Raw genomic sequence first — 64,517 nt, forward strand, 5'->3', positions numbered from 1 at the left:
AAAGTTGTAGAGTTTAACTTTTTTACATTTCTATATGCGATCCATTTAAAAATTTTTAGAACTTTTTGAGAGTTACTTGTTCATTGAAACCACCATGCCCATTTATATTTGGTCCCTGGTATGTAAGCTAAGAGCTACAGAATATCTTTATCAGAGGTATACCTAGGATTCATGTTCTCTAATCAATCAACAAATATTTATTAACAATGGCATTTCGCTTTCATTGGTGCCTTCTGAGCAATTTAAAAGGATCCCGTTTGGACATCCTGTGCTTCTAGTTCACATGTCTGGATTTCATCATCCTCACAGTTATTCCCATGGAACCAAAGCTATTTTCATTAGCAGCCCACTGACAGATATCAAGAAGTTCAGAGTCCAAAGGGGAAAGTAACTGTCTTATATCTCTCCCGAGTAAAGTTCCATCTATCTTTCTCCTTGACAAAAAAAGACTCTATCTACATAACAAAGTGAAGAACAAAATGGAAGTGACTGGTCGGATAATTCAAATTTCCAAAGTTCTACCCACCTTCTCCATCTTGACCACATGCATATTAACATTTTACATAGAGTCAAAAGTGCCGTGGAGGTCACCTCATCCCAGTCCTTCATCTGACCACTTAACAGAGCCAATAATTATTACTGCTGAGAGCTTCCTATGAGCCAGAGGCTGAGTACATGCCAAATGAGAAAATCAAAGCCCAGCCAAGTGAAGGGAGCTGCCCACAGCCTGGGGCTCATCCGGGGGCCACTAAATCATGGTTCTCACGTCTCTATCCACAGCAACCTCCTCACGTTTCTCCATGTCCTCCACAGGTCATAACACCCTGGTACTTTTCTCCCAGGACCAGTCCCAGCCCCGTCAGTGAATGATAGGTTATGTGTGACTTTTGGTTTCAGGGAGTGGACTGTAGCTCAGGGACATGGATTTTGGGAAAGAGACAGCGTTTGGGAAATGAGTTTAAAGAGAAGTTTTGAAAAGGAGGGCTGTGGTTTGAGGGGATGAGGTAACTAGAAAGAAAGGGCCAGGGGCTCTGGTTTGGAAAGAGAGTTTTAAGAAGGGAGGCTATGATTTAGGAACTTTTTGAGAGGAGGGTGTGTAGTTATTGAGAAGGGAGTAGGGGGAAGAGGTATGTGGTTAGGACAAAGGGGTTAAAAGAAAAGAGAGAAAGAAGAGTAGTTTTAAGAAGTGATCTGTAGATTTGGGCCAAGATTTACTTATCTTAGACTCAAGTTTACAATTAGATACATTTCAAAATTGTACCTAAAAGAACAAAAGTACGGTCTTGAGTATCATGCAGTGAGTTTTTTTAAACCATAACTCTGAATGTTTTCTTATTTAAATAAATGTTTAGGTAATATTCTCCTGCATTAATGATAGTTTAAGAATGCCATTGAAGGGCTTCCCTGGTGGTGCAGTGGTTAAGGATCCTCCTGCCAATGCAGGCGACATGGGTTTGAGCCCTGGTCTGGGAAGATCTCACATGCCACAGAACAAGGCCCGTGAGCCAAAACTACTGAGCTCTAGAGGCCATGAGCCACAACTATTGAACCCATGTGCTGCAACTACTGAAGCCCACACGCCTAAAGCCCATGCTCCACAACCAGAGAAGCCACTGCAATAAGTTCACGCACCTCAACGAAGAGCATCCCCTTCTCACCGCAACTAGAGAAAGCCTGTGTGCAGCAACAAAGACCCAAAGCAGCCAATAAAATAAATAAATTTATTAAAAAAAAAAAAGAATGCCACTGGATTTGAATTTTTTCTCCTCCATCGTGGCAGCATGGAAACCCTGCCTGTTTAAATACCACCAAGCAGGCGGGCAGAGCAGTGCACATGAGAACTGGGATCCCACCTGTAAAACAACAACTCAGCTTAGCACAGAGAGGAGGCAGCCTGAGCCTTGCTTGTGTGTGGAATGAGGAAGAAATGGCCAATCTGAGGTTAAGAAACTACTAAGTAGGAGCTCAGAAATGGATTCACTCCAGAGCTGGCAAGAAGAACAAACCAACAGGTTGGCCCTCAAAAATTATGGGCCACGTGCATACGGAAGCCCTAGGAAGACCTCCAGATTCTTTGGAGGAGAAGAAAATACTTGGAACTTCAGTCACTCAAGTGGGTGTTCTCATGTATTTACTTAAGATGCTGTTATGGACTGAATGTCTGTGTCCCCTACCCCCAGATTCATGTGTTGAAATCCTACCTCCCCAATGTGATGGTATTAGGAGATGGGGCCTTTGGAAGGTTATTAGGTCATGAGGATGGAGCTTTGATGAATGGGATTAGTGCCCTTATAAAAGAGACCCCAGAGAACTCTCTTGTTCTCTTTCTGCCATCTGAGGATACACCAAGAAGACAATAATCTGCAACCCAGAAGAAGTCCTCACCAAAACCCAAACATGCTGGCATCCTGATCTTGGACTGCTAGACTCCAGAACTATGAGAAATAAATTTGTGTTGCTTCTAAGCTAACCAGTATATAGTTTTTAACATAGCAGCCTGAACTAAGACAGATGCCTGTGGGTAAACAAATGCTCATAGCAGTGTTATCCACAATAGCCCAAAGGTGGAAACAACCCAAATGTCCACCAACTGATAAATGGATCAACCAAATGGGGTATATACATACAGTGGGATATTATTTGACCACAAAAAGGGATGAAGTTCTGATAGATGCTACAAAATGAATGAACCTTAAAAATATTATATTAGTGAAAGAAGCCTGACACAAAAGGCCACATATTATGTGATTTCATGTAGATAAAATGTCCAGAATAGACAAATTCATAGAGACAGAAAGTAGATTAGTAATTGCCAGCTTTTGGAGAGAGAGGAGAGACTGCTAGTGAGTATGGGCTTTCTTTTAGGGATGTTGAAAGTATTCTGCAATTAGATAGTGGTGATGGTCACACAACTTAGTGAATAAAAAACTCACTGAATTGTACACTTAAAAAATAAACTAAAAACAAACAAAAAAATATGCCTGGGACATATATCTCTTTCTGTTGTTTGAAAAAAACAAAGCAAGACACAACCAACTATTGGTTCTGTAGCTGGCACTTCCCCTGCATGGACGCAGGTGGCATCACTGAGCTCATCTCTACCTTACACTCCACGCAGACAGGGGCACATAATGTTTCCCAGCTCTGGGCTTTTACTCAGGCTGGTACATCTACTGGTAGCCCTCTCCTCTTCTCTGCCCATCAAAATCTGTGACCCCTTTGAATGCCACCCAATCCAGGAAACATTTTCCTCCTATGAGAAGGCTTCTCTGTAGCCTGCGTGCTGCAACTAAGGAGCTGGCGTGCCACAGCTAAGGAGCCCACCTGCCGCAACTATGACCCAGTGCGATCAAATAAATAAATAAATGAGGCTCCTCTGTATGCTCAGACTTGCTGCTCACCCTTCTCTCTCTCACCGCCCTCAGCTTAATCCCTCCAGCATCATGGGATTTGCTTACTTGTATAAGCATTACCTTGCCCTGCCCTGGAAGCCACTTGAGAGGCACAACCCTTGTATCTCCTGTGCTAGACCAGTGCCCACCAAGAACCGAGTAGGAATGAGCTCTCATGGGCACACCAAGTCACTTTTCAGGGCACACAAGTCCTGGTCTGCCTCTCCTTTCTACTGCTCTTGGTTATAGGGGGACGCTTGTGTCTATCACTCCACGCCTTACTGTTTCCATTCCCATAGGGGTAGAATATGAGGGTCTCAGCACCCAACACATCCCTCACTACCCCCAAGGCCTCCTGCAGCCTCTTGGAACCCCTCAGATCAATGCTCAAGTCCTACGATTAACTCTGAAAATGGCGAGGTCATTTTATCCTCTCCTTTGTACACTAACGTTAGGCCGTGCCACCGGGCTGCACGGCATCATTCCTCTGTCCTCACACCCCTTACAGTCCCCTGGCCTCTGATGTGGCCAAGACACCTAAAAAACAAAGAAAAGTGGCAAGGCTTGCAGGAGCAGGAGAGGGGGTGGGGTGGGGCGGCCTGCCGAGCCTGTTGGTGGGCAGGAGAGCACAGGATCTGTGTCTCTGTACTCCACGGACGACCACGTTTCATCAGCAGAGTTTACTTTCCTCATTTCTTGGTTCCAACTTGGATTAACAAGCTAAACCGAAAGGCCTGTAAATAATTTTAGCCCAATTTACAAAATTTGAATTTACATTTCCCTCATGATCGAGACAAATTATTTCGAACTGAATCAGACATTGAGTGCTAGAGAGCATTCTATTTAACAGAACCATGTGGTGATCTCATTGGTAAAATGAACGGCAACTTCCTAGTTTATTTGGATGTAAGTTTGGGATTTTTGTGCATTGGATTTCCTTCCAAGGAGGTAAAAGTTTTCTTAATAGGTATGAGGTAGACTTTGAAAAATAGCTTACTTCTTATTACAAAAGAAACGGATGTTCCTATATCATGTGTGTTTTAAAACATAAAAGACTGAGAATTTATTATGCCTCAATCATGCTAACCAGTTAATAAATAATGTTCGAATGAAAAATAAAATGAAAAAGAAATCATGCGTATTCCCACCAGCCAAAGGTAACCACTGCTAACGCTGCAGTATCTGTCCTTCTAGTCTTTCCTGTGCCTATTTCCAGTGTACTGCTGTTTTATAAGCTGCTGTTTTCACTTAACAAGGTGTTGTGAACATTTTCCAGATCACTAGCAAGTTGCAAGGTATTCCCTCGTCCAGCTGGATGTAGTCTAACTATATCTCAAATGCTGACCCACAGGCAACCTAGCCTGGGGAGGAGGAGAGACCATCCAGAATTAGCCCCTCTCTGTGAAGCTGGCCTGACACTACATTAACACTTTTCTGTCCCATCCAAAAATATTAAGCCAAGAGAGGAAAATACACAACCCCAGCAAAAGGGACTGCTAGAGCCAGTCTGTGAACATAGTACCTGGCAGAAGGGTGTGTAGTTTGGTCACCTGTCTTGTGCTACCTGCTGGGTGACGTAGCTTTTTTTTTTTTTTAAGCCTCTGGCTATGGGAGGAGCTGACGGTGGCTTGATTGGTCTCTTGCCAACCACGAGGAAAGAAAAAAACCCACTCTTACTGCCCCTTATCACTGGGCCTGAGCCCCACAGATAAAGGCATTTCCTCCCTCATTGTGTGTCATGGATTATACACTCACAGTGTTTCCACTGATCTCTGTGATTGAGGGAGGATGGTTCTTTCCCAGGAGCACTAAATCTGCTTTGAAGTTCCTGCAAGGGGACTCGGAGGCTGCAGAATGCTAAACAGGCTGCCATCTACACAAAAGGGGTGCATACCCTTCCAAGTCAGCTCTCTTTCCAAGGTGATGGTCAAGAATAATTTATATTCATGGGTAAAGATACCAAAAGGAAGCTACAATAGGTAAATGGATCCAGCTCGTTCCTTGAGTCATTAAGGATTAGGATTTCCTTAGTTGGGGATGCAGTATAATAATTCTGCCTGGGAGTCAAGATGTCTTGGTTGCTGCAATTTCCTAGCTAGGTGACCGTAAGCAAGTTCCTTGACTTCTCTGTCATTCAGGTTCTTCAACTGTGTAATACAGATAATAAATACAAGTCTACACCTATTTCAAAGGGCATCTTGTCCAGATTGCATTAGGCAATGTGTGCAGGCACTTAGCACAGTTTCCAGTTCACTGTAATGAGTTTGTGAATGTTAACTATTTTTACGTTGTTGCAGTTGAGCTCCTGTCTTATATAATGGTAAGTGATGAGTGTCTTATCGTGATCTGGGATTTAACCTCGGGGTCTGTATCTTTGAGATAAAAACATGTAGACTACACTCATTTAACCAGGGAATCACCCCACAGACATACTGCTCTCTTACTCCATTTTTAGGAATTGGAGGGGGAGAGGGAGAGACTAGTTTCTACAGCAGGAAATACTCTTGCAAAAAAGAAAAGAAAAGGAAAGAATTGATGAGGCAGTTGAGACCAGTCCAATGTGATCTGTAAACTAACTCAGTTTAGTAGTTTGACAAAGATGCTAGATTGTGAGGCTTAAACAAAATTTAAAAGTCGCAGGGGCTTCCTGTGGCTTGACTTTATCACTTTACATTACCGCAGTGACTCAGAAAGCCTTTCCCCAAAGCTGCTGCCATCATCAGAGAATTTGGCAAATAGTTATGGCTGCCGTGTACCTCCTCCTCATCCACCTTCTAGCATACGTGTCTAATGTTACTCTCCCGCCTGACTCTCTGCTCCAACCAGCCCTACGTGTTCTCATTTCGCCTGAGACCTTCGTGGACTCAATAGCTGGACCCAGGCTAGACTCAATGTTATCATGACTTGGCAGCTTCGCATTAGTAGATCCAACCCCCACAAGCAGCTCAAGATGGGAGTCCTTGCAGACTCTGAAGGGTTTGGAGCCGCCAGAAGGAGCCTGAGAGCTGGGATCCACATGTACTCCGTTCTCACCTTCCCTCTTAGGGAATGCAAAGTCACAGAAAGCCCAGCAAGAGTAATTCTCCTTGTTAAATACTGAACCATCAAGTGTATGCCTGCCATTTGTCAGAGCCAGGGATTACTTTGTGGGATTTTAGAATCTCTCATCAAGAGTTTGTCTCTTTCATTCTTTCCCAAAACTTCCTTCCATGCCATCACCAAAAATAAAAACAAAAAAAAAGGCTACTTTCATAATCTCATGTGTTTTTGCATAAAGATACTCCCCAAAGATGGTGTACTTACCCTGGAAACTCCAGGTAACCACTCCTTCTCTCAGTAAGCCTGTCCTTACCTCTTTCTTCTTTTCTCCAATCCTCCCACCTTTGCTCAAACTCTCTCTCTCTCTCCTTCGCTCCCTTCCTCCCTCCTCCCTTTCTTCCTTCCTCCCTTCCTCCCTTTTCTTCCTTCCTTCCTTCCGACTTTTCCTTTGATCTAACCTAATCTTTCTTGATGCTATTTAGGACCATGAAATTTACCCATGCTAAGAGATTTGTGAGATCCTTACCCAGTCTATGTACATCACTCCCTCATCTCAGCTCAGTATTTTCCTTTAATTATTCACTATTGACTGCTTTTACAGACACACTGTGTATGTTCCCATTTAAACAATGTGCAGTGTGGTATAGATGTCTTCTTAAATTAGGAGATGATCCACAACTTATCAGAGAGCTAACTACCACAATTTCTATTACTTATGCCTGATTACAGATGAAGTGAAATATCTTGACATTCATTGTACAGTAATAATTATATCTGCTTGAAAATATCTCATTTAGGACTTGAGAAAAAACATTAACAGTGGAACCATACTCAGCAATAATAGCAATTTTACGCTGGATGTATCCTAGACCTGTTTTATTTCATTACTTGGAAGTATATATGTTAGAGTTAATTTTTTTCTTTTTAAAGAACTTATTTATTTATTTATTTGTTTATTTATTTATTGTTTATTGGCTACTTTGGGTCTTCCTTGCTGCGTGGAGGCTTTCTGTAGTTGCAGAGAGTGGGGGCTACTCTTCATTGCGGTGGCTTCTCTTGTTGCAGAGCATGGGCTCTAGGTTCGTGGGCTTCAGTAGTTGTGGCTTGCAGGCTCTCGAGTGCAGACGCTGTAGCTGTGGCTCATAGGCTTAGTTGCTCCACAGCATGTGGGATCTTCCCAGCCCAGGGCTCGAACCCGTGTCCCCTGCATTGTCAGGCAGATGCTTAACCACTGCACCACCAGGGAAGCCCCTGTTAGAGTTCATTTTTATAATTTTCCAAAATCTATCAATGATATGGAATGATCAGGCTGTACTTTCAATTATAGTTCCTTATCTCGTGGTTTGTATGCTTACTAAAACTTTTTCTCACCATAGCCAAATGCTCAACTATGCTTGCACTTACTTATATTTTAAATCCTACAGCTAATTGTTAACATAAAATTTTCATTATCCCTTTAATATGATGAGCTCTATCAATATAATCAGTTAAATAAAGAGCTGAAGAATCAGTTGTATAAAGAAATGTTTAGCTGTGAATTATCAGGGCAGTTGAAACACCATAAGTCATTTTGAACTTGAAAAGGAGCTATTTTCTCCAGGTGAACTCTGCCCTCCCCTGCCTGCACCCAGGGCACAGGTTCTTCAGCGAGTGAAACACAGACTAGATGTCAGTGCCCGCTTGCCCAGGCAACTGCACAAGCAGGCCCAGGAACAGGATGTAAAAATTAACTTAATTTACAAAGTTATTGATCTTTAATATGTTCCATCCAGTTCGTATCCATTTCTAGGACCTAGCCCAGAAATGGGCATTCTGAACAGAGGATAATCACAAGTAGAGTAAAAAAAAAAAAAAAATAGCCCGGGGGGATGAGAGATGGTAGAATCATGAGTAAGCCAAACTTATACAGACATCTGAGAGAGGAAAACCAAAATTAGATGACATATTTCTGGAGTGAAGGCCAATTGGGTGTAGGTGCCTTTGATTTTGTCTTATGTCAGTTTCATGGGACTACTGTTTTTGACTACTTTCTTTAAAAAAAAAAATCTCATGGAGATATAAGTTGATAAAGTCATCTCACAATATGATTTGGAAGTAACTTTCAGAAATTTCAATGTGCCAATTCAAAGGATGTTGAATCTTTGACTCAACAATTTCTTTCTTGGAATCTATCCTAAAGTAATACTCACATATACTTATGAACAGTACAAGAATTGCAGCAATGTCTCCAACAGCAAAAAATTGGAAAATACACAAAAAATCATTAATAGTGGGTTGGTTAAACAAATTGTGGTATGCCCATATTATGGAAACAATGTAGCTGTTCATTAAAAATAGTAGGACAATTCTTTTTGAACTCAACTGACAAGGAATTAGATAAAAAGCATATGTATATATACTTACATATTGATGAAACAAAAGCAGCAAGTTATAAAATAGTAGGAATCCCACTAACATAAGAAACAAATGTGGGACCTCCTAGGTGGCGCAGTGGTTAAAAATCCTCCTGCCAATACAGGGGATATGGGTTTGATCCCTGCTCCAGGAAGATCCCACATGCCACAGAGCAACTAAGCCCGTGCGCCACAACTATTGAGCCTGCACTCTAGACCACAACTATTGAGCCCGTGTGCCACAGCTACTGAAACCTCTGTGCCTAGAGCCCGTGCTCTGCAATGAAGAGTAGCCCCTGCTGGCCGCAACTAGAGAAAGCACATGAGCAGCAGCGAAGATCCAACTCAGCCAATAAATAAATAAATAAAATTATTTTTAAAAACTTAAAAAAAAAAGAAACAAATATGTATGGTGCATATGCAAATGTACGTGTGTGTAAACCTGACAGAAGTATCTAGGAGGACATACCCCTAAATTATCATCTATGAGGAAAGAAATGAGATCTGATGGGAGAGAATAGAAATAGTAGAAAATTGGAGGAGGGGATTATTGGAGGACATTTACTTCCTCTTTATATACCTCTGCAATGTTTACCTTTTAATAAAGAGCATGCATTCTTGTGTAATTTAAAGGTCACTTTAAAGAAATTTTAAAGGACTAAAAAAGAAAGAAAAAATGATCACATAATTGGATCACTCAAACACAACTATTTTTTTTCCCCTTGGAGGCTGTGGCAGGATTTTACTGTGAAGAATTTTTTTAAAAAATTTTATTGGAGTATAGTTGACTTACAATTTTTTGTGTGTCCTCATGTTTTTATATGCAGAACATACTAATATTCTTATCATAAAGTCATTTTGTTTTTGTATTTGTAATTTTTTCTATCATTTTTAAGCCTATAAAGATATCCCTGTCCTGGATATGTGAGAAATTCTCAAATATATTTCCTTCCAGTATATATATGAAATATGTATAAATGTATGTATTTGTGTGTGTATAAACAGATTTACATAAACATATACATACATGCAAATTCTGTAAACCATACGGACATTATCTTGGTGTACAGTATGAGACATCTAGGGATTTTTTTTTTTTTTTACCCTGACACTGTTGCTGGGCAGAGAATTCTTCTGCCAGACTGTGTCCAGACGAGACACTGAGCTACTGGGATTTAAATCTTCAACTTACCTTTGTTCCAAGTGATATGATTAAGCCAAGATTATTTAACTCAAGCCCCAATGAGTCATTCCAAACCCTTGAATCATTCTGACAGACCTGACAAAACTTCTGCTGAATTACTGCCTTGAAGAATTCTTTGCATGACTAGTTGAACATTGGATGTCTGCAAGCCTTATGATTTACAGCTCTTCATCATCTGGGCACACGTCTGACCAATGGGCACACCCATTTTATTTCCAAAGAGAAGAAATACTTTTGGTATTAAGTTACTAGGTACTGATTGGTGCTAAAATGTAGGTCTTTAGAAGAGTGCATAGAGTATGTTACCATTTGCAGGTTGGGAAATGTATATCTTCCATAATCAGAAAAAAGGACAGATACAGGGTAAGATATGGATATGGGTAGAGACATAGGTAGACATAGATACAAATCTAGATATAGTTGTATAGATACATAGAAAGATACACACACACAAAACTGGTCAGGGATGTTTCCTCTGGTTAAGAGGATCAGGTAGCTAGGGCTGAAGAGGAGTGACTGACACTTTTCACCACCTATGCTTATGTAACTTTTGAATTTTGTTTCATGTGCCTGTATGACCTATTCACAAATAATTTTTATTTTAAAAATAATGAAAGTTAAGTTCAGGCATTTCATTGGGGATGCAGTAACATTTTCTAGCCACCTGATGGAAATAATGCAGGGTTGGTAACATGAAGGCTTGCTAATTCCAAAGTGGTTGGTAACATCCTGCACTGTGCAAAATTTAGCTGTTTTGTGATGTGCCACCCACGTTCAGTTTGCTCTCATATGAATCTTGTGGTCTGTTTTGGTTGTAGGGAACTACATTTCCCAGCTTTCTTTGACCTCTGGTTTCCATCTAGATTCAGCCAATGGAAGGCAAGAGCACTGGAATGAAGGAGGAAAGGAGGAAACCAGTGTATTTTTCTCTATTTCCTGTGTTATTTCCAGCACCAGTTATATGGTCTTAGCTCCAACCAGGAAGCCTCTAGTATGGTTCTGGTTCCCACTGGAAGACCCTGATTTCTGGGCTCTGACTATGCCACTTCCTCCTTTGGTTCCCTCCAGCGCTAAGCTGGGAGCAGCTTCGTACTGCTGCAATCTCTGGAATTCCTCCCTGGATTCCATGTTTGGCTTCTCAGTCCTTCCATTTCCTAGGGAACCAATCCTCTACATTAAATTCCCTCTCTTGGAAAAATCCGAAATGGCTTCTGTTTTTCTGGTCAGAGAGCCTGACAGATATACTTCAGAAGTACACAGTTTCTAGTTCTTGCTTTGCAACCCCTTGCCCTCAGGACTCTCTTGTATAACATACCATCTTGGATTCAGATCTCAGAACTCCCAACACATGGAGCATGTCATGTTTTGCACTCCACCCCTGCGTTTCACAACTGCCATTCTTTATCGTTGCTCAATGCTGTAGATGACTTTTTCAGTGACACTATTTGTAGATACACACTTAAGAATAACAGCCTCTGCATTCTTTTCAGAACCAGGACACTTAGGGGATTAAATGTGGAAACCCCTCTGGTCAGACTTCTCCTTCAGGCTCTGGCTGAGCTACGGAAACTCAGATTCAGAGTTTCTCCCAGAGAGAGATTTCAGGGGGAAATGACTACGTGGTGCTCAAATACAGACTCTCCCTTTCTCAGCTGGCTTTGTTTCAAGCTGTTCTAGCAGAAGAAATCAAACTCCCATTCACCTGTTCCTCAGAAAAGGCAGTTATTCTTGACCAAGCCAGTGGCCTTTATTTAAAGATCACGGGTCTATCTCTTGTCACCACAGGGTACTTGCTAAAGTTTAACCTAAGCCTAACTACTACAGATGATTTATAGGTTCATAAGAGTTTGCTAACAAATTGTTGTAAATGATTGGGTTTTCTCAATTTGTAAGTTTTCCAAATTACATTCTGGCCTGGTACGAGCCTTGTCATTCTTCATAATGAGAGGCAGTGCCTGACTCAAGGCGTCTGACTTACACATGGCTCTCACATCACTGCCCTTCTGGACTCAGTGGGACCCCACCCTTCCTCACCACCCCTGCACCTGTCGCTTCTTTCCTGCACCTGCTGCAGGTGAGGGTGTATTTCCCTTCCTCCCTCACAATCCCCTTCCCTGGTGTTGACCAGATCCTTCTACCCCCAATCACGTCAATATGGAGCGAATCTGAACTCCTGCACCTCACCCCACTTCAGCTGTACAATCTGTTCCCATGCCCATCCCTCGACTTTTAGCCTTTGGGCCAGTGCCACCCGTTCTTTCACTGACCCTGTTAATGTCCTATGCTGCCACCCCAAAGGCCTGTCCCTCCAACAAGGTGCCCTTAGCTCTGACTAGCCACACTATCCCCGACATACGAACAAACAATCCCAGCTGTTAAACGTCCTATCTGTGAAGGTCCGGGGTCTATCCCTCTTAGTCCTTTAACTGCTCCCCACTAATTTTCACCTCCTCTGTGCAATCTCCCATCCACCAATTGTTACCCCAGGCCTGACCTGTCAGAGCTGAAGGAGCAGATTTGCTGGGATGCCAACGAAGTTTAAACCCCAGCGGTCCTCGCACCGCTCCCTTCTGAGGTCCCATGTCTAATTTGGTCTCCATAATGGTGTATTCATCTTTTTAGAGAAGGTCCCCATATGTTATAACCTCGGGCCACCACAAAACCTGGCCCTGCCCCTGCCCCTGTTTGGGTGATGGCTCCCTTGATTATCTTGGAATTAGGGGAATGTTCCCACTCCATCTGCCTGCTGCTTCTAGGAAAAAAGTGCTCCTAGAACCACAAACTGAACTTTGGATGCCCTTAACCTTAGACACAGTGTTAAACCTAGTGGTTAGTTTTAATTGCATGGCCAGGTGCTTTGTTTTAGCTACCTTTTTAGATTAAATAGGTTTTTGCTGATTGGCTTTGGAAAGCAACCACTGAACAACTGACTTGTAAACAAACTCCTGGAATGTAAGCCATTTCGAAATTGCAGGCTTCGGGGTCTTAACATTAATGAAAGCCCATAAACCACGTGTGGAAACCTGTGTATAAATACTGACATTTTGTCACATGAAAAAAGTTACTCATTAAATTCAACCAACGGACATCACAAAATTTGCAATATCCAACAAGTCATGATGCATAATTATATCAATCAGTCATCTGTATTTTCTGGGGCAGTTTCCATTGTAAGTGTTCTGTTCTATGATCACCCTGGGTGACTCTCTAGTTCATCATTATAGGCACAGAAACTAGTACAGTGCCTGGCACACAGTAGACACTCAAGCAATGCAGGCAAAATGAATCATTGTATAATATTGTTTGGCAGACTGTGTGCTCTGCTTTTGGTTTTAAAACTAAGGTCACTGACTATTTTTATAATGGACATATACAAGTGACTTAACAAATCATTTTATGATTTTTAAGCCTACACGTTGGCAGTTACGCATATATATTTAACTTTCCAAATCTCATTTGCAAAACAAAATGGCTTGGATTTCAACAGAAGATGAAATAATACATTAATGTCTCTAACCTCAGTGAAACAATTCTTTACGAGGCAATTATACAGCTCTTCCAGAATATTGTGTTTATTTTCTTATTCATGTGGAGGAATGCTTTTATATCAATTTTGGCATCTAAATAGTTTTATTTTTAAATAACCAGTATAGTTACAGTGCCCTAACCTCCCACATAGTTCTGCTAAATGCTACAAATATGTTACACACACTCCAATTTTCAGTCTAAGAACTCATTAACTTTCAGTGAGACTGTGGCTTCCCTCCAGCAAGTAGATTAACAAGGTGAGTTTGATGAAGAAAAATTTTTATGTAAATTATCTTAATTCTTCTAAGACTCTAAAGGGATTAATTATAATAGAGTGATGACCAGGAATGTCTTTGATTTCTGGATTCCTGGACCACACCAGGATTACAAATTGCTTGCAGCTTCTCCACTGCCTCTTCTCCCTCCTTTTCTACCCCTTCACCCCAACAAGAGAAGTTCATAGTCAACTGTTGGTGTTTGGGGAACCCATTTGGAGAAACAACAACAAGCAGTTTTTTAAATTTTTAGATTGAAAATAACTTCTTGGTTTTAGGAAAATTTATAGCTTCGGGGCTAGTTTGGGGATGGAATCACTCATTTCTCCATCCGAATACCAGTCATTAGCACACAGCTGTGTTCTCCTGATACTATGGGTCATTTTCCCCACCCAACCTCCCACCTACCCAAGAACACTTCAGAAGAAAGTTCTTTTTTTTTTTTAAACTTTTATTGAGATACAATGGGCATACAATAAACTGCATATATTTAAAGTGTACAATTTGGACTTCCTAGCTGGCGCAGTGGTTAAGAATCCCTGCCAATGCAGGGGACACGGGTTCAATCCCTGCTCCAGGAAGATTCCACATGCCGTGGAGCAACTAAGCTCGTGTACCGCAACTATTGAGCCCACACTTTAGAGCCCATGAGCCACAACTGTTGAGCCCGTGTGCTGCAACTCCTGAAGCCCACGCACCTAGAGCCCATGCTCCACAACAAGAGAAGCCACGGCAATGAGGAGCCCTCGCACCACAACAAAGAGTAGCCCCCGCTCACCACAACTAGACAAAGACTGTGTGCAGCAATGAAGACCCAACACAGCCAATAAATAAATAAATAAATTTAAAAAAATAATAATGAAAATAAAGTGTAAGATTTGATTTTTTTTCTTATTAGTAATGTATATATGGCAATCCCAATCTCCCAATTCCTCCCCCCCACCCCTTCTGCCACCCCCACCCCCACCCCTGCTTTCCCCACTTGGTGTCCATATGGTCAGAAGAAAGTTTTGTTCCTGTTCTCTTTTATTCACCACAAGCGAATTTTCATCCCAAGTCACAGAAGAGCACATCAGCAAATCTCTTGGTCCTGTATTGCAACACATGCATGTGTCCACTTCCTTTCCCGACTTTTAAAATCATCCCTTCCACCTTTACTCCTCATCTTTGACCAGCAGAGTGAGAGATACAGCCAACTCCCTTCTCCACAGAGCATGACTCATGCCTTCCATGGCTGGGAACTTACCGGGAACAGACACAGAATGTGATAGATCTTACGGAACATTATTTTTATAAGTACATGAGTGGTCTCCACACAAGCTAGGAAAGTTGCTGAAAATCTGGAGAGGTTTTCAGAATACCTGAAAACTGGATTCCACTTAGCCAGCTGTTCTTTGAAGAAAAAAACTCCAGGCATTTCAAAGGAGCAGATCTTTGAGACAACTGAGGCTGTTCCCTCTGCACACCAGCTCCGCTCCTCCCCACCCACCTCCCCATCAGAAGACTATTAGAATACTGTTTGAAATGGTGGTGGTTCTTCAGAAAATACCAGGTTCTCCCACTTCAAAGAGCAGCCAGCAGAGCCGTGAGTTATTGCTTCTTCCTGGGGAGTTCTCCCTGCCAGGGTGTAAGGAGACAGTCTCATCTTTCCCTACTCTTCCCAGGCAGAAGGGGAGGATTTTTTTTTTCCTTCCTAGTTATCTAAACTAGCCCAAAGAGAATTCCTTGTGAAAAGCATGTAAAGCAAGATTTCAGAAGATCTCAGGCCTACTACCTTGTTTTATGGTTAGAGAGAAGGAAAAGTGGGAATTGTTAGGGAGGAGGCAGTGGTGAATTCAGTGCTTTTAGAAAAACAGGGAGCACACGAGTGAAATAGCTCGTTTTCTCCCCTGCAGGAAGCGGGGAGGGGGCAGGGCAGGGAGTGAGGCAGGCTCTTGGTGACCTTGGTGCCTGGGTTCTGGAGGAAGAGGAAGCAGTTCCATCTAGTTCCACAGAGATGACCATGAAACTCTTTGCTCACTTACTTCCAGCATTTGGGGTCTTTAATTACCAGTCTGTGCTCATAGAAAAGGAGAACCCAGCAAGAGGCTGGGAACCAGAGCTCTAAACACTAAATCCTTTTGCCTAAGGCTTGCTGGGGCACCTGATGAATTCTTGACCTTGTTCATAAAACTTGTTTCCAGCAACAAGTGGAGCAGGCTTAACACTCTTGGAATATTTGACTATACTAACCATCTTGCCTTTCAAAGCAACTTTCCATTTAGAGCAGGAGCTTCCGTCCTTCAACCCTGGGAGAGACAACAATCTCTATTACCCGAGTTGGGAAACCAGAAGCAAATTGTCAATGAACTCAGAACACCCCCTTTCCAATTCTTCTTGGTCCTTCTCAGAATAACTGAGCACAAGCTCTGTCTCAGAAGCCCTTCTGGGATGCAGTAGGGCTTGTCCCCTCCCTCCCTCAGTAGCTGCTAGATTTCCATGCCGTTTCCTACAGAAGGATCTCCATGCTCTTAAGAAAAGGTAGGGATGCTCAACACATTTAGGCATCAGAGAAATGCAAATCAAAAGCAGTGAGGAGGTACCACTTCAGAACCACTAAATTAAAAAGACAGACAATAAGCCAGACAGAGAAAGACAAATATCATATGATGTTGCTTATATGTAGAATCTAAAAAAAAAAGGTAGAAATGTACTTGTTTACAAAACTGAAATAGACTTACAGATGTAGAAAACAAACTTATGGTTACCAAGGGGGAAAGTGTGTGTGTGGGGGGGGGAGGATAAAGTGGGAGATTGGGATTGACATATACACACTACTATATATAAAATAGATAAGGACCTCCTGTATAGCACAGGGAACTCTTCTCAATACTCTGTAATGACGTATATCAAAAAGAACCTAAAAAAGAATGGATATATGTATATGTATAACTGATACACTTTGCTGTACAGCAGAAACTGACACAACATTGTAAATCAATTATACTCCAATAAAAATTAATTTTAAAAAAGACAGACAATAACTTTTTGGTGGGATATGGAGAAACAACTTCTCATATATAGTGGTGGAAATGTAAAATGGCACAGCCATTGTGGAAAACAGTCTGGCAGTTCTTCACAAAACATAGAAGTACCATATAACCCAGCAGTCCTATTCCTAGGTATATTCCCAAGAGAACTGAAAATATGTCCATGCAGAAACTTACATATGCATGCTCAAAGCAGTGTTATTTGCAATCACCAAAAAAGAGTGGAAAGACCCTAATTGTCCATCAGCTGTCGAATGGACAAATAAAATGTGGTATGTTTATACAAGGGGAAATTATTCAACCATAAAAAGGAATGAAATACTGATATATGCTACAACATGGATGAACTTAAAGCATTATGCTAAGTGAAACAAGCCAGTCACAAAAGACCACATATTGTATGATTCCATTTCTATGAATTATCCAGAACAGGCAAATCCATAGATACAAAAAATAGATTAATAATTGCCAGGGGCTGGGGGTGGGTAGGAGAATGGGGAGTGACCACTGACAGGTTTTCTTTCTGGAGTGATGAAAATGTTCTGGAATTAGATAGTGGTATTTGTTGCATAACTCTGTGAATATACTGAAAACTCTTTGAATTGTACATTTTAATGGATGACTTTTATGGTACATAAATCATATATAAATAAAGGTGTTCGAAGGAAGGAAGAAACGGAGGGAAGGAAGGAGGGAGGGAAGGAGGGAAGAAAACTGGTTGGGATAAACACTGACTATGTTTAATCTTGTCCAACAAGGCCCTCCCAGGAGTTATGGGGAGGGAAGGCCCTCTTACTTGGATGGGCCAAATTTGCCCCCAGGAAATGAAGTCTTGGTAGCCAGTCATGACTCCAACCTCCTTGTAATCCCTGAGGCTGCCCTTGGTCATATCCCTCTACTCCAACACAGCGGCTCAGCTACACTGCTAAAGGCCTCCCCCAGAGCCCGCCATGGGCCCTCTGCTTGCAAGACCCTGTCAGGGTTTGCCCGTCACCTCCAGGCCATCAGAGCTCACCACTGCTGCCTGGTTGAGAAAGGTCCAGCCTCCTGCCTAGGCAAGTAACCAGTCCTGTTCAAACACCTAGGTAGCTAGCTGTCTCTGTCTCAGACAGAGCAGAGGGTGAACTGGTTGCTAGACTTCTGCTTCTTTTACTGACCTGACCTGTGTTTGGCCTCTGTGTTGGGGTTTTGCTCTCCTCATCCTGGTCACATGGCCCCAACCTGCTGTGCGTGCATGCCTCTGGAGAAGTTAGCTCAGCGATACACACCCAACATCTCCAGTTGTCTCCTACTCACCCTAGGTGGCTCCTGATTAAGCTTTGAAAGAATTGCTCCTCTGAGCCAGGTGCTTAGTATCTATAATTCCACTTAATCTTCACAATAGCCCCGTAACGAGGCTATTATTATCCCCATTTCTCAAGAAGGGGAAACAGATTCAAAGAGTGTAAACAACTTTAAGTCATGTGGATTGGAGTCAGGATTCCAACACAGAGCTTTCAAAGTCAATGCTCTTTCTACTTCCTCGGATAACAATTCCTTTCCTTGGTTGAGCGCCTATCATATGCCAAGCAGTGTTCCAAACATATTAAAAATATTATTTCATTGATTCTCACAACAACCCCATGAGACAGGTATTAGCATCCCATATAAATAAATAAGGAAACTGAGGTTCAGAGCAATTAACTCTTTTGAGATCATATGTAATTGTCATGCACTGAATGCATAGGAACTTGGAAAGATTTTTGGTGTTCTTGGTTAAGGTGAAAGATGCAAATAGTGCTGTCCTATTTCCCCTTCGTCTTGCCTTTGAACAACGGTCTTGGGACTATGAAAGTAAGACAAAAAAAAAGAAAAAGATCAGAAATATTTTCCCAAACATCAACCTACTAAACAAAAACCTACCTTCAGATCTTGTGTTACATAAGAAAATTAAAGTTTTATTTGTTTAATCTGCTGTGAGTAGGTTTTCTTTTAATTGTAGCTAAACATATTCCTAACTCACAAGAAGGTCCTATTACCACCTTCTTACAGATTAAGAAACAGATTAAAGGGGCACGAAGAGATTAAGTATTTTTCCAAAACAACACAAATAGTGATTGTGGTCTACTGATAGTTGACCCCCCCTATTCTTCTCTTAATAACTTAATTTCCCAAGTTATAGCTGGGCACATGGCTAGCCAGCAGAAGGTAACATTTTCCAGGCTTCCTTGAACTTTTGTGGGCCATATGAGAAACTACACTTTTGTTAGTGGGATGTGAGTGGAAGGGAGGGATGTAATTAATTTCCAGTTCACACCCTCCAGTTCCTTTTTCCTTCTTCCCACTGGTGGTGGTGATAAAACATCTTCAATCATGGAGACCAGGGTAACACACCAGGAGATGGCAGAGCAACAAGATAGAAGGAACCTGGGTTCCTGAATGACCTCATAGATTAGAGCTGCCCTACATCCTGGGATCATCTACCAAATTAGACTCTTTTAAGTGAGAGAGAAATAAACTTCTACCTCATTTAAGTCACTGTGTTTTGCTGTCTCTTTAAAGCACCATTATCTTAAGCAATACTGTAACAACAAATTTTAAAACATAGGCCTATTTAATTCCAAATTTGGGTAATTTCCACTACAACTCCCAACACCTAAATCAGGGCTGCAAATCCCAATGCCTACAGACACTAAATAGATAACAAACCAGTGAATAAGGCTGGGTGGCAACTATGGTGAACTAGAGACCACATCTGTGGTTGCTATGTGGGTACCAAACTATTTCCTTTTCTTCCTGCTAGACCGTATTTCTCAGCTTTCCTCATAATTAGTTGGGGCCATGCGACTGAGTTCTTGCCAGTATCATGTGGACAGAAGGAATGAATGCTACATCCAGGCTTGGCCCATGAAAAAGTTCCTGTTCAATCATGCACTCTTTTTTTCCCCACACTGAAGTGGTGAAGTTCTCTGGGGAAGTCTTCGGCACCATGCGATGATGCAATGGACATGGCAGAACCATAGGAGAGAAGAAGCTGGATCCCTGGGTTGCCACTTCGAGAAGAACTGCCTAAATTATGTTGTCATGTAGATTTTTTTTCAATTTAGTTATTTTTGGCTGCATTGGGTCTTCGTTGCTGCTTGCGGGCTTTCTCTAGACGCGGCGAGCAGGGGCTACTCTTCATTGTGGTGTGTGGGCTTCTCAGTGTCATGGCTTCTCTTGTTGCAGAGCAAGGGCTCTAGGCACACGGGCTTCAGCAGTTGCGGTGTGTGGGCTCAGTAGTTGTGGCACACAGACTTTGTTGCTCCGAGGCATGTAGGATCTTCCCGGACCAGGGCTCAAGCCCATGTCCCCTGCCTTAGCAGGTGGATTCTTAACCACTGTGCCACCAAGGAAGTCTCTGTCATGTAGATTTTGACCATGAGACTAACAAAGTTTTCTCAGGTTGATTTTTTATATGCTCAGGTCTATTGTAACCATAACATTGGAGAGTGTCTCCTAATACACAAAGGCAGCCCCTGTAGGAATACAGGCCTAGCACTGCCAGATGGTTGGACATTTTCTAAAAGAGAAGACAGAAATCCTTTTATTATAAGAAAGCTGCTGATTAAAATGTTAGCCAATACTGAGAAGGTCAAACATGACTAAGACCCAGATCTCTCCCAGGGACTACATGTTTGCCACCTCTGCCTCGGTATTGAAGTGGGTACCCCGATCCTGGGATTTCAGGCATCCTTCCCCACTGACCCCAGGCTCCTGAGGTACAGATTCAAGTACCCCTGAGAATTCAAGGTTGAGTTTCCAAGCCTTTCCACCCAATTGATTATGTGGGCTTATTAAACTCTAAGTCAATGGCCTTTGGAATATAACTGTGAAAAGCAGGAAAACACCTATTATCTACAGCTATTCTCTCATTGGATACAGGTAATTTTGCCAAGCATTTGCCTGAACCTCTAGTGTTTCTCTCTCATTCAGATATTCTTAAAATTAGTCCTGATAATGCCTCCAGTGACATCCACCAACACGAAACTATTTCTAAACATTTCTGAACTTAGCCACCTGCCAAAATTCTTTCCACTTAGCAAGGTCCAACTCAAAGGTTATCTCCCCTGTGGAGCCTTTCCGTAAAGGGTCTTTGCCTCTCCCCAGGCAAAATTCACTCACCTCTCTCCCATGCACGCCTAAGGGGCTCTCTCTCCTGGCGGAAGGAACATGTTTCCCCTCCAAACTGTGAACTCCCAAAGAGATCACGGTATTTTCCTCTGCATAGAATCAGTTCCTGGAATGACACCTGACTCATAACTAGTGCTCAATGCAAGGGCTTAGTATTTGTTTTGTGGTGGTTGTTATGTTATTTTGTTGTTTTGTTTCACTTCGTGTACACCTTAAACATTGCTTCATCATAATGGCACCCTGCATTGTGTGGAAAGAGGTTGTCAAGTAATCAAGAGCATCGTTTGCAATAACTGAATTCAGAAAGGTTGAATATCTTAGCTATTTAGAAGAGCAGACTCTGGAGCCAGACTGCCTGGGCTCCTGTTCCATTTACCAGCTGTACAACTTTGGGCAACTTACTTAACCTCTCTGTCCCTCAGTTTCCTTAATCATAAAATGGGAGCTGTAGTAATAATGCTGGTGTATTCGTTTGCTAGGGCTGCCATAACAGCATGCCACAAACTGCGTGGCTTAAACAACACAAATTTATTGCCTAACAGTTCTGGAGGCTAGAAAAGCCTAAAATCAAGGTGTCAGCAGGATTGATTTCCTCTGAAGGCTGTGAGGGAAGGCTCTGTTCCAAGCATCAATCCTTGGCTTGTAGATGGCTGTCTTCTCCCTGTGTCTCTTCACATTGTCTTCTCTCTATGTGTGTCTGTCTCTGTCCAAATGTCCCCTTTTTATAAGGACACCAGTCATATTGGATTAGGGCCCACTCTGATGACTTCATTTTAACTTGATAACCTCTCTAAAGATTCTGCTTCCAAATAAGGTTACATTTGAGGTTTGGGGGGTAGGGGGTGGGTAGGATTTCAACATATCATTTTTTGGGAGGGAGACACAATTCAACCCATAACTGTGTTATCTGATCAGATTGTTGTGAAGACTAAATTAGCTAATACAGGTAAAACATTTAGAATAGTCCCTGGCACACCATAAGCATTCAAAAACATTAGCTGATGGTATTATGCATCTTAAAATTTTGTTATACCAAGGTGACCCACCATTAAAAATAAGCCGATAAAAATTCTGTTATTCCAGTATAGATGTGTTAGGGGAGTAGTTGAAGAGAGGTAGGAGTGTTTCAGTTCTTGATCTTAGAACACAGCAAAATGAAAGAAGACTGAAATGTAGCCCAACAAGCCACTCAAGGTACAAGATTTATAAACGTAAATATTTTCTAATAATGCTCAGGGATGCAAATTGCTAAATTGTAATCATCCCCACAAAAAAAGGACTGTCTCTGATGGATAACGTTGATCCCTCTTTTAACAAAGGGGAAAACATAAAGAGCCAGTTCCCAATGTTTTGCTCTCATTCTCTTGAGAATACAGCAAAATTTTACTTTTAGTCCATCTCCTAGATCATTCATGAACGCAGTTTTGTGATAATGTGATTTATACATTCCTTTGAATCTTGACAGCATTTTAAAAGTCTGGCCTCTTAGTAAAAATTTCAGCACAGGTCCCATTGCATTTGTTGATTTTACAGATGAATAGATGTTCAGTAGGGAGAAGTCAGCTTGCTCTCAAAAGCCCTCGTGAAAGCAGAGACTGCTTGGGTGGCGTGAATGATCCGAATATTGCCTGTTTAAATGGGCAGTTAGTGATGCACATACCATGCAACCACATGGGTAACATCTCTGAATTATTATACCAGGTCAAGAAACCCAGTTCATTAGTATGCACCATGGTGATCCTCAAAGTTCAGATGTCGAATTTCAGTTATATTCCATTTGTAGATTCAGACTTTTTTCCAAAGCCACACTTTCATTATTCTTGAGGCTTGAGAAAGGCAGAAGAGTAAGCCTGAGGCCTCTTCTCCTCTTTGCTCCCACATCCTTCCCTGTATCCTCCCAACATTCTCACCCCACTCACTTCCCTCTCCCTTCTTCATCATATACTTGGTCTAAGGATGCTGGACCAAGCCAAGTGCAGAATTCAGTTTTTTCACCTTATATATAGCCAACAGCCTTGGGGTTTAGTTTTTTTGTTTTGTTTTTCTCCACTTTACTTTGTTTTTTTGTTTTGGGGTTTTTGTTTTTTTGGGGTTTTTTTTGCTACTTTTAATACAGTAAATGACTATTCAGAAGAAAGCCTTATATATACTGAAAAATAAATTATTTTCTTATTACAGAAGTAATTGTGCTTATTGTAGAAAATTTAGAAATACAGATATGTATTTTTTTTTTAAAGAAATATACTGCCTCACATTCTGAAATCCAGAAATAAGCATGGCTAACATTTTGATGCACAGCTTATCAATTCACATTTACGTTTAAAACTGAATAACCATGCAATCAGATCACCCAATTAGTCTGTTTAGAAGAGAGATAGATGCTGAGAGGACAAACTACCAAAACAGTGGCCTTCCTCCCCTCCCTTCCCACTTTACCCACATTTCAGGAGCTCTCTGAGCAGCCACACCAATCAATTTGCGAATTCTTGCTAGAGTTTCTGTCCTGGCTACTAAGTCTCCCCATTTGGCTCCAGTCAAACTTTACTCCAATAGAGGCCACTTGGACTCAGATGATCTACTGACATGCAGGTATAAACATACAGCAAAAAGGAAAGGACCCCCCAAATTTTTGAAAGGAGAAAAACAACTTTCACTAAGACTGATTCAACACAGCAACTGGTCTAGTTCAGTGAGGAAATATATACTCTGAACATGTGCACACCATATTTTGAAAACTCAGCTCTTGCTGAAATTTACACCTACCAAGAGGAAAAACAATGTCTCCTGCTAGATATTACAAATGCCAAAACTTGAGAAATGTATGTCCATGGACATGTTCAGACTCATCGTCCATGTAAAATATACACAAACTTGCACATTTTGAGAACATTTAGTATAAAATTATATTTTAACTATAAGTAGTATCCTCAGAGAGAATAAAAAAATATTAAGTTTATAATTCAAAAATCGGATGCTATAAAAAAGGAATGACCCAAGGGGAAAAAAAAAGTTTTTAGAAGTTAAAAATATGATAGCTTAAGCAGAATTTCAATAAACAGATTAAAAGATAAAATCAAAGAAACCTCCAAGAAAGTAGAAAATATGGGTAGATTGAAAATGTGAAATATTAAATTATAAAGTATAATCCAAGAGGCTAATGTCCAAGGAGTAGAAGCTCCAGAGAGAACAGACAAAATGAGAGGAGAATATAAACAAAGAAATAATAAAGATTTCTCAACTGAAAAACATGAGTCTCTAGACTGAAGAAAGAAGGAAGAAAAAATACCACAAGGCCAGACACAGTGAATGAAAAATGACCGACACTCAGTCATAGAATGCTAAAATTTCAGAATATCATTTTTTTTTAAAGATTTTTTTTTAAATCCAAAAACTTTTCAGAGAGAACAAACAAATGTTATTTTTTAAAATTCATATTGGCATCAAACTTCTGGCCTTCAAAGTTCTGAGAGAAACTTTGAGAGTAGAATAGAGATATTCTAAGTCATGGAGGGACTCAGTAAGTTTACCTCCCACATCCCCCTTCTATGGAAGTGATTCAAGGATGTGTTCCAGCAAAGTGAGAGAGTAAACCAAAAAATGAGAAGTTCAAGAAACAGTTAATCCAATCAGGAGAAAAAATGGAAGGAAGACCTTGGGTGACAGCTTTAAATTAAATCTAGAGCACAGGGGTCCAATCTAGAGCTTGTGGAAGGAGGCCTCCAAAAGATAGGTATCTGGGAAGAGAATGTATGTGAACAGAAAGAATTCACAGATTTGATACTGTCTTTAAGACGTTGAATATCAAGTTGTGGAAAACTCAGCAATGTAGGAAATGGGACAGGGAGGAGGAAGCAATTAGAAATTCCAAGAAACGCAAAAGACTATGTAAAAAGGATGTGTAATCACAGTATACTATGTGGCTGAGCTGTGAGCAGTCTTTACATAGTCATAATGTTGTAAACACTGTTGGTCAATTTTTAGCCCCTGGAATCAACCCGTGAGCCAGGTAAAAGGAAGACTTGGATCTGGTTGCACAACAAGGTCTGTGTTTGCTTTCTTGACATCTTAAATTAAAATTAAGCATTTGATTGTGATAAGAAAGCGTATAGCGATGAAGGCAAGGGTAAGGACATTCACATGTTCACCTCACAAAGTGAAGAGTCAAGAGATACTCTCAATGCTTGATGGAATTAAAAATAAGGAAGTGAGTATATAAAACTATATTTTATATAGCTACAAAGGCAGCTAATAGAAAGAATCTAAAAATAGTGGCATCATCTTATTGAAGTGGAAGAAAGGAAGGCCAGAAGATAAAAGATCAGTGAGCTAAATTCATACCTATCATCAGAGAAATCAATAGATAATGTCTAAAATTGTTAAATAAAGAAATGGGAAAATAATAGTAATGTACTAAAGGATTTATATTAGGTAGAAGCAAAACGTATGACAGCCACAGCACAAAGGCCAGGAGGGAATAAATGGGGTTATCCCTGAGGTTCTTACACTATATATAAAGTGGTGTAGCATCACTTAAAGGAAGATTATAATATGTTAAAGAAATATACAATACTTCTGCTTTCAGTCCAATGGAGTAAAGGGGTCAGATTTACTATCTTGTCTGAAATGACTAAAATATCAGACATGATATTTTGATGGCACACAAGACATTGGACATTAGTCAATAAAGGACAGTGATCATTGAAAGAGGGAAGAGAAAAAAAAAAAAAAGAGGGAAGAGAGAAGAAAATATATGTCCATACAAGCATTGTGCACAAATGTTCATAGCAACTTCATTTGTAATAGACCCTAATGTCCATCAAAAGATGAATGGATAAACAAAATTATGCTACATTCATATACTGGAATATACAACTTAGCAATAAAAAAGAATGAACTCTAAATATACACAACTACATGGGTGAATCTCAAATTACTTATACTGAGTGAAAGAAGCCAGAAAAAAAAAAAAAACTAGTTCATACTGCACAATTCCATTTATCTAAAATTATAGAAAAACGAAACTAATCTGTAGTGACAGAAGCAGATCAGGGACTGCAGAGAGAAGGGGAAGGATGATTTTAAAGGGGCATGAGGAAAAGTTCAGGAGTGATGGATATGTTCACTGTCTTGGCTGTGGTGATTGTTTCATGGTATATACAAATGTCAAAACTTTTCCAATTGTTCACTTTATATATAAGCAGTTTAGGGACTTTCCTGGCGGTCCAGTGGTTGGGATACCATGCTTCCACTGCAGGGGGCAGGAGTCCGATCCCTGGTGGGGGAACTATAATTCCGCATGCCCGCAGTGTGGCAATAAATAAATGAACAATTAAATAAACATAATTTATTGTATGTCAATTATACCTCCAAGGAAAAAAAGTTACAACCTAAACATTATGACAATAAACAATAATAAATAAATATATTACATATATTTATGTACATATCTATACATATAACAAAAATATAACAAATAAATAACAAAAATAAATCATAAACAATGTGGCACAAACATATTATTTTACAGACATGGAGGTAACTGCCAGAAAGAGCTAAAGAAGAGTAACTTAAAAGTTGTTGCCCACTGGAAGAACTACAGGGACGGGATTAACCAAGGGGAGGGGGCAGGGAACAGTTGCTCTCAGTAGAAGCCCTTCTGGATGAGTTCATTCTTAACAACGTACGTGTACACCAAACCAGATGCTCAGAGAGGCAGATGCTAAGATGGGCTTTGATATTTGAGAGATTTATGGGAGGAGAGCCTGTGAAGGGTGGAGGGAGGAGAAAGGAGGGAGGAGGACTAGATGGGAGCGCAGGTAGACTGTGATCAGGTCTGCACCTGTGACGGGAGAGAGGGAAGAAACAGTTGCCGAGAAAGAGCCTCAGAATCCGGAAAGTTCTAAGACTTGCCAGCTGATAGGGAGTGTCCCAACAAAAGTTGTCCATTCCAGGAATCCCGTGTCAGGCAGGACGGACCAGCCCTCACACCCTGGTACCTCAGCAGTGTTTAGTCATTGGCTGCCTGGAGGGGTGGGGCTCCGTGTGAGTGCTGCTGCAGTTCCGAAGCTGTGGCCGCTGGGCTTGTCACTCTGCTGGGCCCCCACAGCAGGCACGGATTTGATTTTGAAATTTCAGAAAGTTTTTTAAAAGAAGAATAAATGCCTCTGATCAACAGGTGAAATGAATAAACATTCAGAGAGTGGCACAGTCCTTTGTAGAGCCGGTCACCCACCTGATTAATACTATAGATTTTGCATTCCTTTTTTCTCCAAAGGTGTTGTGTTGAGTAGACTAAATTTATTTGATTCTCTCTTAATTGAGGGGTCAGTGTGAATGTTGAAGAGCCAGCCGTTTTCTCCAAAAAGTGTCCAAAATTTAAGGAATAGTGTCCCTGAGCACAGAAAGGCAGGCCTTTTGAGAACTTATGGGTTCTGATGAAACAGCCCCGGGAATCACATACAATCAGAAACAGATTGAGCTCACTGGACGCCCTCTAATTCTGAAACTTTCATAGCTCTGAGTTTCTCATGACTTAACAGATAAGATCAGTGCATAATACATAAATTCAGTTCACGGTACAAAGCAATTGTTTTATTTTCTTATTGAAGTATAGTTGATGCACAATATATAAGTACAAAGCAATTTTTAGAAACTGTTTAACTGTACATGTTTTGCAATTCAGAAACCAAGAGGTATATCCAACATTTTAGGTCCTGAAACGTATACAATTTCGGGGCCATCAAGAAAAAGAATACAAAATGTATGAAAAATAAAATGTCCACCATCAGTCAACACCACCCTGCAGGAAGGAAAGTATTTGTGTTGCAGGGCAGGGGCAGAGTGGAAAGAGACGGCAGTCTTTGCTAATTGTGATTAAAGGTTCTTACTTTTGCACATTTTGTAAAAATATATGACCCTGTGAACACATTGCTAGCATCCCTCTCCGGGCCTGGAACAGGGCTCTGCTCCTTATACTTCATCACCATTCCAGCAAATCCACATCTCTAAACAGCCCTCTCTGAAAAGGAAGAGAGAATGAAGCGGTATAGATTCCCTCAGGAAGTTGGTGGATATAAATATGAGTTCTTGGGGGCAGGGAGTGGCACTTTACACACATGTTAGTACTGAAAATAAAAAGAATATGCACAGAGGGGCCTGTTCATTGGTATAAATCATCTTCCATGCATCTGGCAGCCCCAGTCTCTGACCACTCCCTGTCAGGGTCTGGTTCCAACCACAGGACACTCTTCTGCACACTCAGGGCACAGTCACATCTGATTTCCCTGAGAACTTGTCACCCCGAGCAGAGAGCTGAGTAAGAATGAAAAAGGTACGATATTGGATTTTATTAAGGAAAATGAATCCGGTTTGTCGAAAGCATGGCATGTGGAACATGGTCACAACTGCTTTTTAAACAGCTAACAACAGTTCTGTTTGGGTGTCAAAATTACGGAATGAAATTGAGTTATTTGTAGTGAGGTGGATGGACCTAGTCTGTCATACAGAGCGAAGTAAGGCAGAAAGAGAAAAACAAATACTGTATGCTAACCCATATATATGGAACCTAAAAAAAATGGTACTGATGAACCCAGTGGCAGGGCAAGAACAAAGATGCAGATGTAGAGAACAGACTTGAGGACACAGGCCGGTGCGGGGTGGGGGGCGGGGTGGTGAAGGGGAAGCTGGGACGAAGTGAGAGAGTAGCATTGACATATATATACTACCAGATGTAAAATAGATAGCTAGTGGGAAGCTGCTGCATAACACAGGGAGATCCACTCGATGATGGGTGATGACTTGGAGGGCTGGGACAGGGAGGGTGGGAAGGAGTCGTGGGAGGGAGGGGATGTGGGGATATATGTATAAATACAGCTGATTCACTTTGTTGTACAGCAGAAGCTGGCACAATAGTGTAAAGCAATTATACTCCAATAAAGAGCTTGAGAAAAAAAAATGGACTTCAAAAAGTGTTTAGAAAAAAATGCAGTAGCTTTGTCTATATATGCATATACATGGAGATTTTATATATATATATATAAATTAACTCCATGTGCAGGGAACTAAGGAGATTTCAAACTTCCCCAGACACCCAGTAAGAATATTTCACATGGCAGATAATACCAGTGTGATATGAGAATCAGAGAATCAATGAATCTCAGGTTTGAAAAGGCCCCGCGTATTAGTCATCTATTGCTGTATAACAAATTACCCCCAAACTTAGCAGCTTAACCCAACAAACAGTTGGGTTAAGTTTCTATGGGTTAGGAATCTGGGTATAACTCGGCTGAGTGGTTCTGGCTCAGGAACTGTCATGAGGTTGCAGTCAAGCTGTCAGCAGGGCCTGCAGTCATCTAAAGCTCATGAGGCCCAGAGGATCTGCTTCCAAGATGGCCCATTCATATGGCTGTAGGCAGGAGGCCTCAGTACCCTGCCACATGATGATTCACAGGGCTGCCTAAGTGTACTCACAACACAACAGCTAGTGTCCCTCAGAGGGAATGATCAGAGAGAGAGAGAGATTGAAAGGCAGAAGCCAGAATGTCTTCATGATCTAGCCCATGGAAGGACATGCCATCTCTTCTGCTAGATTCTTTTGTCACACAGACCCATCCTGATACGGCGTGGGAGAGGACTACACAGGGCATAAATACCCAGAGGCAGGGAACACTAGGGGCCCTTTGTTCCCTCCCCATGACATCCTCGAGAAACTAAAAATGTTCCGTATAATGAGAAATGCTGAGACTGTTAGTCAAAGTAGTTTAAGCCTATCAAGGAAATAGGTACTTGAATCCAATTTTATATTTTGTCTGATCAGAAATGGCTCTTCTAAAAACTTGCTGTATAATAAGAGTCATGTGACTTTTTTAAACATTCATTGGTTTTCACTTCCTGAAAAGTTGCAAAAGTTTTTCCCCCTCCCTTCAGAGAAGATTGGATAAGACAAAACTGGGCGCTGGGTGTGTGTGTGTGGCGGGGGGGGGGGGGGGGGGGGTGGGTTTGTTTTGTTTTGTTTTCAAAAAAAAATTATTTTGGTTGTATGGCTGTCAGTAAATATTTTCATAGGCAAAACCAACCAACCAAAAACCCTACAGCGGTTGTTTTGAGAATGGCTAGATGTCTAATCAATAAAAAAATAACCCATCTCCCTCAGCAGATCAAATCTCTAATACTGTGCTCTGTGGTGACCAAAATGAGAAGGTAATCCAAAAAAGAGGGGATATATGTATACATATAACTGATTCACTTTGCCGTATAGTATAAATTAACACAATATTGTAACACAACTATACTGCAATAAAAATAAATAAATAAAAAATAAAAATATAAAAGTGAAGGAAGTCAGAAAAAAAATCTCTAATACTAAGTATCCATGGATTCCAACATGTAGGAAAGAGGCCCAGGAAATCAACATAGAAACCATATTGTTAAAAAACAACAATCAGAATGGAAGGGCTGTCTGACGTGCGATTTTCTTTTCTAATGAATTTATTTAGGTGAAAAAGCCTTATAGATAACATGAAAATTAAACCCATTTTTATACATTTAATGAGTTGCCTTTATTTAAAAGAGTAAAATGCTGTGAAATGAGAAATGCCTTGAAATTAGGGACAAGTTTATAGAAACATGGGGCAGTGCGTCACTCCTTCGGAGCTGCTCCTCCTAATGAGAAGGGGCACGCGTAGTTGCCCAGTATTTGAAATCACCTCCAGACTCAAGAGCAGGAGCTCTCCTGTATTCATCCTCAAATCCCAAATGCCCAGTAAAATGCCAGGTACAGAGAGGTCATGAAGTATTTGCTGAATGAGTGAGGAAGGGAAAAGCAAGAAATGTTTGGGGGAAATGTACGACTACAAAGCCAGCTCTCACCCTAATTCCCATCCCCCTCTCTGCCCCCTGTGTTCCCAACATCCCCTGACTTCAAAGAGAGTCCCCAGGAAGAGAACTGGCCTTGGCAGCAGTAAATCACCAGATTCCCTGATGACTCCTGAGTCGTCATTCCTCCAAGTCCAATGAATTTCCTTTTCAAACTGATATTTTAAATTCTCATCCGTAATACTAAAGGAAAGTGAATCTGCCCAACTTCTTGCTTTGGCATCTATTTTCAACACCATCCCATAAATTTCTCTGCATTTACTCTCTTCCGATAGCGTGAGAATTGAACATGGATTCTGGAGCTGACGGATGTTGTCTCTTGCTTTTTTGTCCAGCTGGAAAGCTACTTACTATTTCATCTTCTTTTAGTAACAGAGCCTCTCCCAGAATTCTGCACTCTTGCTGTTCAACTTCCCAGCAAGTTCAAAGGCTCTCCCAACTCCCCAAGATCTGCCGGTTAACTTACTGCCGCTACATGGTACTGCCTTTGATAATTTAGCCCTGCCCAGAGTCAGGTTTTTCTCTGTCTCAGGATAAAGTAAGGTTTTATCAAGCTGTCAAAACCTTGGATTTTGGCATTGTTTCCAAAAGGGTGTTAAAACATTCCCAAAGGATGAACCCTCTTGAACTAAGGAATCACTGAGGGGAAAGGAATGCAAGCAGGTCTGACGGGCTCTGCAGCTTTCCCCTGATTAATTGCACATTGCTTTATAGGGACTAAATGTTCATTCTGCTGAGTTCAGTAAAGATGAGACACTCTTTGTGGATTGAGGGTTTCACCACGTGCGAGTGGGTCATGCTTATCAAAACTCAGGTGTGCTCATCGCTGAGTTAGAAGTCTCATTACTCACTTGCCTTCAAAATGTTTATCCCAGCACGTACTGTACCACTCCAGTATTTTTCCTTTTTAGAGCTGAGATCTTATCAGGCACCATTACAGTTTCTGATGAGCTCTTCAGAGTTTAAAGTACATATTTTTTAAAAGTCAGAGCTCTACATCTGCAAGTACAAGGTGGTCCAGCATAAATGAGACCCACTAAAATTACAAGGATGATGGTTGATCTTTTTGTTATTGTTGCTGTTGGAGAAGTAATTTCCCAAATTACACAAAGAACAAAAACAGAAGAAAAATATAACAAATTATTCTAGGCTATTCTATTGGTATGTTTCTTTTTAGTCTTTTTTTTTTAAAAAAAAACGTAGCCTTTTGAATTCTTTTTTTTTTTTTCATTTAACCTATTATCACAATTGTTTTGCCCCCATTTTGCTACAGAATTGGCTTCATTTAAAACCATAGGTTTCATAGAGGTGGCTTTTGACAAGGACAGGTTTTAGTGAACAAAATTAGGCTTGGAATTACAAAAAAGAAAGAAATCCAGGTCATCACACACTTTTCATTACATTATTTTTCATCATTATAGTTCATCAAATTATTTTTCATATGTATTTCAGAGTATTGCAGTTCCAAGCAATATTTGATAGTATGTTGTGTATATCTGAAGGGAAATCCTGAACTTGTTTTAAAGTTTATTTATTTAGCCAAGTATCAATGACACTTTATCTTTTTTCTTAAAAATTAAAGAATCCAGTAACATCAAGAAGGGTGAACTCCCAGAATTCTGAGTCCTATAGGAAACTAATTACTTTGAATGTATTCCCCAAGGTATAAAAATGTTTGGCCAGTTCCAATTTTTTTTTATTATGGCATAGTTGACTTACAGTGTTATATAAGTTTCAGATGTACAACACAGTGAGTCAATTTTTAAAGGTTATATTCCATTTATAGTTATTATAAAATATCAGCTTTATTCCCTGTGTTGTACAATACATCCTTGTAGCTTATTTATTTTATACATAGTAGTTTGTACCTCAACCTCCTACCCCTATCTTGCCCCTCCCCACTTCCTCCCCACCCCATAACCACTAGTTTGTTCTCTATGTCTGTGTTTCTTTTTTTTTGTTATATTTACTAGTTTGTTGTACTTTTTAGATTCCATATATAAGTGATATCATAGAGTATTTGTCTTTTTCTGTCTGACTTATTTCACCAAACATAATACACTCCAAGTCATTCCATCCATGCTGTTGCAAATGGCAAATTTCATTCTTTTTTATGGCTGAGTAGTATTCCTCTGTGTGTGTGTGTGTGTGTGTGTGTGCGCCACATCTTCATTCATCTGTTGATGGACACAGGTTGGTTCTGTATCTTGGCTATTGTAAATAATGCTGTTATGGCATGTATATTTTCCAATTAGTGTTTTTATTTTCTTTCAATTTATACCCAGGAGTGGAATTGCTAGGTCATATGGTAGTTCTTTTTTTTTTAGTTTTTTGAGGAACCTCCATACGGTTTTCCTCAGCAGCTGCACCACTTTAAATTCCCACCAACTATGTAACAAGGGTTCCCTTTTCTCCACATCCTCAGGGTAAGAAGATCTTATTAGAATCTAATTGATGACATGATGCAGGTAGCCCATCTCAAGTCCCCCATGCCCTTAAAATTCAAATGCAACATTCCACTTGCTCCACTTTAAAGTTTAATGAAGAAAAATAAGGTGATGTATTGGAAGATTTGAGGACGTGAGAAAAGATGAAAGGAGCAGTGTTTTACATTTGTATTTATTTTATATTTGATATCCTGCCATACTAAAGAAGGAAAGAAAATATGCAAGGATACGAAGGGCAGTGTTTTTAATAAAACCTTGGCTGCTTTTCTGTAAGAATCAATGCAAGTAATTTTATCTCTTCGTGGGTCATTTTCAAAGCAAAGGGAAGAAATAAGTTGACAGGATCCCGTAAGGTACTTGGAAAATGCCCTCTTATTGTGCTTTATTTGACTCAGCTAGGGAGAAAATAATATGGAGTGAAAAGGCAAGATTCCACTCAGATCTAGTTCTGCTTCCTATTACTTTTAGGCAGGAGAGAAGGAAGGAAGAGAAGAAGAAAGGGAGGAAGGGAGGATGGAGGGAAGAAGGGGAAAAAACACTTTCAAACCCCATACCTTGTATTACAGCATTCACAGTGGACTTTTAACAGGGTAATAACATACCTCAGTATTTTTTCAACCAACATTTGACTAATTGTACAAATTTGGGTTATGGGTTTCTTTAGCGAGGAGAATTGTAATTATAGTTTTCTGACATGATCTGAAAACTTAAGTCAGCATGGAGACCAGCCTGTCAAGCTGAGCTGTCATTTGAGCTCGCGAGGAAGGAAATCCTTAGAAAGGTATTTTATAGTCCTGCCCTCAGCAATTCAGCTGTGCTTCATTTCAAGATGCATTTCTGCCTCACGTGTCATAATAACCAGCTAACCTTGTTGCCCCTTGGAGGGGCATTTTTGGAAGATCAAGAGGAGAATGTACTTAGGCCACATTCTCTCCTAGGACAGCTATAAGGCAAGCTGCCATAGAAAATGAAACAGGGCACATTTGACCAGTTCTGGGTTTTCTCCTGAAGGCAGGATGTAGACAGAGCTTTCGGAAAGGGTCACTGAAGTTTGAAAAATCCTCTCTGCCCTTGGCTGATTGAGTGAAACAGAGCCAACTCATTGCTCTGATTGGAAATCATGTGAAACTTATTTATGCCATTTTTATTTTCTCTTGTTAACTCCCTATCAGACATTGAGCAGAGGCTGCATCCGAATCTGGAGCTGGTTACAATCATACTGGAAGTAAAACTCAATATGGGGTGAGAAGCTGGGTGAACCAAAGTAAACATGGGCTCTTTGTGAACCAAATCACCACTGCACACCCCTCTCCAAAGCCTACAAGCTCCCGAGTAGTTCCCATAAATCCGAGCTGCATGGAAAAGATTTGCTTCAAACCTTCCACCAGTAGCTTGCATCCACATGCATCAGATACAGCTGTCTCTTAAATCTGCAAAATGTTATCTGCCTCACTGTGCGCAAACTACTGTCCCGAACTGTATTCAATCCAGATGGGCGGCTTTACTACTTCCTGACTTCCTTTCTATTACAAGTATGAATATTTTGAAACCAGGCAACTAGGAGACCAATACCCCAGCTGAATGGACGGCAAATACTGTTCGGGAAAGCTTTCTAGTGGCCTCCCGAAAAATGAGGAAATAATGCCCCCCTTTCCTCCTGGATGTTTGAAATTTCCAGTTCCCCAGAAGGTGCACCAGATTACATTCACAAAAGGACCCAGTCTGAATGCGCCCAGGGTCACACACAATTCTCAGTGAACCAGCGAGATCTTGACACGTTTCGCTCTCACTCACAACGGCAAATTAGAATGCAAGTGAGGGTAACTGTCACACGAATAAGCTCTAATCTATTTTCCAAAGTCATTTGCAAACACTGGCACTTCATTTTAGTAACAACGATTTACCTGTGACAGCTGATTAGGCCAATAGATATTTCAGCCCTGATCCACCCAGCCTAGCACCACTCCCAGAAGTACCTCCAACTGGGCGCTTATCCACATGGTAGCACTTCGTTTCTGTGTCTACTTTTGCCTACTTGGCCCCTACTTCGAGGGGGAGGGGCAAGTCTTGGCCATCAGTTTATATAAACCAGTGCCTACGCTGCGGTAAGGATTCCATAACAATTATGAAAGCCAAGAGAAAGGTGCATTTATGCCTAGACTATCCCTAGAATGATCCCCAAGAAACTGGTAACAGTGGTTGTCCCTAAGCAAAGGGACTGGGACACTGGGGATGAGAAACGTGCTTGTCACTGTTTATTATTTTATACTAATTGAGATTTTTACCCTATGTTCTGTATGTAGTAGAGTAGATTAGGAAAGATATTTATTAAATGAATAAACAAATAGATGAATGAACAAGCTTCCATCCAAGGTTGACGCCTGAATATTTTCAGCTGTACCAAATTAACGGCAGTGGCTTTTCCTAGCCCTGAGTTTCGAATCCTTCTAGTGACTCATGGTAAGTTGTGTGCCAGGTCGAAAGAGTGCTGACACCCTGGCTGACTCAGTGTGTCCAGACATTCTTGGCCAAGGAGGAGAAAAGAACTGTCACAAAGACTAGACTTTATTGGTCCCATTTTGATTCATTCAGCACAAGTGGAAATGCTCACTGCTTCTCTCAATATTAGATGTTTCATCTCTCGTCTGCAATGATCAACTATGGTTATTTCTTTAAGATAAAGCTCTAATTTAAGTTCAAGGAAAACTGGAATTCTTTAGGAAAAAAATCATTTGTTTCATGACTTTTTGTCTCCTTTTAGCCCCAGAGAGGCATTTTAATACAGTGAATCCGAAAGCCCTGGCTTCAGATCTTTCTGAACTTTCCTAATTGCCCTGGGCTCCAGAATCCTCAGTTTTATATAAACTGGGAGACAATGATATCTATTTGACAAACTTCCATTAGGCCTAAATTAGCTAATGTGTTTAAAATCCCTGCAACATAGTGCTCAAAAAGTAGTAGCTATTCTTTTTATCCTCAAATAGTCTCATAGCCCCTTTTACCCCTTACATTGGCTGGGAATCAGCACGTCTTTGCTTTGAGACAAGCTTTGAGGCTTACCTCTGATGTCCAACTCCACTCTGAGTTAAAGGATGTTTTGCTCCCTCTTATAACGAATATATGCCGTGCGTGATGTTTTTGACCTGACACGTCTTTTGCCTAAAGTTGTAGAGATTAGCAATAAGCTTGCTAGTTCCAATAACTCCCCATGTTATCTGTCTGCCCATCACAATCCCCGATCAGTCACCTTCCACATCACTTTTTATTTAGCCGTGCCAAGATTATATAGTTTGGAAGATGGAGCCAGCAGGAAAAAAAAAAAAAGATTATATAGTTTGATGGCTGCCCCAGTACTGTTGGAGATTTGTCAGCCCTGCTGTTTGAAGAGTGTTAGAAAAATGTCGGCACTGGATCAGACTTTCTAGCAGACTGCCATGCCAAGAGAATTTTTAATAAGGGTTTTGTTTTGGGGGGGGGTTTGGAGTTGGGGGGATGAGAAAGCAGAGACCAGACTTTTTGAAACCACAATCCCAAATTCCTGAACGTTTGGCAAGTTTGCCAGGGGGTGTAAGCTCTCTTCTAGCTCGTCTGGCCGCTGCTGTTGTCCAGGCCATCTGATAACTGGCTGAGGCCGTCAGGGGCCCTGCCTTTCCCAGCATGGAAGTGTGTGGCTCTCCCCACACTCCCTGCCCTGACAATGCCAAGAATCAGGAACAAGGGCCCAGAGTGTTAGCCGGCCCCGCATGAGTGGCAGCTTAGAGGGCCTTCATTGTGCTTGGTGCACCGAGAGCAGACTGTTATTCTGCAGGCATGAATTAGAGCCTGGGCAGAAGGCGCCACGCTTGCTCTTACCCTGGCCGTGTCTTGCTGCTGCTGGGAGGGGAGGGGGCTGCCGTCGTACAGAACTTCGGTGGGCCGCGTTCCAAGAATTGTCTCTAGAGGGTCCATCCGAAGGGGAAAACATTTGTTTCCTGAATTCAGAACACCCTCCAATTCCATTAGTCTCTTCCTTCCCCCACCTTCCCCACCTCCCCTGCTGCAAAATAGCATCAGTACATTAACCCCGCTTCGGTATGATTATATTCTCACCACTTCCATTTAGCATCACTTGAAATTTTACATTTTGCATAAAGCTTTATTAGATAAAGATATAAATTGGAAACAATTCTTCCCATTGTCTGTTGGATTATCATTCAAGCAATACTCCCTGGTGGGTTAGTTACTATAGATTTTAGTCCAGTTGCTGGAAGGATAAAGATACTCTGTTTTTATAGACCTTTTCCAGACTAGAGGGTTCTGAGGCATCAACCTGTGAAATGACTCCCTCTTTCCTTCATGTATTGAAATCCCAGCTCCCCATACTTTCTCATTGGCGTGAATGCGTAACAATTAGATTTGTGTCAAAGATCTCAGCTTTGGAATCAGCTGTAAAGATCTACAGAATCATTCATTATACTGCAAAGTTAAATGATCACCGTTGTTAATAAAAAAAAAGTCTTCCTGATTTCTCTTCCAACAGAGATGTGCTAGAATCAGCATCACGCTGTTCTGGTGATAAGGTGCTGAACGGCTTTGTAACCATCAAAACATGAAGGAAAACATCTGGGCAAATTGAATGGCAGGACTTGGTGACCAAGGAGATTGGCAGAGGCCATTTTGAGAAAAAATTTGTAAAGGATTCAACATACGCATACCATCTCCTCTACCTCACCTGTCCCCCTCCCTTTTCCCCCGGCCCCTGAAAGTGGAATTCATCAGCTTTGAACAATGAGAAACTTCAAGCGCAGAAGGATTGTCTAGGATGGAATCTGCAGCATTTTCCACTCTGTTACTCCAACCCACCCACCCCCCGCTTCCATCCTGAGCCTGGAGTATCAAAGACACCAAAGGTCTTAAAACCCTTCTCTCACTGACTCAGCCTCGCCATCGCGGGTGGGGACGGCAGGGAAGTGTGCATGAATTTCTCTAAGCCATTTTTCTGGTTCAAGCAAAAGGCAAAGGATATGAAGGAATCTGTCTGATGCACAAAGCACAGGTTATGATTCTCCTCTAAGACATGTGCCCACAAGTAGGCGATCATTATTCGAGGCAACTGCGAGTATAATTAAAAACCTTTCAGCACTCCAGTCATATTTCCTGTCAGAAGGGCAAGATGACACACTGAGAACCGATCGGGCTTAACTCTTTAGGCAATGAAAGTGGAGGGTCATTGTATGAGCATACACCCTTGTACACGTGTGTATGTATTGGTAAAAATGAACATCCCTCAACCATTCTTGAAAAATATTACATTTTATTAAAATACTTTTTATAAGGAACGGAATTTGGGGGATGTAGAAACCTTTCATTCATGTACTCACAATAAGTATTTCTGAAATACATAATAGAGGGTGTGTATTATTGAACCAATGAATCAATGCTTTCTGTAACTCTTTAATTTTACTCCTAAACTCATGTACCTTAGTGGTACGTTATTTTAGAGTGACGTTCAAAATCAGTCTCAGTCAAAGGGAATGTAATCACAAGGTGCTGGTAGATTTTACTCTCTATTACCCCCTACTTGGCACAAGAAAAATGAATATGAAGACTGGGGGGAGAAAATTTCATGCAGTTTTTGCCTGGGAAGCCTGATGCTTGTTTTGGATGGTCTTCCCTCCAAAATGTTTGATAAAGGTACACTCTTTTGAGAACACTCACTCTCCAGAGCTCTGATGCCTAAGCTTATAAAAGGAGAACATATCACAGGTGGAAGATAATAGAAGAATGTTAGTAGGAGCACAAGGGTTCCAAAGCTTCCTCCCTCCTCTGCCCATCTGGAATCCAAATCTAGACCAACATGCACTTGCTTGACATGTCTTCTCTTCAAAATATCAAAGGAAGACCCAGGAAATCTAGTTTTAAAAGCAAATGAACTAATCAAGGTGAGATTTACATATCTGCCTCCAACATAAGAGGTAACAACCGTTCCTTCTCGCAGAGTATGAAAAATTACAAACAATTTTAAAAGGCCACTTATTTACCTCTTTGGTACTTTACCTAATTGTTAATGCCAAAACTTGTTAAATCTGGTAGCAATGACTACTGCTGTTGTGTAATGTTCACTGAGCATTTGGTGTTTTACTAGTTGGAAAATAGCATTTTTTAATGGAAGTATAGTTGATTTACAATGTTGTGTTAGTTTCTGATGTACAGCATAGTGACTCAGATATTGTTTTTTCTTTTTTCCATTATGGTTTATTACAGGATATTGAGTGTAGTTCCCTGCATTATGTAGTAGGTCCTTGTTGTTTATTTTATATACAGTAGTTTGTGTCTGCCAGTCCCCAGTTCCTAATTTATCCCTCCCTCATCCCCTTTCCCCTGTCATAAGTTGGTTTTCTGTGTCTATGAGTCTGCTTATGTCTTGTAAATAAGTTCATTTGTATCATATTTTAGATTCCACATCTAAGCGATGTCGTGTGGTATTTGTCTTTCTCTGTCTGACTTACTTCACTTAGTATCATAATCCCTAGGTCCATTCAGGTTGCTGCAAGTGGCATTAGAAAATAGCATTTTAAAAGCGTGGTCTCTACTTTGAAGAAGTTTACCGAATCAGGAAGAAAACAATATTGTTTGCTAGCTAGACGTGTGATTAATTGGAATGACTCACACTTCCATTCTGAGCTCTGCCACTCTACCTTGGGTAGCCCTGGGCAAACCATTTAAATCTCCCCATGCCTCAGTTTTCTCATCTGTACAACAGAACTAAGAATACCAGTCTTCCCTAGCCATTCAATGAGAATTAATTAATGCTTGAGATCCTCAGATGAAAGACTCTCTGGATATGCAGAGAGCTATTACACAAACAATAAAACTGCATCTATACATAGCTGGCCATGGTTCACCTGAGAAGAGACTAATTCCTGTAAGCTCTGCATTCTGTCAAGACCAGGATGTAAATCCACCCCTTGATGGTGTAGGGCTTAGACTCTGTCCATCAGAAATATAATGTGACCCACATACGTAATCTTAGGTTTTCTCATTGCCAAATTAAAAACATAAAAAGGAATACATTAAAATAACTTTAATAATTTATTTGATTTAGCCTAATATATCCAAAATACCATTTCAACCTGTAATCCATGTACTAATGAGTTCTTTTACATTCTTCTCCTTTTTATTTTTAACTAAGCCACTGAAATCTGGTGTGCGTGTTGCACTCACAGCACATCTTGATTCAGGCTAGCCAAGTTTCAAGTGCTAATCAGCTACATGTGGCAAGTGGCTCCCATACTAGAGAGTTCAAGTCTAAGAGCTCCTGCAGCTCCAGGTTGTAAGTTATGTCCACTGATCCATGTAACTTTGGTTTCTCTGAGGTTATAGCTCAACACAAATATATTCCACTTTCATCCTCTTGTACCCCAGCGCTAAGCACATTCTCTGTGAGCCTCTTCACACAAATTGCTGCCTGACCTTGAGTCTTTCCAAGCTGACCTCAGGTCCTCAAATGTTTATTGAACATCTATCAGGGGCAAAACCTTGTGCAGGGCACTGCAGGGAACATAAGTATGACAAAGGACTTGCCCTCAAGCTGCCTATAACTAAAAGGAGTTGTAGAGGGAAAGAAGGGCAGACCCATAAGGGAAATACAAAGCTTCCTTTATACAAGAATGTTTTAGTCAGCTCAGGCTGCAGTAACAAAGTAGACTGGGGGTGCTTAAACACCAAAAATTGACTTCTCACCGTTCCAGAAGCTAGAAGTCCCAGATCAAGGTCCAGCAGGGTTGGTTTCAAGTGAGAGCTATCTTCTTGGCTTATAGATGGCTGCCTTTTACCAGGGGCTCAAGTGACCTTTCCTGAGTACACCTGGAGAGAGAGAGCAAGCTCCCTGGTGTCTCTTCTTATAAGGGCACTAATCCCATCCAACCCGCACCCAACCCTCACAACATCATCTAATCCTAATTACCTCTCAAAGGCCCCATCTGTAATACCATCACATTAGGGGGTAGGACTTCAAAATATGGATTTGGAGGGGACATAAACATTCAGTCCATAACAAAGAGTCTCAGAGTAAAGAGTCCCTACCCAGTGGGTTGATCATCAAAGATTTTATGATGGAAGCTGCGCCTGCCATAATTATTAAGGTGCCTTCCCTTCTGGGCACTAAGAAGCCATGCATCAAGGGCCAAATAGGAGAAATAACTTTTGTACATCAGTGCAACTATTTCTGGTCAATGAGTCTGTTATCCTGGCATTTGGTTCATGGATTTTACCTCTCCTTCATGAGCTCCAGGCCTGCGTGTCCACCCACCTTCTAGTTATCTCCACCTTCATGACCCACAAGTATCTAAAACTCGACACTACCAAAACAGATTTCATTATCTTCCACCACCCAACTTGTCCCTGCTCCTACCTTCCCCTACATTTTTGGTACCAACACCCTCCATGAAGTCATTCAAGCTGGCAACCTCCTCTTTTCTTAATTAAACTGTCAAATTCACTCTTTATCCTTTTCATCTCCATCTCTTATAAAATACTGATATTTTAATAATAATAGCTAGCATGTGCTGAGAGTTTTCTATATGGCAGGCTCTGCCCTGGGTACTTTATGGGTATTGCCTCCTTTAAACTTCACAGCTATTACGATTTGCATTTTACAGATGAGGAAATCAGGTCAAAGGAAAGGCTAAAAAAGCTTGCCCAAACACACAACTGCTAAGATAGAGAAGCAGGTGCTGAATCCCAGCAGTCTGAATCCAGAACTTGCCCTCATCATGACCCTAATGTATTCTACCTTCTCAGCAGTAGACGTCCTCCTTCCAGACTGCTCACTATCACTTCTTCCTCTGTTGCCATAAAGATCTGTCCAAAATGCAAATCCTAATGTTCTCATTCTGGCTTCAAATCCTTCAAGAGCTTCCATTTCCTATAGGATGAAACTCCATGGGACCCAGGGCCGCAAAGCCCTCCAGACAGCTGCTCTGTCTTTCTCTCCAGCTTTGTTCACTTTTGCTTCCCCATTTCACTCTTTTTATTTTAGCACTTCTAGATACTTACTGTTCTCAGAAGATGCCTTTCTATTCCATGCCTCCAAGATGACCCATGTACTCTTCCCTCTTCACAAAATATCTTTTTTCATCAATTCTCTGCATTCCTTCCCCTTCAAACTCCTATGCATTCTTTATATCTCAGCCTGAACAGAGCTTCCCCTCAAGGAAGCAAGCCAGTGAGTTAAAAATCATTTGCTGAAAGGGCATTTCTGAATGATTACTTTGTCGAGTGACCAATTGACCAAATTTATCAAAAAATCTAAACTATTTAGAAAGTTTACAACCATTTATCTTGGATGGAATGGTTTCTACGCTTTTGAAGGTTTCTGTGGGTTAGAGTTGGCCAGGTTAATCAACTGATCCCAGGACTCTGACCTGCAGAGTTTTCCTTCTTTCTCTCTGTGGCTTCTGTGCCCCTGTCCAGAGCTGATGGATGCACTTTATCACGTCTGCGATCCCAGGAGATCGCGAGCGCCAGGAGGGTCTGGCCATGTATTCTTATCTCTTGTCCCTACCCCCAGTGGCGTGTAGCATATGGTAATGCTTTAACAAATATATTAAGCTGACTCTTAAGTAGTCAATAAATGCACACTTATAGGTACTACTACCTTTCACCCATAAGGAAAAGCTAAATTATTAAACAAAACAAAATATAGATTCTAGAAACTTAGAAGTACAGAATATACATATTCAGGGCTGCTCTTAACATATTTGGGGCCCACCTTGAGTACCAATGGAAGACCACACACCTACCATATGCAAAATATTTTGGCATTATAAAAGCAATCATACACAAATATTAAATTAAATGTATTTTATCTTTTTACCTTCAAAAAGGTAGCTTCCAATTTTTCTGGAAAACAGGATTGAATTCAGAATTGTCAATGGTAGTGTGGGGATATCCAACCCCAGACCCTGGTCCTTGGTCCCTGGTCCCTGGACTGTAGTCCACACGTCTTTCTGCCTCCAGCTCAGTTTCACGCTGTGAAGTCTCTCTCTCTCTCTCTCTCTCTCTCACACACACACACACACACACACACACACACACTCTCTCTCTTTCACGTGGACATCCAGCCACCTGAAACAACTGGTGCTTGGCGACCTTTCAATGCCACAGTGGTGCAGCACATTCCCCTCAGGAGATCAGGCCCTGAAGTGAGCTGAGGTCTTCAGGGCAAGAAACCCCCAGTCCCGTGTGACAAGAATTCCCTTGGCTCACGTCACTAAATTTCATGTTGGAAATGGACAGGTATCTTTGGTATGTTAAATTTTGAAAGCAGGGTTTGCAGGTTTTAAGACATCTGCCTGATAACCTATTTTGGTTAAAAGTTATATACATATATAATGGTACATAGAACATCCACAGAAGCACACATCAAGTGCACCATGGTTGTCACCTCCAGGTGCCGGGATCAGGTGTGATTCTTTTTCTTTTTATTTAGCTGTATTTTATGCTTTCGCTATGAACATGGATTACCTGTCATTTTTTTAAACAAGTGTTAAAATCAAAAAACATTAAAAAATAATATACGTAACACTGGGATAATTTCTACACTCTTAAAGTGACACGTGATATTTTTCAAAACCTCAGAAATTTAGCGCTTCCTATCCAGGAATAGCAGAGGATTTATAAAAACATAGCAAAGAACTCACTGGCTAGTGAGCGAAATGCATGAGGCTATTGAGAGCCTCCTATTTACAGACATGCGCTCATGAGGCTATGAATGTATACATTTATACTGAGTCATAGAAAAATACTCAAAGTATACACTGCATATGTGTTCATCCTGGTGCCCGGAATTCTTCGGACAGAGAGCTACTCTGTTCTCCATAGAGCCTGTCACTAGCTCACTGTCTGAATGTGGGCAGACTGCTGTGGGCCCCGAACAGTGGAGTCAGGGTATAAAGCTAGTCGTTCTCCAGAGGCTTACAGTCTCACAGAACGACCATCGACTTGACTAATATTACTGCACTAATACGGAAGGAAAGGATATTATTTGTTAATCATCCATGTAAGTTTAAGGAGTGTGTATGTGTGTGTGTGTGTGCACGCACATACATCGTACCCCATATACTTACGCAAATAGCAAATGGAGCTTGGATGCTTACATGCCTGGCGTTTCATAACCTTAGATGTTGTTGGGGTTTTTTTTCCCATTCCATTGAGTAAACTTCTGCCTAGAGATGGAATCAGAATAATCATCATATAAATTTTCAACAGTCTTAGTGAATAATAAATTGACCCAAATATTCCCTCAAAGTGTTCAAGCTATAAATTAATTCTAAACTAAGCTTCTCTGAACTTATTTTAAGAGTTAGTTTTAAATTAGCATTTCCTGCCATTTGTAATAAAAAAAAGTGTCACATATAAGCAAGAATGTGACAAGGTTTCTATTTTAAAGGGATTCTATCTAGACCATAAATATTCACTTCAGGATAAACACCTGGGGGAAAAAAGAAGTCCATTCCCAAAAGAACTGCTTATTTTCTTCATATTCTAAAAAATTGATCTGTGTAAAAATAAGAAAGTATTATACATTCAGAAGGTTTATGCATTTTGTTATCAATTTTGTTTCTCACAATACTAAAATGGAAATATAATTGCCTTCTTGAGCTACACTGGTAGCAAGTGAGAAATCAAAGAAACATTCTATGGTGAAAAGAAATGAAAAACATTGAATATATTGCCATAACATGCCACATTCACAGTCAAAATCTTGTATCTATTCATTATATTTACTTGTCTAGGCAGTTCTCTACTGATTGGAAAGATGCATCCCCAAATCTAGGCATTTGGACATTGGTATATCTATACCTATAGCTATCTATCTATCTATCTCTCTATCTATCTATCTATCTGTATATATACATATACATACACACACACACACACACACACTTGGGATCAATATTAAATTTGGTAGTTGGGTTTACAAGATAGCCTCAAAAGCCTATACCTAACCTACAGCAGAATAGGCTAGCCTTGGAAATTCACCATGATTTATAACATTGTTACCACGGGGAAACGAATTCCAAAACACAGCTTAGGGAATCATTTAACCACCCTCTCTCCCTATTTTCTTGCACTTTTGGACACAAGAAGTAAGGAGCATAGTGGCTGAGAACTGCTTCTGGCACCTCAGGGTTAGGGGTGGTCTGTCTCTCTCTGTTTGCTGTTTGTTTGTTTATTAACTATGTTTTGTTCTAATTATAAAAGAAATGTATGCCCGTTGCTATAAAAATTAACAAAGCAGAATACAGAACTTAAGAAGTAAACATCTCCCATGATCCTATTCTTCAGCTCTACCCACACTAACAGTTTCGTGCACAGTCATATTGTGCTTTTTATGTAATTGTTTATGAGTGTTGGTATCTTACATTTTAAAACATCTATAATATCATGCATAGTATTCTGTCAATAGGCACGTGAAAAAATATTCACCATCATTAGCCGCTAAGAAAATGAAAATCAAAATGGCAGTGAGATACCACTTCACACTCACAAGAACAGCTATCGCCAAAAAGACGTAATAGCAAGTACATACTAGTATGGATGCAGAGAAGTGGAGCCCTTATACGCTGCTGGTGAGAGGGTACGGTGGTACATCCACTGTAGAAAATAGCCAAACAGTTCCTTAAAATGTTGAAGTAGAGCTGTTGTATGACCCAGAAATTACACCTCTGAGCTATATTCAAGAGAAATAAAAACATAGATCCATACAAAACTTGTACACAAATGCTCATAGCAGCACTATTCACGATAGCCAAAAGGTGGAAACAACCCAAATGCCCATCAACTGAAAAACAATGAACTAAAATGTGGTATATCCATATAAAGGACTCTTCTTTCATAATAAAAAGAAATGAAGTACTGATACACGCTACAGCACGAATCGCTCTTGAAAATATTATACAAAGACACCAAACACAAAAAAGGTTGCATATTGTTTGATCCCATTTCTATGAAATGTCCAGAATAGGCAAATCCATATGGAAAGAAAGCAGGGATTAGCTGGGATGAGGAGGAATGAGGAGTGCAAGCAAATGGGTACAGGGTTTCTCTTTGGAGTGATGAAAAGGATCTAAATTAGGTAGTAGAAGTTTGTGACTCTGCAAATATACCAGAAACTACTGAACTGTGTGCTTTGAAAAGGTGAATTTTATGCTGTGTGGACTATATATCAATAAAGTATTATTAAACTATATGTATATTAGCTGTGTCACCTTAGGTGATTTAATCTCTGAGTCTTTTTTTTAAAAATACTTATTTATTTATTTGGCTGTGCCAGGTCTTAGTTGCAGCCTGTGGGATCTAGGTCCCTGACCAGGGATTGAACACAGGCCCCCTGCATTGGGAGCGTGGAGTCTTAGCCATTGGACCACCAGGGAAGTCCTAATCTCTGAGTCTTAATTTCTTATCTCTATAGGGTTCTGTGAAGGTTTATGTATATATGTTTAATAAGTATTGATATGTAATCACTTACATTTATGCATACATATACATATATAATCACTATTTTACATGATATCTATATATATATATATAACATGTATATATGCATACATATACATTTATATAATGCATATATTTATCTGTACAGCACTTAACACCATGCATGCGGGTGCAGAGCAGGCCCTCTGATAATGATAGTTATAACAGTAAATTCTTTTTTTTTTTTTCACTGTCTTTGTTTTTATTTTTTTCAAACGGGGCTTTGCACTTCTGGTCTGAGGACTCCCTCCATCCCTCTCTATCCCCACAGGGGACACCTCAGGTCCACAGAACTTACCTGGCCCGGTCGAGATCCAGACCTGGTCATCTCTCACAGCTTCAGAAAAGTCCGAACAGAGTCTATTACAGTAAATTCTTTATGCTACAGCAAACCTCCTTTTTAACATCATTTAGTGTATTCTCTCAAGGGAAATTAGCCAGCCATTCTCCATATAATTTCCTCATCTTTTTTTTTTTTAATTTATTTATTTTATTTATTTATTGGCTGCGTTTGGTCTTCGTTGCTGCACACGGGCTTCCTCTAGTTGCTGTGAGCAGGGGCTACTCTTCATTGTGGTGCGGGCTCCTCGTTGTAGTGGCTTCTCCGGCTGTGGAGCACGGGCTCTAGGCGTGTGGGCCTCAATAGCTGTGGCACACGGGCTCAATAGTTGTGGCACACGGGCTTAGTTGCTCCACGGCATGTGGAATCTTCCCAGCCCAGGGCTCGAACCCCTGTCCCATGCATTGGCAGGCGGATTCTTAACCACCGTGCCACCTAGGAACTCCTCCTCATCTTATATTTGAAAATCATAATTATTAAGCTACTCCTCATTTCACCTCTCTTCTTGATAAGTAAATCTAGATTTATAACACTTACCTGACTTGATTTTACACTCATCTGCTTCATTTCATTAATGTGTGTCTTGTACTAAACCATTCCAAGAAGGGAGGGCCCATACCTGTTTTGGTTCAACCCTGAATGAATCATCAGTGCTAGCCCAGGGCCAGACACATGTTAGAGCTTAAGAAATAGTTGTTGAATGAATGAATGGATGGGTGCATGGATAGATAGATATTATATCTGCTCAGTGAGTGGCCTTCCTGGAAGTGGGTGGTTCTCAGCAAGGGCTGGGGTGTGGAGAGAAGGCAGGTTGTCATACAGGATATAGGTTGTCATATCTGAATCACCTGGGGTGCTTTTTTTGAAGTTACTTGACACCTTCTCTCCAGGGCATACCATATCAGAGCTTACAGTGTGCTACTTCAGGGGCAGGAAGGCCCACTACACCCAAAATACACCTCATGCAACCAGTCACTGGTGACAGAAATTTCTTTCATAGGATACAAAGAAACTTTCATTCATAAGCAGAGGTAAAGGTTAAGGTACAAGTACCTTTGGCCACTGTACGATGATAGAAACACCCCTGACTAGACCAGGAGTCAGCAAAGCTGGTCTCAGACTTGCCTTGACTTTGGATGTGGGCATATGACAGGAAGGGGAATAAGTACACAGGCTGCTGAGTGTCCAGAGACGTTTTGTGGAGAAGCAGAGCACAAACAGGGGACAAGCACACATGGAATAAAGTGTTTAAGGCTTCATCTTCTTCATAGTTTTGCTAGCGTCAAGCCTCCCTTCTCTTGGGCTCATCTGCTTTCTGCTGTCAAGGGGGAAAGCTCATATGTCATAATGCCCAAGTTTAGGACCTGCCTTGGCAATTGGGGATCTGACCATTGGCCCACCCAGTGATGCTGCCACCCATAGGCTGGAAGAATAGTTTCTTGTCTACTTCACTCATTTTCCAACACGTATTCATTGTTTTTAATAGAGCCCTAATTGCTAGCTTGTGTTCACCTTTGATACAGCCTGATTCCCAAGATTCTCTGCTATGCTCAAACTCTATTTTTAACCTTTATAAACTGTAAAATATAGCACATATTTTGCATAGAACACAAATGTACAGTATAATGGGTTATAAAATCTTTGTAACTAACATACGGTTTACATTATACATTATATACATTATGCATATGTAACTTGTTACATTAGTTTTATTAAATGTGAGTTAAACCTCAATAAGAATGATTTTTAAAGGAAAAGCAAAAATAAATAATATATTGTAAACACCTCAGAAAGTCCCCACCCATGTTCCCTTTCTAATCCCAACTCTCACATTCTTCCCTAAGGAAACTATTATTCTGACTTTTATAGTATTCACTTTTCTCACTTTTCTTAATGGATTTACCACTTAAATATTCATCTCTTAAAAAAGTTTAATTTTATCTGACTTTGAACGCTCCATAAAGAGAATCATATAATGTATGTTCCTTTGTACTGGATCTCTTCCACTTGATATTGTTTTTAGGATTCATTCATGACTGCCTGTAGCTGTAGTTTTTGATTTTTATTTATATATAGTTGTCTAGTGAATGAATGTTCCATAATTTGTTTATGTATTCTACTGTGGATGGATACTTGAGTTGTTTCCAGTTTTAGGCTGTTATGAGTAATACTGCTATGAACATTCATTATGTGTCTTTCAGTGTCCATGTGCACCTATATCTGTTGCATATATGTCTAGGAGTAGGATTAAGATAACTTATCTGGTAGTATGTGTATCTTCAGCTTTATTAGATAATATCAAGCTACCTTCTGAAAGGACTATCAGTTTACTTTCTGACCAACAGTGTTTGAGAATTCCCAATACCTGGTATTGTCAGACTTTTAAACTTTAGCTGATCTGGAGAGAAGTAGGCTCTCATCATAATTTTAATATGCATTCCTACCCCATGTGGGGGTACATTTTCTTTCCTAGTATTTGCTCTTCCTTAATATTTTCTGAATGACTTCTTTCCTATCTACCAGCATGAATTCATTATCTATTTCTGTGTAGCAAATTATACCCAAAATCAGTGGCTTAAAACAATAAACTTTATCTCACATACTCACTTGCATAGCTCAGGAATCCAGGAGTGCCTTAGCTGGGCGGTTCTGGCTTAGGGTTTCTCCTGTGGTTGCAAAGTGTCTACCAGGGCTGCAGTCATCTGAAGGCTTATCTGGGACTGGAGGACTCACTTCTCAGGTGCTCACTCACATTACTTGCAAGTTAGTGAAGGCCACTGGCAGAGGACCTCTGTTCCTCTCCACATGGAGCCTCCGTAGGGCTGCTCAAGCGTCTTCATAACATGGCAGCTCGCTTCCCCCAACGTGAGTAATCCAAGAGAGGGAGAGCAAAGAGGAAATCACAATGCCTTTTACGAACTGGTCTTGGAAGTCACTCCTGCCATTTTGTACTCATTAGAAGAGAAGCATTGAGAACAGCCTGTACATGAGAACAGGGAAAGTCGGCTCCATTTCTTAAAGATTGAAGGACCAAAGAACTTGTGGACATGTTTTAAAACCACCACACAACACAATTTAAAATCTCTTGACTTTCACCATTTGGCAAGCACCAAAGTAATTGTTATTTCAGGGATCGATGAACGTTAAAATAACCAAGTGAAAGTTTGATTAAAAAAACGAAAAAGAGGGAGTTTCCCGGTGGTCTAGTGGGTAAAATCTGGCGCTTTCACTGCCATGGCCCAGGTTCAATCCCTGGTCAGGGAACTGAGATCCTGCAAGCCTCGAGGCACAACAAAAACAACAACAAATGTGTGTAGTCTCCAAGTACCTTCTCACAAGACAATTTAATAATTACAAAGGGAATTCTAATAACTTTACAGTGGAAAGACTGCAAATGCGACCTTCACCAAGTTATCAACTTTAACACCATCAATAATGAGACATATCATGTGACTTCCAATATGATGCACTTTCAGTGGTATTCTTGCCAAAAATGCATAACTTAAATTTAATCATGAGGGAACATCAGATAAGCTAAACCCAAGTTGGTGAACATTTTACAAAATAACTGGATAGTATTATTCAGTAGTATCAAGGTCATGAAAGACAAAGAAATGCTGAAAAATTGTCCCAGGTTAAAGGAAACTAAGGAAACGTAACAACTAAAAACAAGGTGTGATCTTGAACCATAAAAAAAAAAAGCCCCAAAAAACACTAATCAGACAACTTGTGGAATTTGAATAAAGCTGGTAGACTGGTGTAAAGTGTTAGGTCAATGTTAATGTCCTGATTTTAATAATTATACTGTGGCCGTATAAAATGGTAACATTTGTGGAAGCTGGATGAAGAGTGTATAAGAATTCCCTGTATTCATTTTGCAACTTTTTGGTAAATCTGAAATACTTGTAAAATGAAAACAAAAATTTTAAATTATTATAACAAATATATATCTAATTAAAGGATCAGTGCAAAACACTATGAGTGATGTAGTCCATCAGAAAGACTCACTAGTCTTTAGCAGGAGTAGCTACTGAAAAGAACTATAGTCATTTTCTACATGGCCTCCATCTCTCCCTGCTTCTAGTCTTACTATGCCCTCCTGATGAAATCCACAACAGCTGCCTGTCTGAAACACATATCCGGTCATGTCAATTTCCTGCTTAAGCTCTGTCAATGGCTTCTCATATCTCAGCATAAATCCATCTTCCCTAGCAAAGAATCCTCACATGAGTCCTTGGCCAAAACTATATGGAATTAAACACACTCCCTAAGAAATGCCAGGGGTCTCCCACCTCCAGGTCTTTGCATATGCTATTCCCTCTTCTTTGCTAGAAAAGTCCTGATTTTTCTTGTATTTTAATCTTCACATATCTGTTTGGAAAGCTTTTTTGGACTCTTCTTCTCTCCCAGATAGAGTTAGTTCTTATATTTCCTGCCCCCTATGGCATTTGCTAAGGGATCTCCGTTGCAGCATTGTTGTATTGTGTTGTCAGTGGGTGCTTCTCTGTCTGTTGCTGTTACTGGCATTGTTGTATTGTTTTTCTGAGTACTATTAGCTTCTAGAGGGCAAAAATCTAAGCTATATTCATTCCCAGCACCTGGCACAGAACCAAACAAATGGTAGGCTTATCAGTTGTTTACCGCTGTATAAAAAATTACGCTAAAAATTAGCATCTTAAAGCAACAGTTTCATTATTATCATACAGTTTCTGAGGGTCAGGAGTCCAAGAGCAGCTTAGATGGGTGGGTTCTGGCTTAGGGTCTCACTAGGCTCAAATCAAAGTGTCAGCAGGGCTGCAGTCATCCAAAAGCTTTACTGAGGCTGTTGAGTCTGCTTCCAAGATGGCTCACTCACAAAACGGTTGAGAAAAGGCCTCAAATCCTCCACACGTGGGCCTCTCCATAGGCCACTAACTATCCTCATAGCATGACAGCTGGCTTCCTCCCGAGAAAGTGGTCCAAGAGAGAAAGGAAAGCACACATCACAATTTTTTTCGGCAATCAGTCTCAGAAGTGACATACCATCGCTGTTGCCGTATGCTACTGGTCACAGAGAACAACCCTGTTACATGTAGAACAGTACCACATTGGGCATGCACACCAGGAGGATGGGATCGCTAGATTCCATCTTAGAGGCTGACAGCCACAGTAGTACTTCCTCAGTGCCTAAGGCGATGAATGAATGAAGGAAGTGGCCTCCTCTGGACCATATCCCAAAGCACTTAGTAATCAAAGACCCAAAATGAACTCATTTATCTTAAGGCAGTCTTGGCTATAATCAAGTCATCTCTAGATACCGATTAGGACCACAAACAACACATGAGAGAGGTTCCCATGTATAATTCACCCACTCTCTGAATAGAAAGACCTTGTCATTCCTCAGGAAAATGAACTCAGACCAGGGAAGATGGGTAATTGACCTGAGGTCACTAAGAAGGTCAGATGACCCAGGAATAGACTCCCTGTCTACTAAGAATTACCCGCATGAATTTTAGATGATCACACCTTCTGGGTGCTGTCCAGTTGTTTAGCGTGCTGTGTTCTCCTATGTCCATTAAAAGGTGATTCATGGGTCCAAGAAATGACCAACTCAGCACATCAATATGTTAAAATTTTTCCTTTTCTAATTTTGGTACAAGACACACTTTCCCACTAAATCCTAATCTTTGGTCTAAAATCTGCCATCCCTGCAGATTTTTATAGAAGATTCTCACATTACTTAGTAGCTGTGTACCCCAAAGAAGGATTCATGAACTTATACCTCCATCTAGTCTTTTTGTGTCATGTTAGTCCCCTGTACGGACTGTCCTTTCTTTAACTTCTCATATCAACCTATTGTAATTCTACCTGCTTTAGTTCCAGTCAAGTCTGTGCTCCTTCAAGAAGTTTCCCTGATTATTTCCATCTAGAGAGTTCGCTTCCTTATTGGACCAACCCTATCTCACAAATTCTTTCATTCTATGGCATTTGAGGGGTGTTTTCTTGGTTTTCTTGATTTTCTATAAACTTTATTTATTTATTTATTTGGCTGCATTGAGTCTTTCTTGCTGTGCGTGGGCTTTGCCTAGTCACAGAGAATAGGGGCTACTCTTCGTTGTGGTGCATGGGCTTCTCATTGTGGTGGCTTTTCTTGTTGCAGAGCATGGGTTCTAGGCGCATGGGCTTCAGTAGTTGCGGGGCATGGGCTCAATAGTTGTGGCTCGTGGGCCCCAGAGTACAGGCTCAGTAGTTGTTGCGCACAGGCTCTGTGGCTTGTGGGATCTTCCCAGACCAGGGCTCGAACCCATGTCCCCTGCATTGGCAGGCGGATGTTTAACCACTGCGTCACCAGGGAAGTCCCTGAGTTTGTTTTATAAGTATTTAGGTACATGCAGGACATGTCATACATGATTTATTCTCTGGTTCCCCCAAACATTATTATTTAAATTAATAAACAGATACACTTGATTTCCTTTAATAGAATAACATTTTAAAAAGCTCTTTACAAAGACATACGGATGGCCAAGAGGCACATGAAAAACTGCTCAATATCACTAATTATTAGAGAAATGCAAATCAAAACTACAGTAAGGTATCACCTCACACCGGTTAGATTGGGCATCATAAGAAAATCTACAAACAGCAAATGCTGGAGAGGGTGTGGAGAAAAGGGAACACTCTTGCACTGTTTGTGGGAATGTAAATTGATACAGCCACTATGGAGAACAGTATGGCGGTTCCTTGAAAAACTAAAAATAGAGTTACCATATGCCCCAGCAATCCCACTGCTGGGCATATACCCAGAGAACACCATAATTCAAAAAGGCACATGCACTCCAATGTTTATTGCAGCACTATTTACAATAGCCAGGACATGGAAGCAACCTAAATGTCCATCAACAGATGAATGGATAAAGATGTGGTACATATATACAATGGAATACTACTCAGCTGTAAAAAGGAATGAAATTGGGACATTTGTAGAGTCATGGATGGACCTAGAGACTGTAATACAGAGTGAAGTGAGTCAGAAAGAGAAAAAAAAATATCATGTATTAACACATATATGCGGACTATAGAAAAATGGTACAAATCAACTGGTTTGCAAGGCAGAAATAGAGACACAGATGTAGAGAACAAACATATGGACACCAAGGGGAGAAAGCAGGGGGTGGAGGGGGTTGGAGGTTGGGGTGGGATGAATTGGGAGACTGGGTTTGCCATACATACGTTACTAATGAGAAAAAAAATCAAATTGTACTCTTTAAATATATGCAGTTTATTGTAAAAAATAAATAAATAAATAAATAAATAAATAAATAAATAAATAAATAAATAAATTTAAAAAATAAAAAGCTCTTTACTCTTGAAAACTCTAAGGTAAATATCCTTGTAATATTCAAGCCTTTTTTCAATCTTTTGTTGTTGTTTAGTTTGTTTTTGCTTTTTGTTGTGATTTCAGATTTTTTCAGGCTGTTACACTCTTGAAGGCAGGACAGGTTATACATGTGCAGTGTTGATACGCTTCTCCTTTAACAAAATTAAACTCACTAATCACATTCATTTCTAAAGCCCTTTGAAAATGTGTGTCATGCTTATGGGTGGCCACATTCCAGAGAACTGAATATGTGCTGTGAAATGAAAGCAGGCTGGGGGTGGGGAGGAAACCCTTACAAGGCAAGAGAACTGAGCATGTGCAAAGCTCTGCACTAAGGGAAGGAGGGCAGAGAAGTGCAGTTTTGGAAATACTGAGGGGAATGGAAAGAGAGGGAATTTAAGGGAGAGAGGGGAGTTTGGCCACATTCAGGAGATTCCCCCAGAACCTCCAAATGGAGAGAGTGCATTCAAGGAAGGGTACCTCTTAATCAGAGCACTGCTGACTTCCAGGCTCCTTCTGGCATCTCTTTACCAGCTCCCACCCTTTGGGGATGCTCAGACCTGAGGGTTCAGATCCTCATTCTACTCTTTACCAGTTGCATGATCCCAGAGTCTTCATTCCCTCATCTGTAAATTGGGAATAATAATAGTATCTGCTTCATAAGATGAAATAAATTCCCATATGCAAAGTACTTAGTGCTTGTGCGTAGTAAAAAATAAATGTGAGCCATTATTAGCATAAATTCCAATCTGCCTTAGCTCCAGTTTTTATGCATGTCTGTGGGTAATTTTAAAGCTTGATATTTTACACAATTAAATAAACTTAAAGTTTATATATTCTGTGGTGATTAACCTGCACTACTAGTTGCCTTGGAAATAAGCCAGGCTTTTAACCGTAAAAGGCTTTCAACTGGGCCCCAGCTGACCATCTCTTCAGTGTCTATGTGTACAGCAGATGGTGAGCTGCATTTTTTTAAACTGTTCCTTCCAAAGAGAAGCCTGTAAAGTTCTCAGAAAAATTAAATGCCCTTATTACAAAAGAGTGCCATGGTCTCAGCCCTCTCACTCCCCTCCTTAATGACTGGCACCATGGAGTCCCACATAAACGGACAAGACCTCATAATTAGGCTTGTTGGAGAAGCTCCTCGTGTGCTACAGACTGTAGTTTTCAAAGGCACACCAAAAGCCAGCCACTTCAACTCACATTTTTACTTTGCTCTCAGCTGTACTGCAGTCACTGTACAAGTTGTTCGTGCAGATACCGGAAAGGCTGACAGTCCAGGAAACTTTTTTTTGTTTCTTCAGCCAATAATCTTGGAGCCTGGTGATGTCACTGAACAATTATGCAATATGACTTAACTGTTGGATAGGTGACAGGAATTCCACTGACACTAAGATCACAATGAAACTGCTTAGCTACTAACTTAGTCATATTGTACATTACCGATAAGTCACTTTGAGACTGTGATTAACTGCCAGTTCAAACAGCACCATTGTTTAAGGAGGGAAGTCAGGGCCCCATCACTCATAGTTTAAACGATCACATCCAGTTATTCCAGTGCCTGAATAATGCAAATGAGGTGGTTATTGAACTTCACAACATCAGAGGCCACTTAAAAAGCAACACAGTGTAAAAAGGAAACACTTTCTATCCTCTATTTTTAGGGGGAAATTTGTACAATATTTCCTCGACTGTATTCCAAAATTAGTCATTTCAGTCTCTTGATTTCCCCAATCCAAATAGGATGAGAATAGGATCCTGTTCCTCAATGAAGACAGGAATTATTTAGTGCTGTTTTCTGTTCTAATACAAGCTAGCTTCTGTCTTACAATTCAAGTACACTATGAAAGGGGACTTTTTACTGACCACAAGCCACAAGGTAGGTATCACTTATTCCACAATATCAACTGTTAAAATACTGCTTACATTTTCCTATTCAAAAAGTAGTAGCTGTGTGTTAGAGTTTAGGAAATACTGAAAAGTAAGAGAAAAGAGGAAAAGGCCCCACAATCTCACCCTCCCCAAAACAACCAAAATTAAAACTCTGTAAATTTCTTCCAGTCTCAATAAAGAATGAATACAACAGCCTAACAAACTCCTTGCCTGGCAGTGTGGTAGATGCTGGGTGTAGAAATATAAATGATTCAATCCTTCTCCCTTAAGAAGCACACAGCATAATGTAATGGGGTATCTGAACACAAAAGAGGCATTTAGTGCAGGCTGGAGAGAACAGAATGTGGAGTGGAGGAGATGGAAGGGATTATCAGAGCAGATTAGAGAAATCCTAGAGCAGAGTTACTCAAAGAATGGTCCTCAAGATGACACCAGATCTTACAAGCTACCTACAGAAACTGAGAGAAAGCATGAGAAACTTTTGGAGCAATTTGACAGAGTAATTGTATGTCTTTAAATCCAATGATAATTTTTTAAATTGGACCTGTACTTGGTATGTGTTTTTTATTTCACTTTTGTTGTATTTATTTTTATTTTTTTAAAAAAATCAGTCCACAATAGATTAGAAATTAAAAAGTTTAAATCTCCCCTGTCACTATAGTTTGAAAACCACTGTCCCCAGGGACCCAATAGCTTAGCTAAGTATAGGGTAACCAACTGTCCTGGTTTGCACTAAAACTGGCAAAGTCCCAGGCAAACCAGGATGAGTTGGCTACCTTACAAGTTTTTAATTCCAAGAAAAAGTTAGCTTCATGAGAAAATAGATTAGATGAAGGGGAAGCAATCATCAAAGAAATAAGAGAAGAAAATTTCTCTGGGGTGAAAGAGGTTTTAGTCTTCAGGTTAAGAGGGTTCACTAATTTTATTGGAAAGAGAGCCACACATAGCTACATCCTGTTGTACTTTCTAAATTCTAAGAATCAAGAGAAAAATCCTATGAGGTTACATACACACAGCAAATTGAAATGAACAAAATAAATTAATAAGGTGGCAAAACACAATATTTATATTACATTCCTTTAACAAAAAGATATTTGCTTTAGCTCCTGAGCTAAAGAGAGAAAAGAAATAAAGAATTGTCCTTTGAACACAAATATAACAATGAGGGTCATAAAATGGAAATAGAAAACAATACCACAAAAGATGAAAATGCAAACATGTTGACATTATTAACATAATTTATTTGATTTGGCATCAAATTTGGCTTTAAGCTTCCTGGCTGGTGATGGGCAGGTTAAGAATTACAATCACTCAAATTGCTGTTATTATGATGAAGCAAGAAGTGTATGAGCTTCTCAGAAGATATTTTTCCCTGGAGCTGAAATCTAAAACAAATTCTCTCAAAGAGTTTAATATTGGGGGCATCAAATGGGGTGGTAGACTGTATTCAATACTCAACAGCACTTCTACAGCAAGTATAGGAGTGAAGTTCACATACATGCTTCTTATAGGAATCTTCATTAAAGTCAGTGAAGGGTTTCAAGATATATAAATTATAGCCTAGAGACATTATTTGATCCAAGGATAGAACTTTGAGTATCCTAGAGGAGAAGATGAATAGTATATTACTTAGTGTTCTCTGAATATTATTTTTCTCAGACAAACATAATAACATAATCTGAGGTCTCATAATGTCTGAAATGAAGTTAATTCTGGTGCTCTTTTTTGCTGATTGAAGGTATATAAAAATACCACTTTCAAAGGAAATACAGTTAGACTTTGCGTACAAAACCCTTTCAGCACTGGTCTTAGCATTGAACATCAAATTTGTGTGAGATTAGGCTATTATGCTTCACATAATGAATGTTATTTTAATAGATATAGATAGCATTAACACTCATTCATTTTACTTCTCCTCTGGCACTCTCAATAAATTTAATAAATATTGTAACACTTCATTAACACAAATGGAATTGTTGATCAAAATATTGTCATGACATACATCTAAGCAAGATCCTTTTGGACCCACCTCCTAGAATCATGGAAATAAAATCAAGAATAAACAAATGGGACCTCATGAAACTTAAAAGCTTTTGCACAGCGAAAGAAACCATAAACAAGACTAAAAGGCAACCCTCAGAATGGGAAAAAATAATTGCCTATGAAACAACGGACAAAGGATTAACCTCCAAAATATACAAGCAGCTCACGAAGCTTAATACCAAAAAAGCAAATAACCCAATCCACAAATGGGCAGAGGACCTAAATAGACATTTCTCCAAAGAAGACATGCAGATGGCCAACACACATATGAAAAGATGCTCAACATCACTCATCATCAGAGAAATGCAAGTCAAAGCCACAATGAGGTATCATCTCACACCGATCAGAATGGCCATCATCACAAAATCTGGAAACAACAAATGTTGGAGAGGGTGTGGAGAAAAGGGAACTCTCCTGCACTGTTGGTGGGAATGTAAGTTGGTACAGTCACTATGAAAAACAACTTGGAGGTTCCTTAAAAAACTACAAATAGAACTACCGTATGATCCAGTAATCCCAATTCTGGGCATATACCCAAAGAAAACCGTAATCCCAAAAGAAACATGAACCATAATGTTTATTGCAGCACTATTTACAATAGCCAGGACATGGAAGCAACCGAAATGCCCATCAACAAATGAGTGGATAAAGAAGATGTGGCCTATATGTACAATGGAATATTACTCAGCTATAAAAAGGGATGAGATGGAGCTATATGTAATGAGGTGGATAGAACTACAATCTGTCATACAGAGTGAAGTAAGTCAGAAAGAGAAGGACAAATATTGTATGCTAACTCACATATACGGAATCTAAAAATGGTACTGATGAACTCAGTGACAAGAACAAGGATGCAGATGCAGAGAATGGACTGGAGAACTCAAGGTATGGGAGGGGGCGGGGGGTGAAGGGGAAACTGAGACGAAGCGAGAGAGTAGCACAGACATATATATACTACCAACTGTAAAATAGATAGCCAGTGGGAAGTTGTTGTATAACAAAGGGAGTCCAACTCAAGGATGGAAGATGCCTTAGAGGACTGGGATGGGGCGGGGGCGACTCGAGGTGGGGGGAGTTGAGGGAGGGAGGGAATATGGGGATATGTGTATAAAAACAGATGATTGAACTTGGTGTACCCCAAAAAATAATTAATGGTGTACCCCCCAAAAAATAAATAATTAATTAATTAATTTAAAAAAATATTGTCATGATAATAATCAGTCCTAATAATTTTTTTAAAATATTTATTTATTTATTTGGTTGCTCTGGGTCTTAGTTGTGGCAGGCAGCCTCCTTAGTTGAGGCCTGTGAACTCCTAGCTGCAGCAAACATGTGGGATCCAGCTCCCTGACCAGGAATCGAACCCAGGCCCTCTGCTTTGGAAGGGCAAAGTCTCATCCACTGCACCACCAGGGAAATTCCAGTCTTAATAATTTTAAGGTAAAGAAACTTCTTTCACATGCCATCTGTTGAAAGAGCAAAAATCAGTTTGCAAATCAAGTATGTGCATTATGGATTGCTTTTTGTAAAATATATATTTGTATAAACATAATATTTATAAATACAGTTGACTCTTGAACAACACAAGCTTGAACTATGTGGGCCCACTTATATGCAGATTTTTTTTCAATAGAAAATACTACAGTACTACACAATCCCAAGTAGGTTGAATCCACAGATGCAAAAACTTCCATATGGAGGGTGGACTGTAAAGTTATACGTGTATTTTCAACTGCTCATAAGCATGGACCCTAACCCCTGAGTTTTTCAAGGATCAATTATACATAAGCATTAGAGAGATAAAATAAAAATATTAATCCTATTTATCTGTGGGTGGCAGGATTTGGGTGACTTTCATTTTCTTTTTACTTGTCTATAGATGTGAATGACTTGTATCATCTTTGCAAGAAGAAAAAAAAATATTTTTGGTCTACTTAAGGGCATGTAGTGGGGGAGAAAGTGATGTCTCTACTCATCCCTAAAGCACATCGGCCAGGTGACCTTCCTGTACCACCATCTACCTCTTGCATCATTAAAATTGTCCTTTAAGGACTTACATGATGATTTTAAGGGTTGGGTAGTTTAAGAAAGAGTGCAATTTGGGTTGGAGACAATCTCCAACTTTGCCTCATTAGCAGCTATATGATTTGGGGCAAATTTTCACACTTTTGATTCTCTGGTTCCCCATTTTCAAAATGGAGACTGGACTATTGTGAGCACAAAATGAAATCACTCACACATAGTAAAGTGCCTGGAACAAAATAGGTGCTCAGCAAATACTATATGTTAATTTGCTTGCCTCATTCCCCAAAGAATTTGTCCTGGTTCTATAGACACTAGTTCTCTTCTCTGCGGTAGTTTCTCGTGAACCTGGTTTCAGTTCAATAAAAGTGTTAGCAGAGTAAGGAAGTCTCTCTTTTCCCTTGTTCACTAGTTAGGAGTAGAGAAAAGGAGAAAAGGGAAGACTTACTGTGGATCTACTCAGTATCAGGCACTATGTGGTCTGTGTTATTTTGCTTAAGGAAGGTTCCATATTTTCCTAAACACTTAAACATCTGTGAAGTCTCAAGTTTCTACTTTATTATTAACGCATTTGACTCTTAAGAACTATCTTACATTATATCATCATTCACCCTAAAACAGCCTCTTTATTCCTAGTTTTATATTCCAGACTTCTAGTTGTGACATAGAACTTTGTTTGGTCATGTCATTATCACAGGCCACATTTTCAGAACTTCATTCTGTAGCATTTAGGACCCTAGATATGTAAGTTACATTTTTCCCATCACTTCACTTTCATGTCAAAATGCCTCCAATTTTTATTTTTTACGTTAATCAGTTGTAATCAGTTCCTCTAATATATGTTAAGCATACCTTACTTAAATGAGTCTTATGTTATATCAAAAAAATTAGACAAAAAATAATGAAATGGGTATCTCTAATCCTCAGGCCTCAGTATTGAAAATTTGACTACCTTAACCCTTCTAAAAAGAACTGAATCTCTTCAAATTTATAAGGCAGAAAAACATTCCAGTCCAAGAATGTTTCTGGGTCTATGACAACTTGTTCTCTCTATAACTTTGCTTCAATATTTCAGACAGAGACAGTTAAGCAATTGTAGAGAGTCCTGCAAGACTTGGGAATGGGGCCTCCTTCCTAATGATCTATTGCAGTTGTATTACACAGGGATTGCACAACAAAAGCTTCTATTTTCCTACTTTTTTTCTTTATCATGTGCCAACTAAGCCTTTTTATTTTCCCTTCCCTTAAAAACCTCACCCTTTCTCATCTTTTATGCTTTTGTTTCCCTGACATGAAAACTCTAAGAAGGCAAATTGCTAATTGCACCTCTCAAAAACCCCAAATAAATATAATTAGCCACACAAACATGACCTGCATCTTCGCTCCTGAAAGCTTTCCCAGCAATTTATCTACTAAAGCTTGGGTTTTCTACAAACACATTTCCTAGGAAATGTCCCCAAATGGCATGTGATCTTTCCATTTTAGACAAGCTGCCTTGATCAGGTGTCACCCAACTGACCTGCTTTTCTCCACCTTTATTCTCAACACAATGTTGTCTCAACAGACTATCCACTAAGTCCTGGTTTTTCTCCACCGAATCCCATTCTCACCTCTCTCCCTACACCATACCTGCCACATGCACTAGTTCCAACATACATTTTGTTATTCCCTCATGATTCTCACAAAGCCTCTGAGCAACCTTGAAATTTCATAACCATTTCCCCAGTGCTCTCTTCCAATACTTTGCCTGTATGGAGCTTGGTTTCAATTCCTTTTTTAGTTTCCAGTTGGTTGGGAAACTACCACATGCTTACCTTGCAAGCTACCTATCCAGGTCATCTTTATTCATATTTCCTTCACTTCTCAAAGGAGTAAATCCAACTCAAAGTAAAGGTGAGTTAAGGGGAAGAAATCAATGGGGGCTCCAGGATGCTCTTAGATCATAGATCATAGAGCAGAAGGGATTCTTGATGTCATCTAGTCCAATCCTGCCATTTTACAGATGGCAGAGCTGGGACCTCAGAGTCTAAAGTCACAGATCATTCAAATGAATCAGTACCAGAGCTGCCAGGAAGAGCATTTCCAAGTGGTTAAAATTGTTGACTGTGGAATCATATGGTTCTGGGTTCAAATCCCAAGCTGTGTGGCCTTGTACAATTAATTTAAACCCTCTAATCCACAGTATCCTTACTATTAACTTGGGAATGATAACACCTATTTTACTGGATTGTTGAGCTGCATATATGGTTGCTATTACTTATTAACTATAGTCCTGCTCTATTGACTTTTAGTCTAATGCTCTTTACAAGATAATGCTATTACTATATTTCTAGTGCCAATCTTCCAAGATTCCATTTTTAATCTTGGCTAATAGTGGTGTGACTTTGAACACCTTATTTACACAAAACTGTGCTTCAGTTGATTAATCCATAACGTAAAGCTAATCATAATACCTAGTGTACAGGTAGTTGTGAGGATTAAATAGATAATCCTTATAAATATAGCATTTCACACGGTATCTGGCATATAGGAAACAATGAAACATTGCATGGTTCTATCTAGTCCTAAATGCCCAGAACAAATGCATGAATGATCAGGATGATCTCCTGCCATGTGCCCTCAGAAACAAATGCAGGGTTATACATTTGGTTCTCTTTGGCCCACAGTGCCCATATTTACTCATTCAAGCTGGGAATTAAACAAGAGATAGCATGAGAACATGTAGAGATGAAAGAAAAGATGTTTCCCACCAAAGCAACAGCTATGAACAAAGCAGAGAAAGGGCAGAGTGCATGGCAGGTCTCAAACACTGATTAATTCTATTTGGTTTCAAAGGCTCCAAATGGACCTCCTACCTGTGGTTTCATGCCTTCCTATCCATCCACCTGGCTGCTGCCAGAAATAAAATACTAATTTGAGCTTGATTATAATCCTTCCAATTTTACTGCTGTACATCAAATTCAGAATAAAGACCCAATTCCTTAGCCCAGGTTTCCAGTCCTGTCACCATCTCTTCCCGCCATCTTTGCCAGCCTCAATTCCTCCATTCTGCCAACTGCCCTCCCTTAACCACTTGCACTTATTTGAATCATCTAATTCACCTTCAGCCCTTTGCATGGGCTATTTCCTTGGCTTCAAACATTATGTGTCCTACTCGGCCTTTAAGATTCAGTTCAGAGGTTGCCTGTAGGAAGTTGTCTATGACTTCCTTTGCCTACCCTCACTACTGCCGTCCAAGAGCAGAGTTCCTTTTCGGAGGTCCCAGAGCAGCCTATGTTTCCCTCAAGCACAGCTGGTAGCACATGGGATTCCATATTTGTACTTCTTTCCCTTTAGAATGCACGTTCCCTGACCACAGAGGCTAGGCCCTTTGGAGGGTCCACTGTGTGTCAGGCACCATTGTAGGAACTGGAAATACAAAGAACAAGAGAGGGAAAGTCCCTGATATCTTGGGGCTCATGGTCCCATGGGGTAAATTAGACAATTAACAAACACATAGGGAATCCTGGGACCTCCCTGGTGGCACAGTGGTTAAGAATCCTCCTGCCAATGCAGGGACACTGGCTTGATCCCTGGTCCGAGAGGATCCCACATGCCGCAGAGCAACTAAGCCCATGCACCACAACTACTGAGCTTGCGATCTAGAGCCCGCGAGCCACAACTACTGAAGCCCTCGCACCTAGATCCCGTGCTCCGGAACAAGAGAAGCCACTGCACTGAGAAGCCCTCGCATAGCAATGAAGAGTAGCCCCACTCGCCACAACTAGAGAAAGCCTAGTCGCAGCAACAAAGACCCAATGCAGCTAATAAATAAACAAATTTATAAAAAAATAAAATAAAATAGCTCTGTCATTCTGTCTCGTAATCCTGTTCTATGTTTAAAAACAAAAACAAATAAAAAAACAAATACATAGGGAATTCTCTGGCTGTCCAGTGGTTAGGACTCCACACTTTCACTGTGGAGGGGGCAGCCTCAATCCCTGCTCAGGGAACTAAGATCCCACAAGCG

General features: G+C 40.4%; 1 long non-coding RNA gene across 2 annotated transcripts; it reads right to left on the bottom strand.

The window, feature by feature from the left end:
- Positions 1 to 26,523: 26,523 nt before the first annotated feature.
- On the bottom strand, positions 26,524 to 50,129 carry LOC130854810 (uncharacterized). Of its 2 annotated transcripts, XR_009054193.1 has the most exons (5): positions 49,801 to 50,129; positions 45,907 to 46,047; positions 44,441 to 44,539; positions 41,055 to 41,177; positions 26,524 to 28,030 (listed from the first exon to the last, which is right to left on the bottom strand). It is a non-coding gene; the product is annotated as an uncharacterized LOC130854810 (long non-coding RNA). The 2 variants fall into 2 exon arrangements; XR_009054194.1 differs by lacking the exon at positions 41,055 to 41,177.
- Between the last annotated feature and the right edge of the window lie 14,388 nt (positions 50,130 to 64,517).

The sequence above is a fragment of the Hippopotamus amphibius genome, chromosome 6, assembly GCF_030028045.1.
Source record: "Hippopotamus amphibius kiboko isolate mHipAmp2 chromosome 6, mHipAmp2.hap2, whole genome shotgun sequence".
In the NCBI taxonomy this organism is placed as follows: Eukaryota; Metazoa; Chordata; class Mammalia; order Artiodactyla; family Hippopotamidae; genus Hippopotamus; species Hippopotamus amphibius.